General features: G+C 37.2%; 3 protein-coding genes across 5 annotated transcripts; 2 read left to right on the forward strand and 1 right to left on the reverse strand.

Annotated features, from left to right (window-relative positions):
* Positions 1-3,365: 3,365 nt before the first annotated feature.
* Positions 3,366-24,764, forward strand: LOC106058037 (uncharacterized). Its single transcript, XM_056009663.1, has 9 exons — positions 3,366-3,459; positions 4,865-5,005; positions 5,950-6,113; positions 7,223-7,323; positions 9,697-9,832; positions 14,028-14,174; positions 15,802-16,108; positions 21,383-21,558; positions 24,036-24,764. The coding sequence occupies exons 1-9, from the start codon at positions 3,366-3,368 to the stop codon at positions 24,621-24,623; spliced, it is 1,854 nt and encodes a 617-aa protein (XP_055865638.1). The 3' UTR covers positions 24,624-24,764.
* A 5,002-nt stretch (positions 24,765-29,766) lies between these two features.
* Positions 29,767-36,710, reverse strand: LOC129923005 (uncharacterized). Its single transcript, XM_056011633.1, has 2 exons — positions 36,563-36,710; positions 29,767-30,461 (listed from the first exon to the last, which is right to left on the reverse strand). Exons 1-2 carry the CDS (start codon positions 36,609-36,611, stop codon positions 29,908-29,910), a joined length of 603 nt encoding a protein of 200 aa, XP_055867608.1. The 5' UTR covers positions 36,612-36,710; the 3' UTR covers positions 29,767-29,907.
* Positions 36,711-43,452: 6,742 nt separating this feature from the next.
* On the forward strand, positions 43,453-59,588 carry LOC106052156 (restin homolog). Of its 3 annotated transcripts, none has more exons than XM_056011329.1 (6): positions 43,453-43,543; positions 48,074-48,170; positions 53,261-53,390; positions 55,528-55,590; positions 56,563-57,335; positions 59,019-59,588. In XM_056011329.1, exons 2-6 carry the CDS (start codon positions 48,084-48,086, stop codon positions 59,478-59,480), a joined length of 1,515 nt encoding a protein of 504 aa, XP_055867304.1. In that variant the 5' UTR covers positions 43,453-43,543; positions 48,074-48,083; the 3' UTR covers positions 59,481-59,588. The 3 variants fall into 3 exon arrangements, with proteins under 3 accessions (XP_055867304.1, XP_055867303.1, XP_055867305.1); XM_056011328.1 differs by lacking the exon at positions 43,453-43,543 and adding an exon at positions 46,427-46,561; XM_056011330.1 differs by lacking the exon at positions 43,453-43,543 and adding an exon at positions 46,435-46,561 and having other exon boundaries at positions 48,077-48,170.
* Positions 59,589-72,089: the final 12,501 nt, after the last annotated feature.

The following is a 72,089-nucleotide window of genomic DNA, read 5'->3' on the forward strand; positions in this document are numbered from 1 at the left end:
TCCTTGACACTTATATATATAATAATTAACAATAATTAACAATATGTCCACTTTTCTTTTTTTTTTATGACCACAAAATCATGTTTTAAAATATGACAAATGATCACAAAGATCATGTGTCATATTACTGACCACTAACTTCAAAGACCACTTATCTTCTTCTTTATGAAAACTGCCCATTGACCACAAAGACCATGTGTCATATTGCTGCCCATTGACCACAAAGACCATGTGTCATATTGCTGCCCATTGACCACAAAGACCATGTGTCATATTGCTAGCATTGACAACAAATACCATGTGTTATATTGCTGCCCGTTGACCACAAAGACCATGTGTCGTATTGCTAGCATTGACCACAAAGACCATGTGTCATATTCCTGCCCTATGACAACAAATATCATGTATCTTCTTATATGTGACCCATCCCCATTGATTCCCCATTGACTTAAAAGATCTTGTATCTTCTCTAAAGATTCGGTTATGTTAAGCGACATCATGCTTGGCGCCAACGATAGTCTGCACGAGGGAAACTTCACCTGGATGTCCGACGATCGACCGGTTTCCATAGACGACTGGAGAATGGGCGAGCCTAACGATTACTCAACATTCAATGGCGAGGATAATGTGGCATGGCGGGTCTATGAAATGAAAATCCAACTAAATGACATGAACGGTACCCGCAGCCAAGCTCGTGCGTTATGTCAAAAAAGTAAGTTGACGACGTCTCTCTCTCTCTCTCTCTCTCTCTTTATATATATATATATATATATATATATATATATATATATATATATATATATATATATATATACATATATATATATATATATAAATATATGGATATATATATGGATATGGATAATCTCATGAATGCCTGGGCATTAACTGTGGTCGGAAAGATGTCGCCCACACATCAGTTCCCCCTCTCCACACAATGGCGAGTAACTAGCGACTTAACCAGTAAACTTCGGGAAGAAGGGGGGGGGGGGCTCGCTAGCCATTGCTGTCTACCCACCTAGGAGAAGGAAAACTCTGAATTCAAACCTCTGTTGCCTTGCATCTATACCTAATCATGGGAAAGGCTTCTGGAGTCATCCCTGAGGACAAATCAAGAGCTGGCGAGCCTAAGGAAGTTTGCTGCACCCAGCGCTACACCTGGCAGAACATGAGACGGCGCTGACCCCAAACTGTATCGGCACTGCCGTTCCTTTGGATACATACATATATACATGTATATAGGTGTATGGATGTGTATGGAGGTGTGTCTGTGTGCTAGGCCAACTACAAACTGGGTCCAATTTTTCAACTTGAAAAAAACACTGGGAATAGAATAGATCGACTGTGTCCCATATTCACTAAACCCACTTCAAGTAAATTCCCTTTTGTTAAACACTATTTGAGAGTGACGGTTCAAACGGATAATCAATCAAAACATCACTTGGATATATAAAAAATATAAATCTTCATACCTAAGAATCAATCCCCCTTCCCTGTTTATGAGGTGTGAAGTGCATCTGTACTCTCGTCTTCCCCAAGCAAATGATAAAATTATCCTCTTTGTCTTGTATATATTAAATGTGAGTTTGACAAGAATAGGCTACGATGGGGACTAGAGACTAGTCTGCTAGGGGTAATATTGGTGATAGGTGCTAAAGGGAGTCATCTGGGCAATAAGATTAGAATGAGGTGAGGCATTTGGGGCATAGGGAGAATGGGTGGCAATAGTGGGAGGTAAATGAGGTAATGGTTATAATTTGGTGAAAAGGGAGGTTATAGGGATAATATGGACGATAGGGGCAATAGTGTGGAGGGGGGGGGCGATAGTGGTGATAGGAGGCAATAGTTGGGGGGGGGCGATAGTGTTGACAGGAGCCAATTGTGGGGGGCGCGATAGTGGTGATAGGAGGCAATAGTGGTAAGGGTGCAGAAGGGAGTAATGTTGAAAATTGGGATAATAGGTGGTAATATAAAAAAATGTGTACTAGGGGTCCCAGTTACGGCATTTCGTAAAGTATTTTTTCCTGACATTATCTAGCAAGACTGAATCTTAAACTTGGTCCTATAAATATCCAATAGGGTTTGGATTTCTATAACGCAGTATTAATCAGACTTTTGTTGGTGGTACTTCCTCAACAAGATCCGTGACAGAGACCCGACACCAAGAGTTTTTCTTGCGTTCTCAACTTCAGAATTCAGTATTTCTCATAGTAAATAGAGTCCAAGTAAAAAAAAAATGTTAAAGTTAAAAACTATTGGCCAGGATGACATCGAACTTGCAGCACAGCCTTCTATTCATTCTGGTTTACAAGAAACAACTCATAGAGCGATTATTTTTCTCTTCATCACTAATGAATGTGAGATTTTAAAAAACAATTCGAACATCAAGCTAAATTTACATTAATTTAGTTTTTAGTTTGAAACATTATAACTGTCAATTTAGAGTTTTCCCCATGAGGCCAACGAGCTAGTATTTCTTTCTCTCAGCGATATATATTAACTGTCAAATTTATAGGAAAAGCGTTAGAGCCGTTTTTGAGATCAGCGTCCAGGTTCCACTGTTCTACCCTCAAGCTTCTTGAAGTTTTGCCTTGAATAGAGGTATTGTAAAAAAAATTGAAATCTTAGTGTTAATTAACAAATAGTGCAGCGTTTGTCTGCAAGCGTGGCTTGCCTATCTATTTCAAGGAATGAAACAAAAAATATGCTCTCAGATTTGGAAGCATTGACCATGTTATCAATATTTTTTAAAGTACCTTTTCTTTCTTCTTCTATTGCCCACATAAGTAGTTGTACTGCGAACCGGAAAACGTTTGTGATATCAATCTTCAATAAAAAAAATATAATTGATCGGCTGTATAAATATTGTGTACACAAATGAGCCCGGTCCTGTATTTATTTATCCACGTGTTCTATGCATGTCATTGTTTAATAGAATAATCTTTTACAGACGCTATGACTGTGACCTATTTAATTGTTGTCCCTGACAGCGGAAGTACATCGCTGATGACACGGAATCAGATTATAATAACATCAGGTACAGTATTGTTATCTAGTGTGCTCGCGTGTTTCTGTTGTAATCCTACGTAAAACAATGGCGGATAATTAATCTTTATGATCTTAATGGATTGTGATGTAACCACGAGGAAGGCTGTTGTAGTTGAGTTGAGAAAGGGAGGGGTGAAAGCCGAGGGACAGAAAGGCATTTAATTTTTAGAGAGTGTTGTACTTTGTTTAAGCTGTTGAAGAAATTATGTCCATTGTGTTTTCAAACATTTACGTTGTTGGAGTTGAAATCTGTGTATTAGCTATTCAATACAGAGCCACTTCCACATGACCTGTCACTGAAAAATACTGAATGTTAAATGGCAAGCAAGAAAAAATACCAGACACTGAAACCTTCGAAAAGCGGGCCCGCAAAACATCCACACAATCCTGAAGCAGTCCAGGCTACGATGGGTAGAACACATCTGCAGAATGGAAGACCACCGTATCCATAAACGACTTCTGTATGTCCAATTGAGGGAAGGAATGCGCCACAAGGTGGACAAGGAAAACACTTCAGGGACACCCTTAAAGCTTCTCTGAAAGCCTTCAGCATTGACTCAGCCACCTTGGAGAAAGAAGCACATGACAGAGCATCTTGGCGTCGCGCTGTGAATAACTGGCGTACAAATTGCTGAGGAAAACAGAACAGCGCTGGCAGAAGAAAAGCGACAAAGAACAAAATAACAAGGCCAGTGTGCAGTTTAACATTCCGGGCTCATATAGGTCTTACAAGCCACACGAGGAGGCTCAAAACCTCAGTGTAAAGCCCTCAGCCCCCTGGATGACAAAACTGGTCATCATCGAACCAGGATGGACGAACTATATTTACTGTTCATAAAAGTTACATTTTTTAAAAAGACGTTTGCTAACGTTTCATAAACTTTTATTCAAGTTTGACATCTACAATAGAATACGTCTCCACCGGTTTAGTTGGACTAGCTGTCAGGAGCTACAACCCAATGACCAAGTATTTAACAACTTGAACAAGTGGAATTAAAACCTTTGATGGCATATTTTTAATTTATTTTTTTCAGAAAGAATTCAATGGTTAAGCGCTTGGCTGCCGAACGTGTCTCAAGAGTACTGCTGCATTTACTTAAAGGCAATATAAAGTTGTAGCTTAGGGCCCCTACTAGTTTAAGGACCCCAACATGTTTCCAAGGTTACATTCAGTCAAAGAAAAAAGATGCCTAAGGCTGATTACAAGAGGCTCCTATCTCAAAAAGCTTAGGGCCTTATCCGGTGTAAGTCCGTTCCCTCTCAAGTGTATATAGTTAAACTAGTACCAGAGTTTATATAGCCCAGCATAGAATCCAAAAACCTGACCCTATAAGGGGAAACATAAATGGAGCTTATTCTAAATCTAGAATTGTTTATGAGAACGATAATGGAAAAAGATGTGGACGGGTTCTGGGAGGAGCGGATAGTCACATGACCCTGGGTAGCGATGCAGAAGCCGGACAATAAAAGAATGAACTATAAATAGCTAGCCATTTGGTGTATCCGGTGTACAAAATAAAGGAAGTGTTGATTTTGTTTGCTCTTGAAATGGTAAATGACAATATTTGTGCACATTGTAGTCCTGCAGTTTCAAATCTTCTAGACAGAGACTTAGAAACTGTGTTTTCGCTGTGTTTTTTGGTATATTGTTTCTGTGTAGTCTCTGTGTTTTCGCTGTGTTTTTGGTATATTGTTTCTGTGTTGTCTCTGTGTTTTCGCTGTGTTTTTGGTATATTGTTTCTGTGTTGTCTCTGTGTTTTCGCTATGTTGCCAGTGTGTTAAGACAGTTATCCCAATGTGTTTTGTCTGTTGGCAGGAGAACAGAGGGTGACCTATCTTCGAGTCACGCAACGCTTCAGTAACGAAACAGACGATGTTACTACATACGACTGGGTGACGTCATACCGCCAGGCGACGTACTCAATAGACAATGGCTTGCAGATGGCAAAACTCTCAGGTGAGGGAATATCGTCTTGTGTCTCATCACCTCCTCCATAGGCCACCTAAGTTTCTCGGTCAGTTCGACCAGGTTGTCATAAAAACTGAAGCACTACCCCTCACTTATAACTCTTTCTTGATCTCTCGAGCCTTGGGGGTTAATTAGTTGGCATCTGATTAGAGATTATGGCTAGACTTCAGAGATACCTGAATTCCCAGAGGAAGAGGAAAAGAAGAAAAAACTCTAGTTTTGTAGTTTTGCTAGTACAAATGTTTTACGTTTCAGGTGTTCCTTCATATTTAGAAGATAATTCTATCCTAGTCCAAACTTTCCGGGGATCAACAATACCTGCAGGACCAGGCAGCCATCGACTTACTAACTTTCTTTAGAAAGGCTAATGAAAAATAGAAGGAAACTTACATTACAGTGATAAAAATTGGCAGTGAATCATTCGTACCAATAACAAAACAACAACAAGTGGTTGAATTTCAAAATTTCAAGTACATTTAGCTCATACCACACAACCAAGTGTCCATGCTATATGATACATTCAGATACATGGTAGCAAGCAGGGTTGGAACACAGCACAAACATAAGGAATTCCGAAGCTAAAGCCACACAACCAAGTGTCCATGCTATATGATACAGTGTAGCAAGCAGGGTTCAAACACGGGACCATCGTGACGAATTCCATGCGCTTTCCACAAAACCAAGTCCCCATCATATTCAATACTAAGTAAGCAATATAAAGTGGACATTAAATTTCACCTGGTCTTTCCGTCTATCTCATCTTTTCCCCCCAACAGACAAACACATCTCCAGGCACACATTTCAACAAACTTCTGAACACGTTTCGCAAATCTCTTCTTTTTACCTTCCTTTCGAACTATCAACCTGTTAGATATGCACTCTATTCTTGTGTCTTTCGAAACGAAGAAACTAGCATGTTTTCATTTCTGCAGGTGTGTTCCGAACTCTGGTTCTGCTAGAGGCCACCAAGCACGTGACAGTGGTGGTCTACTTCCGATCTGCAAATCATGTGGCTAGCTCGCTGGTCTTTCCGGTCCAGGCTTCCGCTTCCGGTTTCTTTGTGATGAACCCAGCAACCCCTAGCACCGGTAACAGGGTGAGTATTTGGAAAAGGAAAAACTAACTAGTGCTTTGTGATTAGTTTGATGCTTTCTGTTTTCTTTAGTGTCAATCTTTGTTGATAATTTTATATTTATGATATAAAGATTGAATCACTTGCCTGGGAAATATATATAAATATTACAACACACTGAAGAAACGTCTGTGTTCCTTATTTTGTCTTTAGTAAACGTCTTCAAGCTCATCCATTCAAACAATGCACTGATTCTCAGTTCAGCAACAACTTGATTTAAAATTCGTGTAAATTCACTGAAGTAATATAATTTTAAAATACTGTTACTCAGTTACACTAATGGAAATAACTTAAACATTATTGATGAATATAGTTTTAAGGCGAGATAGCTTCCCTTTAAGGACGTTATTTGAAACTAATATTGCTTAGTTAGATTTTTTATATAGAATATGCAAATTTTGTCAAGTTGTTGTAGTTTTAGAACGTGGAGGCCTCAAATTAAGGCGAGGCTTTGTGTATCTGTACAGGTTCACACGAAATGGAATGTGGGATGCTTGGTTGATATACATCTTGTCTACCTGTCAAGGGAAGGCGCGATGACTGAGCGGCAAAGCGCTTGGCTTCTGAACCGGGGTCATGGGTTGGAATCATGGTGAAGACTGGGATTTTAATTTCAGGATCTTTGGGTGCCTCTGCGTCCACCCAGCTCTAATGATGACATTAGTTGGGGAAAAGTAAAGGCGGTTGGTCACTGTGCTGGCCTTTGCATCATCTGCCCTATAGATCACAAGTTTTGAAAGGGCGATTTTACTTCTTTACTTTACCTGACAAGGTGACTCTTGTCAAGCCAATCGTTATAGAGGGCCTAATCACTGACCTGTGACGTCGCAGCCTGTGGGCAGTTTAGACCAATAGAGTGTTGCCAAGTCACAGGTCAGTGTTCATACCTTCTATAACTATTGGTCACGCTCAAGTTTGAGACCCGACTCGAGTTGCGTTTCCTGAAAGGTATCACTAATTTTGCTCCTCCGACTACTGGTCCGTAAGAGAAATTGGAACGTAGAATAGTAAAGACAGTTCCATGAGTTCCTAATGACTAAAAAGCATAATCTTCTCTCTGTTCCTTTCTACAGCTGACGGTCACAGCTCTCAATGACGATACAGAGGTCAAGGTCAGGTTTCCAAGAAACTCGACACGCCCTTTCACAGTTGTGGTCAATGAGTTAATATTCCAGTAAGTTGTGAAATTTCTTACGTAAAGAAATCTCCGATACTCAAATCGTAGTAAACGTCCAAATGCAATTTCTCTTTGTTCAAGAATGCTGGGGAAACATCTTCTCTCTTGCTATACTTTGTTGCTGAAAGAATTGTTTCTTCAATGTCAACAAATATACAAAACAAAATGCAGTTTTATTTTATATAGAAATAGATTAATTGGACATTTGCATAAAATGGAGGCAAATCTATAAATAGAGAAAGATTTTGCTACATCCGGGATACAGAATACGGAAACATTGACCAAAAAAATTACACATTTTAAAACCCATATAAAAACTTCTGTACACATTTTTTCAGCACTATCTATGCTATAAAGTAGAATGTGAGGTGTATGTATGTTACTTATAGACATCAAAACCGCTTGACCAATCTTGATAAAACTTGACAGGAATGTTTCTTGGGTACCAACTTAGACCTTAGTGTATGTATTGTAGCCCTAAAACAAACTTAAGACCCTAAAAAAAATAAAGTTGTCCGACTCTATTACAGCTATAGTATTTTATGGATCTAGGCCATGTCTACAATGTTGACATGAGAAAAGATCGAAAGGATTTAGACCTAGATCTAATTTTAAGAAATACACTTTGCGCAGATAGTTTTTTACTTTGACACATGCAAATACAAAAGAAGATCCATTGATTTCATTATATAATAAAAGTAACCTTCAATTTTGTGTTTCAAAAGCATTTTTTACATAAATTAGTTCCTTATATCTGTGACTACAGATTTCCTGACGAACATTCTTTCATTAGACAATACCGTAATGAATCGCGTACTAAAAATTAATTCGTTTAATTGTTTACCTTATAATCCCATCCCTAGATCTAAAACTCTAATTCAACACTAAGATGATAAAACTTCTCTTCGCACAGATAGTTTTATACATTAACACATGAACATACTAATTATAGTCCATTCATTTCATATTTTGATCAAATAAACATTAAAATTTGGTTTTCTAAAGCATTTTTAAGAGACTACATTCGTTTACGAAAGCTGCGAAGCCGAGTTGAGATAGGCCTAGATCTATATTCATTCATGAATCCCGTACTAAAAATTATTTTGTTTAATTGTTCACTTTATAATTCCATTCATTTAACAAAGCTATCGCTCTTTTCGTTTTTAATAGATATGAATGTATCGACTTCGGGTAAACCCATTTTCGCAAACCTAATTTTATTTTCGTAGCGAAAGAGAAATAACGTGAAAGGATCATTAGCTAAGTTTAACATACATCTAAATCCAATCCACTACATTAGTGAACACAAACTTAGACCCGCAGGCCTCGGGTAATGCCAGGCTAGTACCATGATAAAGCACGAACTCTTGTTTGGGCTACATAATAATAAAGTGTTTGATCCTAATCACTTAGAATTGACATTTAGAAAAATTATTGATTTTAGGGTAGAGAATTATCTAGTTTGATTTTCATATGCTTGTACAATACTCAGGCAGTATTCCAGAAATGGGGTGTTGGGGGTCAGGGATATTCGATATTGTGTTGATTGTTCTGGGGTATGTCATTTTTCTGTCTCTGGTGGTTTCAATTGTTAGGTAGTATGTCTTTGATATTAAATAGTATTTCTATTATTATTATTATATTTTTAGGTTAATCACTTTTCAATTGTTTATGATTTAATACTTGTGAATTATGAGAACTTACAAATAAAAAACTTTTTAAAAACATTTTTTAAAAAAGCCCACAAAAGAGGCAAAAGGGCCCAAAAAAGAGGCAAAGAAAAGAGGCCTCAGGCCCAAGGATTCCTATGATGATAACGCTAAAAGTGAATGGCGCAAATTCTGAGGTTTCCTAAAATAGGAGTTTCTTTCTTTTGGTTCTTCCGGTCGAACAAAATGACCAAGGGTACATCAAGTTTTGGTAAACGGCACAACAAAACCGGAAGGTGTGGACAGAGAGTCCTTCACATTCAGAACAAAACATGCCCTAGGTGTGCTTATCCAGGTCCTCGCCCATGGCATTACAATTGGTCAAAGAAAGCTGAAAGGAGAAAGACTACAGGCACAGGCAGGATGAGACATCTCAAAGTTGTATTTAGACGATTTAGGAATGGTTTCCGTGAATGCACTGCCCCATAGCCCCGCAATAAGGTTGCAGCCCCTGCTTCTTCAGCTGTTGCTACTAAATAAATAAAGAAATAAAAATTAGTATTTAAAAAAAAATAGGAGTCTCTAAGGGACAATGAAATATTTTCACGTACTTTTTCTTTATTTTAGCATAATTTATTGTTTTCATTTTTCTAAACTTTTATTAGCGATTAATCTATAAGGCTGTTTTAGGGAGTTGTACAATATTCTCTTTGTTACTTAGGCAAATCCGATCTTTGAAGTTGACTTTGAAGAGTCTGCAAAGTGTTCAGTTGATATCTGATGAGGATTTTAGTGGGACGTTTGTCTATTGTACAAAAAGTGTCGCCGTCTATTTGGGAAACAGCAACAGTCACAGTGTAAGTTGAACATTGAAGGAGAATTAACCATTGTAAGGGGAGCTAACCATTGAAACGGGAGTTAACCATTGTAAGATATTTCTACACATCAAATAAGGAAATATAACTAATATTTAACTTTGGTTAGGCCAATAATAGAATATGCCTTCTCGGTTTGGGACCCCTTAACTTAAGAAAGAATTAAGAAACTGGAACAGACACAAAATAGAGCAGTGAGATTCATAACAAACGAATATTCACATTAGACTATAGTAACACCTTTAGAAAAATCAATATATTTCGAAAGCCTTCAGGATAGAAGAATTTGGAAAAAAAAGTAGCAATTATACATAAAACACTGAATCACAATCTTCTAATACAGAAACAAAATTTAATAAAATACTCAGAAAGACTCGAAGATAAAGGCATATTCCTTGTTTCATGTGCTAGGACAAATTTGTACAAATGCTCCTTCTCTCCTGGTGCTATTACAGCATGGAATAGGTTGCCTGAGTCAGCCAGGAAAACCAATGGCTTGGCAGAATTTAAGTCATGCATGGCTAGATCACTGGCGGATCCAGGGGGGGGGCGGTAGGGGCGATCGCCCCCCCCCACTCGGCCGACCCCCCCCCCCGAAGGGGGGGGGGCGGACGAATTTTAGTATAGAAGTCACACAATTTGTATACGAATTTATTACTTATGTTAATAATATATACTAATTATTTATATTTCAAACTATTTTTAGATTATTTCGCCCCCCCCTCTAGTATGTTGGCCGATTAGGTGGGGTCGGGAGGGGGCGATAGCATCAATCCGCCCCCCCCCCCCAACCATAAACTTTTGAGTGGGGGGGGCGGTCCAATTTATTTGTAGAAATCACAGCTTGCCAAAAGAATCAATTAAATATCTATATGATTAAAACTTGTTATTGATATTTTAACCGATCTTTATATTATGTCGTTCCCCTGTTGTCCGATTGGTGTGTGTGTGTGGGGGGGGGGCGATCCTACTTTTATGGAGAAATCATAGTTTGTGAGCAAGATTAGTTGCATTGATATATAAATTTGATATTATGTCGCTCTCCTTCAGGTATCTTGGCCGATTCGGTGGGGTAAGGGGGGGGGGGGGGCGATTGCATGTACTGCCCTCCCCGCTCTAGCCCTCTGAGTGGGGGGGGGGCGGTCATATTTTTATGGAGGAATCATAGTTTGTGAACAAAAATAGTTGAATTTCTATATAATTGATATGTGAAACCATTTGTATATTATGTCGCACCACACTCTAATCTCAAATTTTATGATTAGTAAATATAAAAGGAAAAAGGTGGAAGGGGCGATACATGCCATCTCCTTTCCCTCCTCGGACAAAGCAATAATTTTTCTTTTTGTATTATAGTTAAGAAATTACAAAATGTAAAAAAAAAATCAGCCACTAATATAATTTATATATGCTATAAATTAAATTCTCGTATCGAGTGGCCCCACCCTTATTCTTTAATGCCAAATGCAATCATTAGCAGAAATTATAAAAAGGAGCGAGGATAAATCGTTTTCATTCTACCGCCCCTCCCATTTCCAGACAGAGTTTATGTAACTTCACATGAATTTATCATAATTATTTTAAGAAAGACTTTGCTTTGGAAAAGTTAGAATTCAAACAAAAATTTTCAGTATAAGAGTCACGATTGAGATGAGTAGCCTTTTGTCCAACCTCTACTCAATCTAATATTTTTCTAGTTAAATTTGGGACTACAACTCACAATTTATGCTTGAATTTTATTGAATATTTTTATCGAATTTTTTTTCGGCGGCGATCCTCAAAGCCTTAATCAGAATATGTGGGGTATCTGCTCTTTTCAAGGAACAAATCGGTTTTATTTGCAATGTATTAAGGGCGTATACATTCAAATTAGAATATTTTTCAAGTACAATATTATTCAAAAGGTCCTTTTTTAATAGGATGAATAATGAGCTTTAGGTAAGGAGAATGTGTTTCTTCAGCGAAGAATGCAAGAAAACGCTTTTAGCGTCGGGGCTTCGCCCCGAAAATCCATGATGAATAGTGAGCTGTAGTTGTCAGGAGCAGGCGTTTCTGCAGTGAAAAATGCAAGAAAACGCTGTTTGGAGTCGGGGCTTCGCCCCGAACTCCACTGATTAATAATGAGCTGTAGATGTCAGGAGAATGCGTTTCTTCAGTGAAGAATGCATGAAAACGCTTTATGCGTCGGGGCTACGCCCCGAAAATCACTGATGAATAGTGAGCTGTAGTTGTCAGGAGCAGGCGTTTCTGCAGTAAAAATTCAAGAAAACGCTTTTGGCGTCGGGGCTTCGCCCCGAACTCCACTGATTGATAAAGAGCTGTAGATGTCAGAAGCAGGCGTTTCTGCAGTGAAGAATGCATGAAAACGCTTTATGCGTCGGGGCTACGCCCCGAAACTCACTGATGAATAGTGAGCTGTAGATGTCAGGAGCAGGCGTTTCTGCAGTGAAAAATGCAAGAAAACGCTTTTTGGCGTCGGGGCTTCGCCCCGAACTCCACTGATTAATAATGAGCTGTAGATGTCAGGAGAATGCGTTTCTTCAGTGAAGAATGCATGAAAACGCTTTATGCGTCGGGGCTAGGCCCCGAAAATCACTGATGAATAGTGAGCTGTAGTTGTCAGGAGCAGGCGTTTCTGCAGTGAAAAATGCAAGAAAACGCTTTTTGGCGTCGCCCCGAACTCCACTGATGGATAAAGAGCTGTAGATGTCAGGAGAATGCGTTTCTTCAGTGAAGAATGCATGAAAACGCTTTATGCGTCGGGGCTACGCCCCGAAAATCACTGATAAATAGTGAGCTGTAGTTGTCAGGAGCTGGCGTTTCTGCAGTGAAAAATGCAAGAAAACGCTTTTGGCGTCGGGGCTTCGCCCCGAACTCCACTGATTAATAAAGAGCTGTAGATGTCAGAAGCAGGCGTTTCTGCAGTGAAAAATGCAAGAAAACGCTTTTTGGCGTCGGGGCTTCGCCCCGAACTTCACTGATGGATATAGAGCTGTAGATGTCAGGAGAATGCGTTTCTTCAGTGAAGAATGCATGAAAACGCTTTATGCGTCGGGGCTACGCCCCGAAACTCACTGATGAATAGTGAGCTGTAGATGTCAGGAGCAGGCGTTTCTGCAGTGAAAAATGCAAGAAAACGCTTTTTGGCGTAGGGGCTTCGCCCCGAACTCCACTGATGGATAAAGAGCTGTAGATGTCAGGAGAATGCGTTTCTGCAGTGAAGAATGCATGAAAATACTGAGAAATACTGCTTATTTATTCTTATATAGGCTGTGTGCTGTACGCACGTTTATGAATAGGGTTAGGGTTAGGGTTTACTGGGCGTTAGGGTTAGGGTTTGGAAAAAAATCGCCCCCCCCACTCCAAAGTTCTGGATCCGCTAGTGGGCTAGATTGGCTTAGGAACACGCGTAGGACGTAATAATCTTATCTTTTTTGAAGTAACGTCTGTATTTTATAAGATAAGATAAGAAAGAGAGAATTCAAAGTGCTGGACTCCATTCTCTCACTACTTCTGTTTAGAAAGAAAGAACTATTATCTTATAATTTACAGACGTTATAACTACGTCTGACGAGTATCCATAGCCAGTCTAGTCATAACGTCAATTAAAGACTTGAAACTTTGCTAAGATGTTCGCGTTCCTGGCAAAGTCAGGTCAGTGTCAGTGTTTCCTGAACTCTTCCCTTAACGGACCACTTTGCTTGTTTTTTTAATAGAGATAAATTCACGTGGTGACCACTACTTAATTATTCCAGTAGTATAGGTACACCTATTCAAGACGTTACATGATACCGAAAGCACTAGGGATTATTTTTTGTACAGTATATGGAATAAGAAATGTGACTTTAATAACCAATAAAGGGCATGCATACAAACATTGTGAAATAGAACTTTCTTCTTCTTCTTCTTCTTAGTATTATCATCATTTGCGACACAATTTCTATTGATTTAGGTAACTCTGCGATAGTACTGCCCCCTGACTAAAAAAAAATCTGCCAATCTTCTTGGCTAAATTCAGAGCTTCAGTATGCAATGTGTGCAATTAACTTCCCTTCGGCTGAGATAATCAACATCAGTACTATGTAACCGAGGACAGGGCGTCACCTTTATAGAGGGAAACAGTAACTCAAAATTTTAACATACAAATTTTAAAAAAATAAATTTTTTTTTTGCACAGATCAGCTTGGATAGTAACGTGGACATGGCTATCCCAGTGGACAGTTTGACCAGCCAGTATGTGTCCTTTCCTTCAGGGCCTCCCCTGGGACCGTCTCAATTCGCAAAGTATCGCTTCTTATGTCTGTACGATAATACGAACATCAAAGTGAGTCTTTTTTTTTTTTGATGTTGTATTGTCGAATTTTTTTTTATTCGACTAAATTCTGGATTTGGAGGAGGAGACTTCCAAGCCGAAGGGGGTGGGGGGGGGGGGTCGTCGAATCTCAGTGAAGATTTTGGGATTTTGAATTGTGGAATTTTTTAGCACACTCTAGTATTTTGGACATCAGTCTTGCGGACAGCTAAATTAAAATTGTTGGGAATTCCTGTGTGAAACAAGAAAAACAATTTAAAAAAATACTTTAAAAAAACAAAACAAAGCTTATTCGAAGTGTACTTAATATTAATTAGTCTGGATCAGTCATGTCATTAAATTTGATCTAGACCAACAGCAATAAATCCTTGCGATTAATTATATGTGTACCAATTGTATTAATTTAGCGTTATTTCATTTTAGGTTTCTCAATACGCTTTGATCTTATCACTTGTCTGGACCAGTTGGGAAAATGGGGGAGGGGGTGGGGGAGAAAGAAGGGAATATCTGGGTTTATTTTACAGTAATCGGTTTTTAAAAGCATTTACAATAAAATGGGGGAGGGGGCCTGAATTCAAAATCGTGGCTCACGCCTCCTCAGGCCGACGTGATAACCACTCTGCTTGTGAGGTACTTATGGCTTGAGAAGATTGTATAATTATATTGTCACGTTCAATCAATGGTGCCTGACGTTACAATCTATCAATTGTGGATGTCAGATGTCAAGATCTATGAAGATGCTAAAATGGATGTCACGTTGTAGATTATCTTGATCTGTATCACACCATCAATGATCGTAATTGCCGAGGATTGTAAAGTTGTCAGTTGATAAAAGGATCATCTAGATCTAGGAGTTACTATTTGACAATACGATCTAAGTATTTTATTGTATTCAATGGAGAAACTACTCTTCGTCTAAAAACAATTACTTTAATTCAGAACTTGAAAAAGCTATTCACAAATAATTACAATGGTTAAATGTACTTGAATAGAATAACTGATCTACACTTAGTTCTAATACAAAAGGTACATGTTCTCTATTTCACGTTCCATACAAAACATGATGTTATCACTAACACGTTCCAAAACAAGACTGATGCGATTTTGGATCTTGCCCGGGTACTAGAGCGTAATCACGTGATCAACAACTTTACTCTGCAAGATTAACCAATAAATGCAGCTCAACATACAACAATTAACATTTCGAAGCCAATCATATACATTCTGAAACTGAAAGTAAATGCATGCCTGGTTTTCCCCGAGCTAACTAAACTTGTGCCGACAAGCTAATAGACTGTTGCTAAATATAGATACAGTGTACGTGACATATATATTGTTTATTTCAATCTAGAGCGGCAACCTGTGAAGGCGCCTTTTTTTTGCTTATACCATCACTTTAGTCACGTACAATTTTCTTTCCCTTGTTGAGATCAAAAACAAAATAATAATAATAGTTAATTAACTAATCGTTTGTTTTTTTAAATTGATTTTTGTGTTGTCAGGTAAAAGAAATAATTATATATATATATATATCATTCTTTTATAACGCCTTTCTTGGAAGTTTGTCTGTATTAACAAATTTGACAACTTATTTAGCCCTATTTAGTTATGAGTGTTCATTCTTGTATTTTCTCCGTAGATATACACAAACCAAACGGAGACAATTCATCTCTCAAAAGCTGGGTTTTTCTCAGATTTGATACTTCCGACAGATGGGTTTATTTTCTTCGAGAGTGAGTCGCAGCAGCCGTTTCACGTCACGAGGCTGTCCGGAAGTGGAGCCTGCGTGACCTCACTGCTGCCGGACACCTTGTGGAAAAGTAACTATGACGTCTACGTGGCAGAGGCTGGGCAGACTATACACATTGTCCTGCCAACTGACCAGAGACAATCGTTTACCGTCAATGGCTTCAGCTTTGACCTTGGATACTGTGTAGTTATTCAAGGTACCTGATAACTTTAGGATTAGAGGTAGCTACTAAGATATATGTTGTTGATAGGTTTATTGTTGAGTTGTAGCTTCAGACAGCTAGTCAAATTGATAAGTTGATTGTTGAGTTGTAGCTTCAGACAGCTAGCCAAATTGATAAGTTGATTGTTGAGTTGTATCTAAATAAAGCTAGTCCAACTGATTGTCAATTTGAAATTCCAGATAGCTAGCCCAAGTGTTAAGTTGATTTTTTTTTACTGTAACTCCAGATAGCTAGCTCAACTGTTAAAGTTGTAACTGTAACTAAATTTGATAGTAAGTCAAACTGGTATTGTTAAGTTGTAACTCCAGATAGTTAGTCCAACTAAACCTTTCTAGGCGTGTTATTGTTTTTTTAACAGAACTAGATTAAAAATCTAAACAAATATCTTGTTTAAACCAAAAGTGAACTTAAACCTTTATTTATTTATATACAGCTTTCAATTCCAGGGAATTATCTATATACAGCTCTCAATTCCAAAGAATTATTTATATACAGCTTTCAATTCCAAAGAATTATTTATATACAGCTCTCAATTCCAAAGAATTATTTATATACAGCTTTCAATTCCAAAGAATTATTTATATACAGCTTTCAATTCTAAAGAATTATCTATATACAGCTCTCAATTCCAAAGAATTATTTATATACAGCTTTCAATTCCAAAGAATTATTTATATACAGCTTTCAATTCTAAAGAATTATTTATATACAGCTTTCAATTCCAAAGAATTATTTATATACAGCTTTCAATTCTAAAGAATTATTTATATACAGCTTTCAATTCTAAAGAATTATTTATATACAGCTTTCAATTCTAAAGAATTATTTATATACAGCTTTCAATTCCAAAGAATTATTTATATACAGCTTTCAATTCCAAAGAATTATTTATATACAGCTTTCAATTCCAAAGAATTATTTATATACAGCTTTCAATTCTAAAGAATTATTTATATACAGCTTTCAATTCCAAAGAATTATTTATATACAGCTTTCAATTCCAAAGAATTATTTATATACAGCTTTCAATTCCAAAGAATTATTTATATACAGCTCTCAATTCCAAAGAATTATTTATATACAGCTTTCAATTCCAAAGAATTATTTATATACAGCTTTCAATTCTAAAGAATTATTTATATACAGCTTTCAATTCTAAAGAATTATTTATATACAGCTTTCAATTCTAAAGAATTATTTATATACAGCTTTCAATTCCAAAGAATTATTTATATACAGCTTTCAATTCTAAAGAATTATTTATATACAGCTTTCAATTCCAAAGAATTATTTATATACAGCTTTCAATTCTAAAGAATTATCTATATACAGCTTTCAATTCCAAAGAATTATTTATATACAGCTTTCAATTCCAAAGAATTATTTATATACAGCTTTCAATTCTAAAGAATTATTTATATACAGCTTTCAATTCCAAAGAATTATTTATATACAGCTTTCAATTCCAAAGAATTATTTATATACAGCTTTCAATTCCAAAGAATTATTTATATACAGCTTTCAATTCCAAAGAATTATTTATATACAGCTCTCAATTCCAAAGAATTATTTATATACAGCTTTCAATTCCAAAGAATTATTTATATACAGCTTTCAATTCCAAAGAATTATTTATATACAGCTTTCAATTCCAAAGAATTATTTATATACAGCTCTCAATTCCAAAGAATTATTTATATACAGCTTTCAATTCCATAGAATTTTTTATACACAGCTTTCAATTCCAAAAGAAGATGTATATGTTACAAAAAAGTGTAACAATAAGTACTAAACAAATTAAAGCAAATAGAAATCACATTAAAGTTACAAGAAAACACATCATTTCGTCTCCTACAGCCTTGACTTTCATCAGCGGTTCATCCACTTTTTAGCGGCCCCCGTAAGGGGAAAATGCCGCTATTAGGTTTGTGCAAAATGTCCGTCTGTCCGTCTGTCCGTCTGTCACACTCAGATCTCGAAAACTAGAAGAGATATGAAAAATAGTATTTCATCATTAAATCCGGCTTGAAAAGTTTAGGTGCAACGGCTACTTTTGGTTTTCTAAAAGCAAACCGTTTAATTTATAAAATTAATTATGCAAGCGATTTTTTCATAAAAATACACCAATTCTAAAACAATTACGTAAATGTAAGGGAGGCAATGTTACAATATGCTAACAAAGATGGACAATTTTTGTGTATTTTCAGTATCACTAAGTCAAATATATTTTTAAAATGTACAGGAAATGTTTACAACAAATACAAATAATAGTTAAAGACGTTTTTTCTGGTCAACTAGTTGCTAAAATTAAAAGAAAATATTTCTGTTTGTTTATAAAGGCTAATAATGCACTTTGTATGTAAATATCACGCACATTTTTTTAAATGGACTTTTTATGCAGCGATTTTCTTGCAGTAGCGTAACGTCGCAACATGATCAGGTGCTAAACCAATTCCTTAAACTTTTTTTAAAAATCAGATTTTATTTATTTTTTGTTTAGTGCCCCCATCCGAATAAAAGAAGCTTATTTTTGTGCGTTTTGTCTGTTGGTCGGTCTGTCCGTCACGATTAGATTTAAAAAACTAGAACTCTAAAAGCTATTGAAAATCTGATTTACCCTTTAATGTTCCTCCCATAACATCTCAATAGTTTTAAGTATCTAAAATTGATTGTTCCGGATTTTTGTGTGCAAAACTAATCAACGCCAACAAATGTTTGTTTGCTCTTCTAACTTATATTACATTCAATTTCCATGCTTAAACGTTGCAAAAACACATTATCAATAATATGTTGTTCCGTTTTTTATGTAAATAGCATATTAATGCTAAATCATAATCTCTATACTGACTTATATTTCATTAAGTGTAAAAATGTTCCGGATATTGTTTTATAAAACATGAATTATGCCTAATGATTGTTTAAAATCGCATAAGGCTTTTAAAAAAAGTAATTTACTAGAATTGATTACTGAAAATTACTTTTTAGACATTTAATTTTCTTGTAAAACATAACATAGAAGTTTTATAATCGATAAAGAAATTTCCGGATTTTGTTTCTTACAAATCGTCGCCAGAAATTTCCGAATTTATTTAAAAATCTACTAACGCCAAATAATTGTTTGAACTCCCTCTTCTAATTAATAAACAAATAATCTTCTCATTTACGAAATAATGTTTTTACGGATTTTTATGAAAAATATTTTAACTCACTACTCTCTTACAGTACATTTAACTTTCTACCTAAAACATTAAAAAATCTAATTATCGTTAATATTATGTTCCGATTTTTAAGGAAAACAGAATCCAAACACCAAAGTAAGGTATGAAAATCTCTCCACGTGGCTGTAGTACATCTAATTTTTATACGAGACCATCCAAAAAATTTAATTAACGGTATTACATTTATCTGAAATTCTCTTTTTCTTTTACTATTTATACAAACATCCGGAACAATCTATTATATAAACTTTTCAATTGTGTTCATACCTAAAAATTATTGCGATGTTTTGAAACGTAAAATAAAGGTTAATCAATTTTTAATAACTTTTAGTTGTTTTTTTTTATATCAAGATAACGGACAGACCGACTGACAGACAAAACGCAAAAATAATGTGGCTTTGATCCTTTTTAAATAATATCTATTAGAACTCAGTGCACCAATGTCTATGAACCCTCGTTAAATATCTCGTGTAAATAAAGACATTTTTTTTTATGGTACCGGTACTAGCCTATTGTGAGGTAATGGAATTTTTTTTCTTTGACGTCATATGAATGGACTCTTTAAATGTAATGTTAAAAGAACGCACTCGGTGCACCAATGTCTATTAACCCTCGAAAAAATTGATTGTATTAATGAAAACATATTTTAGTCTAACTAAGCCGTGTGACGTAGTGTTTTTTTTTTCCTTTGACGTCACATGGAATGAATTCTTTAAATGAAATGCTAAAAGAACGCACTTGGTGCACCAATGTCTATGAACACTCGAGAAATGGCTCGTGTTGATAAAGGTGATTTTTAGTCTAGCTAGGCCTTGTGACGTAGTGTTTTTTTTCCTTTGACGTCATATGGAATGAATTCTTTAAATGAAATGCTAAAAGAACGCACTCGGTGCACCAATGTCTATGAACACTCGATAAAAGGCTCGTAATGATGAAGGCGATTTTTATTCTAGCTAGGCCGTGTGACGTAGTGTTTTTTTTCCTTTGACGTCATATGGAATGAATTCTTTAAATGAAATGCTTAAAGAACGCACTCGGTGCACCAAAGTCTATGAACACTCGATAAATGGCTCTTATAGATGAAGGCGATTTTTAGTCTAGCTAGGCCGTGTGACGTAGTGTTTTTTTTTCCCTCTGACGTTATATGGAATTAATTCTTCAAATGAAATGAAAAAAGAACTCGGTATAGTAATGTTTATTAAGCCTCGTTATGTGACTCGCGTTTAAAAAAGGAATGATATCTTGATTTAGATCTAATCTAGATTTTTTAAACTAGATCTAGATTTTTATTACAGTATATCTAGATCTGGATTTATATTCTAATTAAAATTATTTTAGAGTCTAGATCTAGAATTTCTAGATCTAGTTTAGACTAAAATAGACTAGATTAAGATGTAGAATTTCAATTTCTAAACTTAAAGTGTAAAAAAAAAAGTGTAGATTTTCATTTCCAAACGTTTTGATCAATATTGTAATGTTTTAATATACTAAAACTAATCTACTATTTTTTTTATTAAATTTAAATTTAAATTTACGGCAAATGAATCTTTGAAACTTGAAACATTATTACTTTTGACCATCGGATGGCTGCCTGGTCGTGCGGTTTGCGCGCTGGACTGTCCTTCAGATTTATGGATGGCCCAGGGTTCAAACCCTGCCCGCTCCCATCCCCCGTCGTTATGCGGGAGGTTTGGACTAGGAAGTAATTATCTTCAACTCTGAAGGAACATCCGAAACGTGTAAAACATTTTACATCAAAATTAAATCACTTCTTGAATATTATTTGCGAATATGCAGATCCGACAGGGATCCGACTTCGACGGGGGCCGCCTCTGAGTTTGTGTAACACAAACTCTCTTTGTAATCTTGTTTTTTTTTTGCCTTCATCTGACTTAAGAAACACTCGTAATTACACCAGAATACATCGGCTAATACAGCCACACAATCTCCATAAGACATGCTCATGTTTTTTTTTCAGTCGAGATACATGGCAATGACATTGTATTGATTCACTGCCTTTCTTCTCCAGGGGCGTCGCTAACAGGGTGTAACATTACCCTCTCTCAAGGTTTGCATCACCTCGGCTTCAGAAACGCAAGCGTTGTGTTTGCAGCATACGTCTCCCAGACAGTAGCAAGCTCTTCTTTAGAGTTCTGCCACGCCGTGGGATCAGTGGAGTCCATCACGAACAGGCTGCCGCTTCACGTAAGTGGACATTGTGGGTTTTTTTTAGTCGAAATCTGGTTAAAAGTATTGCAACCGGAGGGAAAGGGCTGAATGACATAGCGCTTGGCTTCTGAAGGTTTGGAACTCACTCCCCATTGATCTCAGACAGACTATATGCTACATTACTTTCAAGAAGAACATTAAGACCTACCTGTTTAAAACTTTTTTTGTCATTAGTTTATCATTTTAGCTCTCGTGTTTATGTGTGTAATGTTATTACAGCGCCTTGAGCCTACAATTTGTTTGTTAACAGCGCTCTATAAATTAAATTATTAGTATTAATTATTATAATTATCCACGTGACATTTTCGTTTACCGGCGTCTGTGTAAACAGACGATCATCTGCCCCCATAGATCGCAAGGTCTGAAAACGGGGAGGGGGCACTTATTAACACAGGGAATAATATTAACACAGGGAATAATATTAACACAGGGAATAATATTAACACAGGGAATAATATTAACACAGGGAATAATATTAACACAGGGAATAATATTAACACAGGGAATAACATTAACACAGGGAATAACATTAACACAGGGAATAACATTAACACAGGGAATAATATTAACACAGGGAATAACATTAACACAGGGAATAACATTAACACAGGGAATAACATTAACACAGGGAATAATATTAACACAGGGAATAACATTAACACAGGGAATAACATTAACACAGGGAATAATATTAACACAGGGAATAACATTAACACAGGGAATAACATTAACACAGGGAATAACATTAACACAGGGAATAATATTAACACAGGGAATAACATTAACACAGGGAATAACATTAACACAGGGAATAACATTAACACAGGGAATAACATTAACACAGGGAATAACATTAACACAGGGAATAACATTAACACAGGGAATAACATTAACACAGGGAATAACATTAACACAGGGAATATGCCTGAGGGTCGTAGTGGTTTGGATAACTCTCTCTCTCTGTCTCTGTCTGTCTTTGTCTCTCTCTCTCTCTGTCTCTGTCTGTCTTTGTCTCTCTCTCTCTCTGTCTCTGTCTGTCTTTGTCTCTCTCTCTCTCTCTGTCTCTGTCTGTCTTTGTCTCTCTCTCTCTCTCTGTCTCTGTCTGTCTTTGTCTCTCTCTCTCTCTCTGTCTCTGTCTGTCTTTGTCTCTCTCTCTCTCTCTGTCTCTGTCTGTCTTTGTCTCTCTCTCTCTCTCTCTCTCTCTCTGTGTATGTGTGTGTGTGTTGGGGGTGGGGAGAAAGGAGGGAGGCGCTAAAGCTGAAAAAAAAAGTTTATTTCGTCCTAAACATACTCACGTGATAGTCTTAACAAATATATACATTAAAAAGTGTTCATACATTGATTGATGCCCTTTTGTCCCTAGTCAATGGTATTTATTTCCCTTGTTATAACTGTTTGTTTTAAAACCAAGATGCTATAGAAGTGAACATCCCATTTCTCAGTTGATGTCAACACTAGACTCTGTGTGTAAAATAGTTTTCAAAAAATAGACAGACACTTAATCTCTTATTATGTCACAGTATTTCTGTTGTGTCGGTCCAGAGAAATAAAAATTAAGTTTTCTTATCAATATCAAGTGTTTTTTATTCTTCATTAATTAAAAAGAAAGACTGGAACGAAATAAAACTATGAAGTTAAATGTTCATCCGACTTAAGTAGCATTCTTACAGAAAGAAAACCCTATTCTAATATCTAGTAGAAGTCAATTTATTATGGATTAAATCACAGACCTATATATATTATATCTAGACTGGAAAACGAAACTAATTCTTATCCTCGATTGATCAGATCACTGACCAATATATAGAGATTGTTATGTATTAATCACAGAACTATATATATTCACGTAAATTCATGAAATGGAGCCATTCCCTGTTAGTTTCTAACAACACAAGCAATATTGAAATAATTCATTGATTTTAGTCATCTAATGTACATTTAAATAGATTGATTTTGTTTTTATGCAAAAAAATAATTATGAGACGAGAGTGATCTTATTTTAGCTGTTACAATACTAGATATAGATCTATACATTAAATTATATGTTACATAGGTTAGTGTTGAAAACAATCTTTACTTCTAATTTCTTTACAAAAAAAAAAAAACAAGGCTTAGTTTCCTCTTTTTTAAAAGTTTTTCACATTTTTTTGAGTGTTTAATGATCTCCATGTCCATTCTAGATATACTGTATATAGGTCTGTGGGTTAAATTTTATTTTAATGTTGCCTCATTAGTTGTTAATTTCTGAATCCATTATAGTTTATTGTTTGCTCATTATAAGTTTATTTTTTTACTTTCAGTTTCTTGTTATAATAAACCAAACTTGACCAATGAAGAGGCTCTAGCATCGCTTTAGACTTTAAATGTTTGTTTCCTTTTTTGTTTTTTAGAGCATAATACTGAAATTTCATGTTCGATTCAACCTTTTGAGAGTTTCTTTTATTTTCAAACAGTGGTCGTTTCCTGCCTTGAAGTACCTTGACCTATCTGACGATGATCCGTTCCGGAATCCACTGCTGCCAGAATTGACGACATCCACTTCTGCTCAAATGACGACATCCACTGCTGCCAAAATGACGACATCCGCTGCTGCCCAAATGACGACATCCTCTGCTGCTCAGATGACGACTTCCGTCTCTCTTTCGTCTGATGTCACCAAGACCACCACAAGGGCAACTAACTCTGGCTTCCCGGCCAGCACGATCGCGGAGACCACGAGCACTTCATCGACAGAAGCAGCAGCACCAACAAGCGTCGTCTGCTACCCTCTGGGAATTCCCATGAACCTCTCCAAGGACGAAGTCGACTCTCTCTTGAACTCTATCATAGGACAGCTTCTGGTCCATTTCGAGGACACGCTGACCTACAGGATGAGGCAGAACTGCATGTGGGATGACAGACCGTCCAGCAAGGTCATTGGCTTTGGAGGCGTGGCTTTCCTGGTCATTTGGGCAGTCACCGTGACTTCTTCAGACATATTTTTTCTTATCCGATTTTGTATACAGTGCGTTAAGAAAAGTTGTTTCAGACGACACAGCTGACAATGACTTCTTGATCTAGTCAGATTTATTTGCTGTTGAGTTATAGTCTCTTTTGCAGACAAAAAAATATCTAGAATTGGCCTTCCTTTTGTTCTTTGTATACAATATATATATATATTAATATAAATATATAAATATTATATAGGGTTCTCATTTTGTAGTTTAGGCTACATATTTATAAAAGTCATTAAACATTCGTAAAAATATCTATACAATGTTCACAAGTAAATCAAAGCCTCATTGTTTTTTGTTATGTTTGAGTAGTTATATTACATAGCCTCGCATAACATTAATAATAACTTATATATATATTATCATGATATCTGATACGCACGTAGGCCTATAGTTTATACGCCTACTAACAATACTCGGCAGATAAATATATATTTATATATATATCATTCGTATTACCGTACAACAGAGTTAATTTAAAGTTACTTATATTTTTACGTAAATCTAATATAGATCTGGTTGTAAATCTAGACCAGATATTAAGAGTTCTATATTAAAAATTTAGGTCGAGTGTTAAATCTAGATGAACATACCAAGAAATAATCACAATACTACGCCTTCTTCGCTGGCAGAGATAATGTGTATTTTCTTGCAGCGGATGGTGTAACTAAAGCGCAGTGGCAGAGCGGTAAATCGCTTAGCTTCCGAACCGGTATCCTGGGTTCGAATCCTGCTGAAGACTTGGATTTTTTTTATTTCGGGATCTTTGGGCACCTCTGAGTCCACCCAGCTCTAATAGTTACCTGACATTAGTTGGGGAAAGTAAAAGCGGTTGGTCGTTGTGCTGGGCGCATGACACCCTCATAAACCGTTGGCCACAGAAACAGATTACATCATCTGCTCTATAGATCGCAAGGCGTGAAAGAGGAACTGAACTTTACTGAAGGTGTCACGGGTTAGAATTGAAACAAAACATTAATTGAATTATTTTTTAAAATTTATTTATTATACTTGAAGTTTAACAATGGAGGTATAGTCTTTTTTGTTTTAAAAAAAAAATTAAAAATAATTTTCTTGTTTTCTTGTCGTCACCTATCTACGTCACCTACCTAAGTCACCTACCTACGTCACCAACCATTTTATGACTTCATGTGGAAGAAGAACACTGAAACATACTGTACCTAAGCGAGACCAATTTAATAGAAGGCCTGAAAACTGACCTGTAAATCTGTGGGCAGTTTAGACCAAGAGCTTGTTGCCACGTCACAGGTCTGTACCACGTGGTAATGAGCTATTGGACTAAACTGCCCACAGGTTGTGACGTTGCAGGTCAGTGTTGAGGCCTTCTATAACGCATAGTCTCGGACCAGGCTGATAGGATTTAGACAACATACAAACAGTGTGAGTTGCGAGACACTGCCTGGGCATAAGAACCTGACAGTGACACCATAGGGCCCTAAATTAATGGCCTAATGGTGCTCTTCCATTCACACTGGTGCACAATATCGATGATTTCTTCACTTAATTAGACGCATCTTAACTAATCAAACCAATTTAATTCTAAGCTAATTCGACAATGCGTCATAAGGTCATGAACTTGCAGGGCTGAGATTTTTAAAAAATTGGCTAATAATATTAAATAATTAGACTTTTTTTAAATCAATGAGCGCAAAACGTGTTTTTTGTTCCTTTAACATTACATCATTTTACGAATACACATTTTAAAATTAGATCTGTAACTTACTTTCATTTCATTGATAAATCTACATGTTGATCTAATAAACATGATAAACTATTTGGCCAAGTTTTATTGAAAAATAGCACTCTTATATATTAGATCAACTCGGTCTGTGTGTGTGATAAAATCTTTGTACACACCCACACCCAACCTCGGATCAAATTGAAACTTTGCACAATTATTTGAGTACCTGACAAAGCACGAATGCATTTTTAAAATTTACCAATTGGTTAGTTAACTATTGGTAATTTTTAAATTTTGTTTAGTATCAAACAAGGGAACAAATAGTGCTTGATTCTACAAAAAAAAAACAAAAAAAAAAAAAACCTCTTTCAGCAGTGGAATAAGTGAGAAGATTCAACAAAGTCAAAATGCAATAGAACGTTGACTACGGTTAGAGTAGTGAAGATTTTCAGTCATGGAGGTACATTTGTACAAAGCACGCTTTTTGGTGCATCCGGTGTACAGAAATGAGAATTTTAGCTCAGCGAATCATTTCAACAAGGAAATATAATACTTAAACACAAGCAAAATATATCTCAGGGGTAGAACTCCGTCCTTAATACTATATCTACCAATAATGTACAGGCTTATTTTCCTTACTCGATATCAAACAAATTAATTATTTGACTAATTGATCATTTCGTTTATTGGTTCATGTTTTGTTAGGTGCAATAAATAATTGTTTAAAGTATGGACTTGATCAGAGAATGCGTGATTGAGCTATAGCATTAACAATAATTTAATGGGACTAAACCCGACATATTTAGTCATATATGTGAATACTAAAGTATTACTTTCCCTTGTTGCTATTCAACAAAACAATTAATTACCACTAATTATTTTTCTGTTTAATTATTTTTATATGTATTCATGCTTTGTCTATGTCAATGAATAGTTGTGCGAAGTTTAACTTGATCCAAGAATGGTTGTGGGAGAAATAAGGTGTACACACTTTTTTACCAGACCGAGTGAGTTGATATAAGCTTTGTAAAAACAAAAAAAAAAACGTATATTATGTGTAGTTGTATCTATCAATTAGTATGGATCAGTCATGTAATTAGATTTGTAATAGATCTAGAGTGTTAAGAAACAATAATAAACCTGTGCGATTAGACATGTTTTTAACAATTCATTTTGTTTTGCACTATTTCATGCTTTTAATTTGGGCTGGGTAGGGGGAGAAAGAAGTGAGTGTCTTGTGAAGGTTACCGAGATAGCTTTAAAAGTTCACTGACCTGCATTTGATTTGATGGCTCCAGCCTCCTCAAGCACAAATACTAACCACTATACCAAAGAAGTGCTTAACAGAATGTTTTATAGTTTTGTTTTGTTAGTTTCAAACTTAAAAGCGAAGTAACTCATTTATACCACCACATTAGTCAAGTACAATTACTTTCCCTTGTTCAATACGGAACAAAATAATTGATTACCAATAGTTAATTAACTTTTTTTCTTTGATTCTTGTTTTGTCAGGTAAAAAAAAGTGTGAAAAATTTTAGCTTTATCTGAAATTGGATGTCGGAGAAATCACGTGTATAACCTTTTTGCCAGACAGACAGACAGACAGACAGAGTAGATACAAGATTTGTAAAAAAAATACAAACATAATTGATGTTTCACATTTTATAATGGTAGTATCAAAGTTCTAAGCTCATTCGCATTAGGACCAAAGCATTTTTTCCTTTCTTTAAACAGTGATCTTCCAATATGAAGTCTCGCACTCCAACAACCGCCATCTTTGAATTCTCTCACGTTTTATTTCAATTCCATTGCATCGTCACTGTATTTCTTCTCGCTTTCTTTTCTTTTTCTTTTAATTCATTTTATGGCTTAAAGAACGTGGACGGAATCTTCAAAGTGGGAACAAAGAGCAGATTGCTGTGATTGACTTTCCAACAAAGAGCAGATTGCTGTGATTGATTTTCCAACAAAGAGCAGATTGCTGTGATTGACTTTCCAACAAAGAGCAGATTGCTGTGATTGACTTTCCAACAAAGAGCAGATTGCTGTGATTGACTTTCCAACAAAGAGTAGATTGCTGTGATTGCCTTTCCAAATGCAAGATTTTTTTGTAGACTACCAAATAATGAAATGTATTTGGTGCTACAAACGGAAGTTGACAAATTAGATTACGCTCATTACGCAAACATTTTTATATATTGTTGTAAATCTAAGGCAGGCAACTCAACGAAGTTCAACAGTAAATAAATAAGTGTGTTTATTTACCAGGACAAACACATAAAAGCCTTTATTGTTATTAAATCTACCCAGTCCTTTCACCAGCAACCTGAATACGGACCAACGACAGCCTTCCCCGCTTCGCTGCAGGTCACCACTACAGTCTTCAGGCAGCACAAAAAGACGGCTCTTTGGTTTCCAACATTGCAGACTCTCCACAATCACTTGATGTACTGTTCTTTCCTCTATCCTAGTATCTTCCTATTCTGGTTCAATAATGTCGGGGTATGGGGCCCTTATCGACTACCCTGACCGGACTGAACCAGACGGATGCTCCTTGGACGCCGAACTCACAGGGATAACTCGTGCGTTCGAGGCCATTAGGGCCCGAATGCTCCAACGCGAGACTAGTGCCACCACGGTGGTGCTGGTCACTGACTTTCGCTCCAGTCTCCAAGCTATGGGTGGAGGCGGGGGAGGGTCGCCCGTAATAGAAGAGGCAATCGGCGCCGCAGATAACATCCGCCGAGCTATTGGAGCTGTCGTTTTCATGCAGTGGGCGCCTTCACATTGCGGCGTGAGGGGCAATGAAACGGCAGACGCCCTCGCAAGGGAGGGTGCTTTGGCAGCCACACACCTCGAAGCACAAAGCACGTACTTACAAGCAACGGCACAAATCTATCCGAGCACTCATTCATGAGAAGTGGTTAAGGTCCTGGGAGGAATCCGACAGAGCACGTGGTGTCTTGCAGCGCATGCGTCACCCAGATCGCGACGATCCATGGTGGCGACTGAGGAGGTCAGAGCAGTCAATTATTGCGCAGTGCAGAACGGAACACTGTCCTATTGGGGCATACTTTGCCCGGTTCCGCACGAACTTTGACTCCCGATGCCGTCACTGTGGAGAGAGCGTCGAAACAGTGTCGCATGTCTTGTACGAGTGTCCCCAGCTCCGCGAGCTAAGAGGGGTCCTGCCTGTGCAGTCACTCGACTTGTATGGTAGCTATGAGGCACTACGCCGGACGGCTAAGTTTCTTGCTAGAGCACTACGGGAGGACTAGTCCTTCCTGCTCTGATTTTTCAATAGGAGTTCATCTCAGGTTCAATAGTGCGCACCACAAGCACTGGTGCAGGGCAGGGTTACAACAATATATATATATATCACTTTCACCTATCCCTTAGTCAACCTTATACTTATAAACTGTTTTTTAATCGGCCACCGGCGGACAATGTTTATACAATTATAAATAATAATAATATTTGAAACTTCAAAACACTTTCAACTAATTCTTTTTATTTATGTTTTTAAATTAGAGGAGATCATTTTCGCTCAAAGAAAGGCAGACATAAAGACAAGACATTAAGACACACATATAGAGAAACATTAGAAGAGTTTGGAATATTAGTGACTGATTACTTTGGTATTTGACACATGAGTTGGCAGTCATAAGTTGTAAAGCTGCGTCTCTCCACCATTTTAAACGCCTGGTCTCGTCGCATCTCCACAAATGTGAACCCTTTACGTTTGGTGGGCTGGCCGTTGATGAACTCGGTTATGGCCTCGTCCTCCGGGAAAGAGTTTCGCCACAAGTTATCGTTCCTCTTTGTGGTTCCCAGTATTATGCACGTGATTCGCCCGTTTCCCTTCAGGTTCTTCACGAGATACCTATACATCTCCATGTGGAATATCTCAGGAAGGTGACCTCCGAAGAGAGCGCAAGAGATGCCAGCAGTGTAGAAATTGTTCACGTCATAGCGGGACAACAGGAACCTGTACGCGCCGTACATAAAGCCAGTGGAGGAACGAAACATCCTGAGAAAGGATTTTTCAGTGTTATGAAGAAACTTCGTGTGATTGTTGCTGTGCAGGGCCACTAGTTGAGCGAGCTGCGTCTCCGTTTCTTTGACTTGGTTCATAGCTTCTAATTCGTCTGCTTCGAAGACCTTTCTGGAGCACTGGCCTGAAACTGGAAGAGAGCAAAGAATCAGCTTGAGCAACTTACAATGGAAATTAGAAAAAAAGTAAAAGTTCCCCTTTCAGACCTTGTGGTCTAAAGGGCAGATGATGTAAAGGTCATCTGATTCTGTGGCCTACGGTTAACGAGGGTGTCATGTGGCCAGCACAACGACAAACCGCCTTTCCTTATCCCCCACCATTAGAGCTGGGTAGACTCAGAGACGCCCAAGGATACCGAAATAAAAAATCCCAGTCTTCTCCGGGATTCGAACCCAGGACCCCCGGTTCAGAAGCCAAGCGCTTTACCGCTCAGCCACCGCGCCTCCGGAAAGAACAAAGATTGACCATTATTGAAGAAAGAATTAAGAAAGCAAACTAAGCAGAACAATTTATTTATATATGTTGATCTTGCTGTAGTTTTTTAGATTGAATATTTGCATCGCAAGGTCACGTGTTTCAGTTTCGTTGGTGACGGAATTTACGTAAGCTTTAAAAAGTAGAAGTGATTGGGCAATGTGATGGTTCCAGAAAAAGGCGGGAAAAAGTAGATTGAGAAAGGCGCGAATATTTATTCTCGAGGATCAGCGACTACAGTAAATGTATTTTAATTTTACTTTTTTTATACATAGTGATTCAAAGTTCTAGAATAAATGTTTTGTATTTATTTTTGAAGGATTTCAGTTTTGTGTTTATTTTTGAAGGATTTCAGTTTTGTGCTTATATTTGAAGGATTTCAGTTTTGTATTTATTTTTGAAGGATTTCAGTTTTTGTGTTTATTTTTGAAGGATTTCGGTTTTTGTGTTTATTTTTGAAGGATTTCAGTTTTTGTGTTTATTTGTGAAGGATTTCAGTTTTTGTGTTTATTTGTGAAGGATTTCAGTTTTTGTGTTTATTTGTGAAGGATTTCAGTTTTGTGTTTATTTGTGAAGGATTTCAGTTTTGTGTTTATTTGTGAAGGATTTCTGATTTGTGTTTATTTTTGAAGGATTTCAGTTTTTGTGTTTATTTTTGAAGGATTTCCGTTTTTGTGTTTATTTTTGACGGATTTCAGTTTTTGTGTTTATTTTTGAAGGATTTCAGTTTTGTGTTTATTTGTGAAGGATTTCTGATTTGTGTTTATTTTTGAAGTATTTCAGTTTTGTGTTTATTTTTGAAGGATTTCAGTTTTTGTGTTTATTTTTGCAGGATTTCCGTTTTTGTGTTTATTTGTGAAGGATTTTAGTTTTTGTGTTTATTTGTGAAGGATTTCTGTTTTTGTGTTTATTTGTGAAGGATTTCAGTTTTGTGTTTATTTTTGAAGGATTTCAGTTTTGTGTTTATTTTTGAAGGATTTCAGTTTTGTATTTTTTTTTGAAGGATTTCAGTTTTGTGTTTATTTTTGAAGGATTTCAGTTTTGTATTTTTTTTTGAAGGATTTCAGTTTTGTGTTTATTTTTGAAGGATTTCAGTTTTGTGTTTATTTGTGAATGATTTCTGATTTGTGTTTATTTTTGAAGTATTTCAGTTTTGTATTTATTTTTGAAGGATTTCAGTTTTGTGTTTATTTTTGAAGGATTTCAGTTTTGTGTTTATTTTTGAAGGATTTCAGTTTTGTATTTATTTTTGAAGGATTTCAGTTTTGTGTTTATTTGTGAATGATTTCTGATTTGTGTTTATTTTTGAAGTATTTCAGTTTTGTATTTATTTTTGAAGGATTTCAGTTTTGTGTTTATTTTTGAAGGATTTCAGTTTTGTGTTTATTTTTGAAGGATTTCAGTTTTGTATTTATTTTTGAAGGATTTCAGTTTTGTATTTATTTTTGAAGGATTTCAGTTTTGTGTTTATTTTTGAAGGATTTCAGTTTTTTGTTTATTTGTGAATGATTTCTGATTTGTGTTTATTTTTGAAGTATTTCAGTTTTGTATTTATTTTTGAAGGATTTCAGTTTTTGTGTTTATTTTTGAAGTATTTCAGTTTTGTGTTTATTTGTGAAGGATTTCAGTTTTTGTGTTTATTTTTGAAGTATTTCAGTTTTGTGTTTATTTTTGAAGGATTTCAGTTTTTGTGTTTATTTTTGAAGGATTTCAGTTTTGTGTTTATTTTTGAAGGATTTCAGTTTTTGTGTTTATTTTTGAAGGATTTCAGTTTTGTGTTTATGCTTTTACGAAGTGCCTGTGGCATGACGATATTGTTTGTGTGTTCTAAATCTACCTTCAATGGAATGGCGAAATTGGAACATCCAAAACGCATTGTCTGATCAACAAATCCTATTGTAACATCAATACATACTTGCCATCTGCCACTTCAACCCATTGTGAGTTACATAATCAGGAAATCCTGCTCAGGGCTTTCACTTAATAAAGTCTGACCTACATATACTACAAATTAACATATTTAGAACGCTTTCTTTGTGCTTGTTTATAAGTTAGATTAAGATTGGTCGAATTAAGTCAAAAAGAAAAATAGCAATAACGCATACTAATGCAGAACCACAAGTTAAAGATGCGTAACCTAATCTGATTTATAAATATGGCTTAAATCTATACACTTTGTTTTGAGGGTAAGGTGGAATCGTCAGCCTTGGAGAGGGAAATCTCTTATTCCAACCTCTGCTACCTTGCGTCTATACACAATATAGGAAAGCTACTTTTAGGAAAAATCAGAAGCCGATGACATATAGGAAATTTGCGGCACACACCGCCACAGCTTGGCAGAATCTGCGAGTCTTCTGATTCCCAAACCGGATAGGACACTTTCTCTTGAGTAGAGATGGAAGATCTGTCGTGTGGGTGACATTTTTTCCAATCAGAGTTATCCTCTATTTAGATGAACCTTTCAGCTTTACGTGAAGTGGGAATAACCATAAATAGCAAGCTTTTTGGTGTATTCGGTGTACAGAATAAAGAAAGTGGGAACAAGCTGTGTTTCTTTTTTTTTTAAACCTTTTAGCACTGAAGAATATAGCTCTTCAGTTTATAGCTCTTCAGTTTATAGCTCTTCAGTTTATAGCTCTTCAGTTTATAGCTCTTCAGTTTATAGCTCTTCAGTTTAAAGCTAGCTCTTCAGTTTATAGCTCTTCAGTTTAAAGCTAGCTCTTCAGTTTATAGCTCTTCAGTTTATTGCTCTTCAGTTTATAGCTAGCTCTTCAGTTTATAGCTAGCTCTTCAGTTTATAGCTAGCTCTTCAGTTTATAGCTAGCTCTTCAGTTTATAGCTCTTCAGTTTATTGCTCTTCAGTTTATAGCTTGCTCTTCAGTTTATAGCTATCTCTTCAGTTTATAGCTAGCTCTTCAGTTTATAGCTAGCTCTTCAGTTTATAGCTCTGCAGTTTATAGCTAGCTCTTCAGTTTATAGCTCTTCATTTTATAGCTCTTCAGTTTATAGCTCTTCAGTTTATAGCTCTTCAGTTTATAGCTCTTCAGTTTATAGCTCTTCAGTTTATAGCTCTTCAGTTTATAGCTAGCTCTTCAGTTTATAGCTCTTCAGTTTAAAGCTAGCTCTTCAGTTTATAGCTCTTCAGTTTATTGCTCTTCAGTTTATAGCTAGCTCTTCAGTTTATAGCAAGCTCTTCAGTTTATAGCTAGCTCTTCAGTTTATAGCTAGCTCTTCAGTTTATAGCTCTTCAGTTTATTGCTCTTCAGTTTATAGCTTGCTCTTCAGTTTATAGCTAGCTCTTCAGTTTATAGCTAGCTCTTCAGTTTATAGCTAGCTCTTCAGTTTATAGCTAGCTCTTCAGTTTATAGCTCTGCAGTTTATAGCTAGCTCTTCAGTTTATAGCTCTTCATTTTATAGCTCTTCAGTTTATAGCTCTTCAGTTTATAGCTCTTCAGTTTATAGCTCTTCAGTTTATAGCTCTTCAGTTTATAGCTCTTCAGAAACGAAGCGTTCCTTTGGATCAAATCAGCAAGGTCGAGAGAGGGATCATGCCGAATGGGCCACCCATGACCCCTTTTTTCTAAGGCCTAGGAATGCGCGAGGAAACTCTGGTGCTGCAAAGCGGCTAAAACAACACGGGAGACGACAGCTTCCTTCATGTCTACATACAGAAGATGTATGCTTCAGTTCACAAAATAACGTAGCTTGTCTTTGATTGTAACCAATCGTCTCACTTGCTCTTGATCATGTGACCCAATAGGTAAAACGTCATTCCCCAGCTACTGACACTTCGTAAAAGTCAATCAATATATTCTTTTTTTTTGTTTATAGAAAGTAACCAATGGCAACAAGAACAGATAAACGAGATTTAGCCTTGAGTAACTATAAGAGCTATGAGAACAAAAAGTTATTGGAGATTATAGCGACAAACTGGAGGCGCGGTGGCTGAGTGGCAAAGCCACTCTGAGTGGTTCGAGCCCTGGTGAAGACTGGGATTTTTTACTTTTGGGATTTTTAGGGCGCCTCTGAGTCCACCCAGCTCGAATGCGTGATATTTGTTGGGCTGGCAACTTGACACCCTCGTTAACCGTGGGCTCTAGAAACAGAGGACCTTTACATCATCTGCCCCATAGATCATTAAGTCTGAAAGGGAAGTTTCCTTTTTTTTTTTTAAATAACGACTAACTAGACAATGTCTTCACCTTCACCTATCCGTTAGTCTGTTGGACCAAACAAGATCTGTCAACAATCTTCCTCCATTCCTCCCTGTCCTTTGATCGGTCATAATTTCATTCACTGACAGGCTCGTCCATTCTTCGATGTTATCTTCCCATCGCTTTCTCCGTCTTCCTCTTCTTCTTTTTTTCCTGGTACTGTTCCCAGAAGGAAGGTCTTTGCGAGCCCTGAGGATCTTGTAATGTGGCCGTAGAATTTAAGATTATTTTTATTGACAGTCGTAAGCAGGTCATCGTGGGGTCCAACTGCTGTATTCATCATGTTTGTAATCTCTTCAGTCGTAAGCAGGTCATCGTGGGGTCCAACTGCTGTATTCATCATGTTTGTCATCTCTTCAGTCGTGAGCAGGTCATCGTGGGGTCCAACTGCTGTATTCATCATGTTTGTCATCTCTTCAGTCGTGAGCAGGTCATCGTGGGGTCCAACTGCTGTATTCATCATGTTTGTAATCTCTTCAGTCGTAAGCAGGTCATCGTGGGGGTCCAACTGCTGTATTCATCATGTTTGTAATCTCTTAAGTCGTAAGCAGGTCATCGTGGGGTCCAGCTGCTGTATTCATCATGTTTGTCATCTCTCCAGTCGTAAGCAGGTCATCGTGGGGTCCAACTGCTGTATTCATCATGTTTGTCATCTCTCCAGTCGTAAGCAGGTCATCGTGGGGTCCAACTGCTGTATTCATCATGTTTGTCATCTCTTCAGTCGTAAGCAGGTCATCGTGGGGTCCAACTGCTGTATTCATCATGTTTGTAATCTCTTCAGTCGTAAGCAGGTCATCGTGGGCTCCAACTGCTGTATTCATCATGTTTGTAATCTCTTCAGTCGTAAGCAGGTCATCGTGGGCTCCAACTGCTGTATTCATCATGTTTGTCATCTCTTCAGTCGTAAGCAGGTCATCGTGGGGTCCAACTGCTGTATTCATCATGTTTGTCATCTCTTCAGTCGTAAGCAGGTCATCGTGGGGGTCCAACTGCTGTATTCATCATGTTTGTCATCTCTTCAGTCGTAAGCAGGTCATCGTGGGGTCCAACTGCTGTATTCATCATGTTTGTCATCTCTTCAGCCGTGATGCGGTCTTTGTGCTACCTAAACAATGTCAATGGCGCTGACTGGAACGTCACTGATGCCAAATAAATTACAAAGAATTCAGCAATTAATTTAACAAAACCTCAATGAGTGGAAGTCGATATAGATATCAATGTTTCTTTATTACCTATAGTTAGTTGTACTTTTGGTTTTTAATAAGTTGTAAGTTACCCTAACCCCTAACTCTAACGATTCCTTCATGTTCAACTTATTTTGCACTACAAACACAAGTGAAAGAAAATTTGTTTCCGCAGTGCTAAAAAGTAAACCAAAATTATACCTTTAAAAAAAAAAACGTTATCAACACCTCCTTTTTTTTTGTACACCGGATACACCAGAAAGCTATTTATAGTTTCTTCCGCCATGTGTGAAGCTCTCCAGTAAAGAGAATCTATATTAAACACACACAAATGTTTAGTAGTTTTGAGTCTGTATTACCTTGTGGACAGATGCACACCAGTAGCACAAGCCAATAAAACGACGACATCTCGGCTGCAAAGACTGGATCTGGATTTAGCGAGCACTCAAGTTTTAGGGTCTATCACTTCATCAGAGACTCATTACCATGATAAATATACTGGCTGTCAAAATCACATGACGTGGACGAACGCCATCAACAAAAAGCTAATTAAAAGGCATGCTGCTACCCAAACTCGTCCTCCCCCCACACACACTGATAGATCATGAGTAGGGTTAACACCAACTACCCCCCACATATATATATCAGGTCCATATTTACAGCAGTTCCGCAGTGTGCAGTCACACAGAGCCTAGCCTAATAAAATGGGTCTTCACATTAAACAAATAAATATCTGTTAATAAAATATACAGATAAAAATACTAGAAAACAAGAAAATAAAAAATTTAAATTAAAACAAGAAAAACATTTTTGAAATACATTTTTACCAAAATACCTCCATCTTTAAATTTAAAATATAAAAAATAATTAAAAAATTATAATTTACATTTTAAAAATATTTAATTCGGACATCAAACCCGTGAGACAGTTAGCTGCTTGAACTTACATCTTATCTGATTCGGTTAATGGGGAAAGCCTACTTGTGCGATTATTTATAGGTATGTTCATTATATGAACATCTAGATCTAACACTTGACCTAAAATTCTGTTTCGATTTAGAACTCGCACGAACTAGTCTAGATCTCCTTCTATATCTAGAATCTAGATGTATTCTATATTAGACTTACGTAAAAATACAAGCAATGCGGATAAACTTCAATCAAATTGAAGCAACTTTAAATTTACTCAGTTATCGCATAAATTCGGTAATACGGTGAACTACGCAATGTTGGCTCTAGACCTAGAATAAATCTCTAGCCAAATTAACATTTATTTATTTTTTATTTAAAAAAAAAACACTTAGAACAGTTAATTTAGAGATTTTCTCCGTGTGGACAACGATCTAGTAATTCTTTTTTTTCCCCAGAGATTTACATCAACTGTTACATTTCTAGAAAAATTGTTAGAGTCGAATGTTAGATAAAATAAAAACATTCTAAACTTCGCTTAATTCCCCCCCCCCTCCCCCAAGTATAAAAATCATGGTTTTACGAATGCATACATTTGCTAGAGAAGTAATGCCTAATATACGGCCCGCGGGCCAGATCCGGTTCAATCCGACCCGGCGAAACGTCGGTGGAAATGTAGAAAATGTACCCCCCCCCCACTCTTAAAAAAGGTTTAAAAAAATGTATCTATACCTACGTTAGAGACCTCGCATTTTTCTTCGATGGATTGATACTGTGGCATTTAACATATTTGTGCGTTTTTGAAAGCCAAATCAATGGACAAACCGAGTCAGACATTTCTTTGTAGACTCTATAGAAATTCTCTACAATAGTGCTTTTAACTAGACGGAGCACATTCTGAGTATGTAGCGGAAAATTTACTTATTTTACAACGTTTATATCAACTCAATTTGTCTGTCTGTCTATCTGTCTGTCTGTCCGGTGAACTTTGCACAATTATTTATTGGCATAGACAATATATGAATCAATAAAATTAATTATTTTGTTTGATACTAACAACGAAAATTAATCCTTTAGAAACCACACATACGGCTAAATATGTAGGGTTTAGTCCCCTTATATAGCTGAACAGGTTATTTTTCCCACACGCATTAACGAATCAAGCTGAAACTTAAAACAATTATTTATTGTATCTAAAAAGAAAACATGAATCAATTTAAAAATTATTTTATTATTTGTTAGTAATTACTCATATTAATTAATATTTAATTCGAGAAATAACTTCTACAATATTGATGCATATAATTCTAAGAGCGGACTTCTTTCCCTTAGAGAAATCTTTTTGTTCTTATAAAAGAAGGAATTTTTTTTCTTTATTATGCATGTTATTTACTGAGTTCATGTCACTGAATCTCTTGCAAGATGAGATCAAAAAGATTACCATGAATACCAAGAGCAATTAGAATGGATCTGTCACCCAGTAATGACTTGAACGTGTACAAAGACAATAGCGTTTAATAGATCTGCCAACTGGGTCATATGTGAACTGTCGGCAAGGGGTAAATAACTCTGATTGAAGGAACAAATTGAGAAGTAGCTTGCCATTGTTAAGTGTTGATTGTTGAGTTTAAGTTCATGAAGGAGAACTGACCTCTGGGATATCCTCCAGTAAAATTGGCTAGTTTTTTAAAAAACGTTTATCAACTCATTCTGTCTGTCTGTCTGTCTGGTAAAAAGTATGTACACGTTATTTCTCCAAAACACATTCTCGGATCAAGCTAAAACTTCGCACAAATATTCATTGACATGGACAAACATGAATCAATAAAAAGTTAACCAATTAGAAAATTAATTACTGGTTATTTATTATTTTGTTTATTACCAACAAGGGAAAGAAATACTCCAGTATTCACGGATATGGCTACATATATTGGGTTTAGACCCCTTAAGTAATTACTTACGCTATTTCTCCCTCCGATCGAGTTAATACTTTTAACAATTATTTACTGTACCCAGTAAGACATGAATCAATAAACAAAAATACTTCATTAGTCAATTAGTTTTTGGTAATTAATTATTTGTTTGATATCGAATAAGGGAAATAACTTGTACATTATAGGTAGATATAGTTTCAGGAAGGAGTTCTTCCCCTTCAGATAAGCTTGTTTTTTTTTTTTTTTTTTTGTTTTTTTTTCTAAAAAAGGATTTAACAATTTTTTTACTTGTGTTTAAGATGACGTTCAGACAGCCGTATTGTAGAGCTTTAGTTCAAATTCCATTTATATAATAGACTAACCGTTAACTCTTCAATTCATTTGTTCATTATAAATGTCATGTATTAAAACCTAATATGCAATGATTTTAAATGTCTTTGCTAACGTTTTAATACCTGAAAAACTGAAATGGTATGTGTTAAGACCTAATAATAAAAATAGGCGCCGATTGTAAATGTCATCTAACACAGAACTAGCCTTTATGTGCTATGACATCAGCTGTTATTCCCAAGGACTAGAACTGACATAAAAAGTATTTGGTACGCTGTGTGTTTGTGTGTGTGAGAATTTATTATTGTTTTATTACTATTTCTTTTATCAGCTTGCTAATTGGTCATGCCATATTGCATGGACACCGATCTCGGAAACGGCTCTAACGATTTTCCAAGAAATTTGATAGTTCATATATACCTTTAGGAAAAAAAAATTAAGCCTACTAGCTAATCGGCTACACAGGCAAAGCTCTGATTTGACCGTTATAATTTGTTTCAAAATACAATCATGTAAACATTGTGTCTTACCTCTTTTTTGTTTATCTTTATTTATATAGGTTAAGATGAATGGATAAAAACGAAACCGGAAGCGGTCGTGTTAAAAAAAATGTAATTAAAAATTAAAATTATAAAATGCAGTGTTACAGTTGTGGTCGTGGAAACAAGAATGCATAGCTGTGTGAAGTGGATAGTACGGTTAGTATTCGATTGCTAAGTTGATGAATAAATACTAACAAGATTATTTAAACGCTGCTACAATAATCATCTTGCTTTATGAACATTAAATTTGGTGAAGGATTAAAAACTGTTTGGTTTTATTTTAATTCAACTTTTTTTTTCAGTTAAATAATAAAATGTATCAATGGACCTGCAAGCCTTTCCATGCTATATATTGAAATCCCTGGGTGTCACAGCGCCACCTAGTGTTGCTTTATATAAAGTACAGCCACATTATTGTCTCAAGCCGAAGGGGACAAATATCAAATTATGTTCACTATAAATAATAAGACTTGAGAACAGTGGCGTAGCTAGGGGGGGAGGAGGAGGAGAATTTGAAGATCTTCCCAGACCCCCAATTAAGGGGAGAAAACATCTGAAGTAAGTGATACATATGATCAGTCAAGTGTTTGAAGAAGCTGTAATTAAGTACAAAGACATCGGATATATGCAGCCTGGAATTTTATCTGAGCAAATATCCTGTTAATGGTGGGTAGCATATTTTTTTTCCAGAAACAAAGATAAACGGTATTTCCAGTAGAGTTTACACAAAATAAATCACAAAGTTTGACATCATGGTTCACTAGAAAGCTTCAACAGGATTTTGACTTCTTTTCTCCACACTTGGGATATCTCTTTTGTTTTGCATGTGTGCTGTTTTCTGAGGCATCTAGTGCATTGAGCAAACCTGGAGATGGTTTCACCAAATGGAAGAAACCTGGGAGACTGAAAGACAAGCTCTTTTAAAGAGAAAATTAGAAGAAGAAAATGTTTAGGCAGAACCAGATGAACTGTCACATATTTTTCATGCGCAAATTTTGACAAATCAGCAGTATTGGAGAGATATTCTGAAGAGTGTAGCAGCAGCTATTAAGTACTTAGCAAAAGCAAACTCAAGCTTATGTGGTCACAACGAAAAACTAAATTCCCCCAAACTTGGGAACTTCCTAGCATCTTTAAAATTTCTTGCAGAATTTGATGAAGTTACGAAACACCACTTGCATAGAATCGAATATGGGAAGACACATTACTTGTCACCAGAAATTCAAAATGTAATGGGCAATACAGTTGAGGAATCAATTGTTGGGAAAGTCTGTCTGGCCTGCAGAAACTTCTCTTAGACATAAATCCAAAGGCAACATTTCTGAACTGTGATAATCACTCTCACAACCTGGCAGCTCTTCAGTCTGCTGAGATAGATCGAGCAATTGTCACCATTTTTTGGAACTGTACACGAGCTTTTTTTTCCGATTCTTCCCAGAGAAGGGCCAAACTGAAAGAAGCTGGAGCCGGGAGTTTAAAAATGGAGAGTAATATAAGGTGATCAGCAAGAGAAGAAGCTACGTCGGTAGTTTTCTAGCATCTCGACCAAATCATCAAGCTGTTGGAGAAACTTTCTGAATCAACAACTGAAAGAATGGACACTAGAAGCAATGCACAGATTCTTCTTCATGCAGTGGAAAATTATGAATTTTTGCTTATCAGCATGGCGCCTCCGTGAAAACGTCTAGTAGTGGAACTAGATAGGCTAAGTACGAGTAGCGAACCAGGCCCTTGAGCGATTCCCTGGGTGAGCGTTTTTTTTTTTATCTCACTCGGGGTAGGGATGGAGCAAATAGCCCTCACCCCAGTCCAAAAAGTCCGCCACGCCATTCCACGCAGGGGGCCGCCATCAGTTAGCCGTTAAACTGGAGGGGCGGCCATTACACGGAAGAGTGGCGGTTACAGTATAGCAGTGATGCCCAAACTACGGCCCGCGGGCCAGATCCGGCCCGAGACGTGGTTCCGACCGGCCCGCCAAAACATCGGTAAAAAAATGTAGAAATTAAAAAAAAATATGTTAAAAAAAGGTATTTTCTCTATGTTAGATCTCTCTCTTTTTCTTTGATGGATTTCATTGTAATCTATTGTCTTGTAATATTCATATTAATTTTTTTTTCTATAAGAAAACAAGGCTTTATTTTTCGGCGACAAGAATTGACAGTTTAGGAGTCTTGGACGATTCCGCGGCTTTCTTGAGCTAGCCGTGTCCTTGACATCTCATGTGTGTAACGCAGCGCATCTTTTCTGCATCATTTTGGTTCGTGTCATCTGACATCAATATGATTGGTGCCGTACAATGCAACATTTGTATGTTAATGAAATAGGAGTCGAATAAACAAAAATTGGATGTTGAAACTTCCAGGAAAAGTGGACAAATCTTTTTGTTGTGGAACATAAGACAACATTTTTATTTGTACGGAAAGTGTCTGTTTTAAAGAACATAACATAAAAGGCATTCTAAATTTGCCAATACCAAGAAGAAAAATAAGCCGACTGTTATGGAGGCTACAGAGTTGCTGACATTTTAAGAAGAGAAGTGAAGCGCCAAAAAGTGCTTGCTAGAAGTGATGGAATAAAATCGTCCTGAAAAAAAAAAGTTGAAGCTGTGCCGCCTTTCTGCCATGACAATTACAAAACGAGTGGAGGATGTTGGCGAAATTCTCCATTCAAAACTAAATAACAGAGCAGCAGATTTCGAATTAATTACTATTGCCGCTGTGGAGTAACACCAACTGGAACTGATTGACTTACAAAGCCAGACTTCCATGCTTGAGAAATTTCTTTTTTTTTCATCATTTACATTTTGTAAACTTTTATTCATTACATCATTTTCATTTGGATGGCTGCCTGGTCGGGATGGCTGTCTGGTCGTGCGGTTTGCGCGCTGGACTGTCGTTGGAATTTATCGACGGTCGAGGGTTCAAACCCTTCCCGCTCCCATCCCCCGTCGTCCTGCGGGAGGTTTGGATTAAGAAGTAATTATCTTCAACTCTGAAGGAACATCCGAAACTTGTAAAACATTTTAATACATTTTACAATTTATAAACTAAATATACTGGTCTGTTCTTACTGTTAGTTGCTGTGTGCCTGTTCAAAAATCTTGTATATGTGAGTGGGATAAATAAATTAATTAACCCTAGACTTTAATAAACGAGCCAAAAATAATGATCAAAACCTCTCGTCACAATGCCTAGGACGAGAGTCAAGGGACAGATGAGAGAGATGAATGATTTGTTCATTTGTTTAATACTAATGTTAATTACTTTTCCTTTATTATAACATCTATTGATATTTTGAGGTTATAGCAACTGGTTTACATTGAATAAAATACAAAGTTTTAAGTGAGATTCTCAGTTAAACAAACTATGCCAGGATTATTCAATCTTACACTCTTACAATATCTCCAATCATCGGGTAGCTGATATTGAAAATCGATTGGAGGCAAATGTTCGATCTATTCACTACACACACACATCAACACACACGCACTTTAACCTTCATGTTTTGGTTCAAGGTGTGTTGAAATCATTGGTGTGTGACACTCTCTTTTCGGTTCTTGCTCTGTACGTACTGTGTCGCTTCTTACGAGAGATATTAGTGTCTTGTGCGGGTTGATAGTCCCTAAGGTGAGTACGATTAGCCATTACATCAGTCTGGTCATCTGGACGTCAGAGCGAGAAGTCTCATATAGTCACATAAGCTGTACTTGAAATTGAAGGCAATTAAGTTTATTTGTTCTAAAGATATTTTTCACAATCTCCTCTTTCTCTCGCCTTTTCTTTCTTCCTCTCTCTTTCTTTCCTTGGTCTCTCTCATTCTATAAGTCAAATTCATTGTTAAGCATTGGCTACAATTGTTCTTAGCAGCTTTACATGCATAACTTCTTCACCATTTTCTTTTCAAATATTTTATTTCTTTTTAGAAATAGTATCTTATCTTCTTATCTTATAAAATGCAGACGTTACTTCAAAAAAGAAGTCAAGCATGCTGACCAACGACTTAAATAAACATACATCAAAGCATCCTGAATGTGGATGTTATTTTAGTATCCCACTATTGCTTAAGTAACCATGGCTTTCTTTTTCTTCCACAAACAATCAACTAGTAATTCTGGTCCAGCATAATTCAGATATTTTTAGGACAGTAAAATGCCAACAACTGCTATAACCAAGAATTGTCATAAGTCAGCAGAAAGTATCTCGCTTATATTATTTTGAGAACCTTCTTTAAAGCACAGAATTCACTATCTGTTTATCTATTTAGAGCAGGCATAAAAAGCCTATACCTGCATGTGCTCTAAAAAACTGCAGTCGTATTGTGCCGCATATTAGGCTACTTATTATGTAAGTAGGACAGGTGTTCTTTGGATTCATTTCTGAGAACTGCTTCTAGGGTGCTAGATTTTTTGTTAAACCTATGTTGTAGGTTTTAATGTAAAAAATTTCTTACTAAATTAATCTACATCAAACAATTTTTTGTCTCGTTAGTTGAGATACATATGGAAAAGAGGAGGTTGCTAATCTTCGTGGGAATTAGAAATTGAAGTTGTAGTGGAAATTCCCAGTTCCAAGAACACAGCGAAAAGTGAAAGTAAAAGTTAAACCCTTTTTTAAAAATAAATATGACCAAAAAACTGCTGAAAATATAAATATGTCTGTCCATGAAGGTTGTTTTCCGAATCGTCTTAAGTCATGATCTCCTTTTACAAAGTTTATATTAACTCACTCTCTGTCTGTCTGTCTGTCTGTCTGGTACAAATTTTAAAAACTTTATTTCTCCCACTTCCAAATCTCGGATCAAGTTGAGACTTTGCACAATTATTCAATGTTGCTAACGAAACATGAATCCAGAGGCGGTTTAGGGAGGGGGGAGAGAAGAGGGCACGATGCCCGGGCGCCACCCTCACCACGCGCAGCTTATATTTCTATGTGATGTTCCTGTAAAATGGGGGGGGGGCGCGAATAAAGTACCTTGCCCCGGGCGCACGTTTTGCTCACTACGCCTCTGCTTGAATCAATCGAAAAATTCCTTGATTAAATAGTGGTAATAAATTAACTTTGTTTTATATTGAAAAGAGAAATAAATATTACAGTATTGAAAAATATGGTTGTAAATGTGGAGTGCTTTTTATTAAATGAGCTTTGCTTTTTTTTAAGTTTTTGTTTTTTATTTTGCTTGTTTAACAGACCCAAAATGAAAGTGAAGAAAAAAAAAAGTGGGTGTGGAATGTAGTGCGTGGACTAACATTGCAGATGCTAATGAGCTCCTTGGGACATAAAAAAAATCGTTGGCCTTATTTTATATCCAACTTCTGGGGTTTGCGGTGGGTTGATACTATTTGCAATAAAATGATAAAAATGGTTATCGTACTACAAAACAATTCTATGCTTAATAGTAGACTTATTTTCATTATTTAATGTATAAAGCGGCACGACTTTGCTACAAATCAGTTTAGTTTATCTATAGTCAACCTAGGGAGGGGATATTGGATGAACTGACCAACAAAGTTCACTTAAAATCTCAGCACTTCCCTCAAATTCCCCACCTGTCTACATACATAGCTGGCGTAGTTTGCTTTGTTTTTTGTTTCGGGTGTTGCTTAAATTCTTGTAGATTTACTTTATTAATTCAGTCCAGGACTTAAGTATCTGGTATTTTTTCTTGCCATTCAACATTTAGTATTCTTCTGAGACAGGTCATGTGGAACTTGACTTAATCCTGTGCACTTCCAGTGGAGCATAGGGGCGCAACCACACCTCTCCACCGAACTCGGTTCTGAGCAGCTTTCTTCATCTGCTCCCATGTCATTCCAGTACCCTCAGCTTCACTGATGACTGACCTCTTCCAGGTTTGCTTGGGTCTGCCCACTTTCCTCTTTCCTTGTGGGTTCCAGTCAAGTGCCTGTCTTGAAACATTGGTAGCTGGTTTTCGCAGGGTGTGTCCTATCCAGCTCCACTTTCGCTTTTGTGTATCTTGGGCTATGGGCTTTTGTCTAGTTCTCCCCCACAAATCGATAGTAGTTATCTTTTCTGGGCCATGTGGAAGTGGTTCATTTATTTTTGTGTGTGCCTGTTTTCTATATACTGTCCATGTTTCTGAGACATAGAGCAATGTAGGGAGGATGTTCCTACATACATCTCGACTTACGCCTGCGTGATCTGTACATGGAAGAGGGGAAAGGGGGTGACGAAGGATATAAGAAACAAAAACAGACTTTATGCACACCTAACTTTTCTGGGTTTAAACTTCGGCCTTCATTCCCACGCACTTATCAACATGCCGAAACAGCACACCCCACTGCCCGAGCACACTGGTCAAAAGTTATGTCACAGTTGCATTTCCACCTTATCCTTAACCCTTTTACTGCGAAGAAAAAGAAGGGAGGGGGAGAGATTATCGGGGGGGGGGGAGGTGTCGGCTTTATCAAGTTATTACCGAAGAAGGAGGCGGAGCCTTTTTTTCTCTTTTACTTTGTATTTGAAATGTGTGTGTGTTTGTTTCGTTTTCTAGGAAAGTTATTTTACAGTTTGTACTTTCGATTTCAAGTTATTCATTTGTGTTGACTGTTGACTAGAAAGATTGTATAGGGCATTTAAATCTGCATACTGCGGGATATGATACATACCACTAATAGTTTATGATAAGTAAGTAGATAACTTTAACTGTACAAGTTTATATATAAATAGTACACATCAGGTATGTCAGGCAAACTGTTTTTTTTTTGTTCAGACACGCTTTTTTTTTGTTGGTGTATTTACTTCTTTATCTATATATAGATTTTAAGGGAGATAAGTCAATGTACTCGATTCTTGCACTTAATTAAGGCAGCGTTTCTCAAACTATGATTAAGTGGATGAAACTTGTTGAACTGGGGAGGGGGGAGGGTGCACAGGCTTTAGAAATTAGCCAGACTTTGTCTATCACCGATTCAAACAAACATCACGTTTAGGTTGAGACAATGTTTTCCAAATTTCATCTTCAACGGAGCATTTGCACATTCTGAGAATTTAGAGGAACACTTTAAAGGAACACTTTGCTTATTTTTTGCCTTTTATTTTACCTTTGCCCTTACCTACCCCTTAGTCTCTTGGACCGTTGGGGCACCATGCAAGATTCTCTCTGTCTTTTTCCTTAGTCCCGTCCATTCTTTTATGTTGTCTTCCCATCGCTTTCTCTGTCTGCCTCGTCTTCTTTTTCCTGGTACTGTTCCATGAAGGAAGGTCTTTGCGAGCCCCGAAGATATTGTAATATGGCCATTACATGTGGACAAATATCTTTTCTTATATAACATGCAGGTCTTAACTAGGTTTGCATATGTATGTGAAACACTGCACTCATCCTTACCTTCTAAAATCGAAGACACTGCCATTGTCATTAAATATTACTGGAAATATGTGTTACCAATTTATAGCACGGCAAAGTATAAGCCTTATGCCCTAGGGAATTAGTATATAATAAGATAAGGTAAGATAAGATAATTTTATTGACCAAACAAAAGGGTATTCAGTTCGACTACAGTTGTCCACTTCAACATTACTACTAAAACAATTACAATGTGGCTTCAAACATAAACAGCATTTACACACTGAGGATGCAAACACACACACACAATCAGCGCTTTATGAATTAGGCTTCTAATGGGCTATAACTAACAGAAACACCTTATAGCTTACAACAGGATGCACTGGTCTTAAGGGCCCGCAAAGACCTTCCTTCAGGGAACAATACCAGGAAAAAAAGTAGAAGAGGCAGACAGAGATTGGAAGACAACATGAAAGAATGGACAGGACTGTCGTTGAAAGAGATTCTAATCAAGGCGAACAGAGAGGAATGGAGAAAGACGATCGACAGATCGTATGTGGTGCCCTAACGGTTTAACAGATGGGTGAATGTGAAAGGTGACAGGTCTTCTAAGCGGCCCCTCACTTGACCAATCGGCTACATTTACAGCGCCCATTTGAACGTTTAGAAGGGGGGGAAGTTTGAACTCAAACATTTTGTTCCGAAGATATCCGTCAACAGAATATCATAGAAACTTACTCCGTACATTACATTGATATATTGATTGTTACATCGACACCTATATTTATTTTTACATTGATAGTTTTATTGTGTAGATTATTTTATGTTTTCTTCTTTGTTCTCATTTCTGCTAGAAGAGGAATCATGGCGGACTTTCTTAAACAGACGCACGAACTTTTGTTAACTAGTCAGGCAGAAGTGGTGAAGGTGGTCAATGAATTTGTTTTAGAGGTAACATCTATCTATCTATCTATCTATCTATCTATCTATCTATCTATCTATCTATCTATCTATCTATCTATCTATCTCTCTATCTATCTCTCTATCTATCTATCTCTCTATCCATCTATCTATCTATTTATCTAAATATCTATCTATCTATCTATCTATCTATCTATATCTATCTATATATTTATCTATCTATATATTTATCTATCTATCTATCTATCTATATCTATCTATATATTTATCTCTCTATCTATATCTCTCTATCTATCTATCTATCTATCTATCTATCTATCTATCTATCTATCTATCTATCTATCTATCTATCTATATCTATCTATCTATCTATCTATCTATCTATCTATCTATCTCTATCTATCTATCTATCTATCTATCTATCTATCTATATCTATCTATATATTTATCTATCTATCTATCTATCTATATCTATCTATATATTTATCTCTCTATCTATATCTATCTATCTATCTATCTATCTATCTATCTATCTATCTATCTATCTATCTATCTATCTATCTATCTATCTATCTATCTATCTATCTATATCTATCTATCTATCTATCTATCTCTATCTATCTATCTATCTATCTATCTATCTATCTATCTATCTATCTATCTATCTATCTATCTATCTATCTATATCTATCTATCTATATATTTATCTCTCTCTCTATCTATCTATCTATCTATATCTATCTATATATTTATCTATCTATCTATCTATATCTATCTATCTATCTATCTATCTATCTATCTCTATCTATCTATCTATCTATCTATCTATCTATCTATCTATCTATCTATCTATCTATATCTATCTATCTATATATTTATCTCTCTCTCTATCTATCTATCTATCTATATCTATCTATATATTTATCTCTCTATCTATCTATCTATCTATCTATCTATCTATCTATCTATCTATCTATCTATCTATCTATCTATCTATCTATCTATCTATCTATCTATATCTATCTATATATTTATCTATCTCTCTATCTATCTATTTCTGTTTTAAGATTAACGATTTTTTTTGCTTTTGTTTTTATCTATATTATATTCTCAATTTTAATTTTAGAAAAAAAAGTTTCAGAATGATTGCATAATGCCATGAACTCTTCTTAATAGTTCATTGGTCCAATAGATGGGAGATGTACGGGCCTGGTCCAATAGATGGGAGATGTACGGGCCTGGTCCAATGGATGGGAGATGTACGGGCCTGGTCTAATGGATGGGAGATGTACGAGCCTGGTCCAATGGATGGGAGATGTACGGGCCTGGTCCAATAGATGGGAGATGTACGGGCCTGGTCCAATGGATGGGAGATGTACGGGCCTGGTCCAATGGATGGGAGATGTACGGGCCTGGTCCAATAGATGGGAGATGTACGGGCCTATGCAGCCTTAATAATTTCCTCTTTTTGTACTTACAGTGCGGTGAACTTGTCATTTCACGGGTGTGGATATAGATGACCTTGTCTGTTTGATAAAGAAAATTTGATTTTAGTTTTATATTTGTGAAACTAAAAAGGGGTGGAAGCGTTTGAAAATAAAAAAAACAACAACACATTACTTAAAGATCTAAGAGGAGTTTGAAGCTTTAGTTCTGGAACATATTACAAATAAACACGGCATGCGAGTCAGTGTGACATATAATAGAAATACTAGGTAAGTGTTTCCCAAACGTTTGACCTATATTTACCCTTTTATAATTTTTGTAATGTAGAGTACCCCTCGTTCCCATCCCCCATTTTAATTTATTAACAGAACATAATAACTGGGTGTTTTAAAAAAATCAGCATAGTTAATGAGGTACCCCAAAGTCTTCCCGTACCCCTGGGGATACGCCAACCCCACTTTGGGAAACACTGCCTTAACAGAACACTTTGCACATTCTGAGTATTTAACGAAACACTTTGCACGTGGTGGCCTACTAGCTAATTATTCCAGCATTTCCAGTATGTTGTGGAACACAGTTGGGTAACACTGGACTAGGGTACAAAACTAACTTGAGAGGTGAAGAAGATATGGTTAAAAATAGATAAGCGCCGACCTGGCATTAACTGAGGCCCAATCTAGGTACCGAACTAATATATGACTTGACCACCAGGATTCCATGCAAAAATAGGACCTTTCAAGTTAATAGAATTATCTGAACCTGTATCTCTACCCAGCACTGGCGGATCCAGGGGGGGGAGGTAGGGGCGATCCCCACTGTGGGGAGCTTACAGCGCTCCCCCAGACCCCCTAGCTGTCAAGAGAAAGGCCTCAGACCCCCAGACCCTTTAGCTATCTAGGGAAGGCCTCAACATGGCTGGGTTTTTTTTTTCAAATCTTTGTTTTTCGACTGCGATCCTCAAAGCCTTAATCGAAATAATGTGAGGTATTTTATTTTTCATGGAACAAATCGGCTGTATTTGCAATGTATTAAGGGCCTATAAATTCATATTAGAATATTTTCAAGTAAAACATTAGATCAAAAGATCCTTTTTTGAATAGAATAAATAATGAGCTATGGATGTCAGGAGAATGCGGTTCTGCAGTGAAGAAAGCCAAAAAAAAAAACGATTTTGGCTTCAACATAACTTTTTTTGTCTGCTTTTTTCGTTGAAGGTTGAGAAACACTACTTTTTTTTTTAACATTCTAATATATATATAGTTTATGCTTAGGGTTAGGGTTTACTGGTCGTTAAGGTTAGGGTTTGGACAAAAATCGCCCCCCCCCCCACTCCGAAGTTCTGGATCCGCTAGTGCTACCCAGTGTTAAGTGTTACGCTGCTCGCCTTGACCCGCTTAATATTTATTTTCATACACACGCGTTTCAAAGATGTAGGTCTCTCCTGTACCAGGGTCTACTTCTAAGGTATTGGAGACAGAACAAAAAAAAAAGATTAATAATGTGTTACAATACAAAATATAACAAATTTAATATAAAAGAAATTCTTCAAAAAAAAAAACAACAGTTTATATTGAGTGAAAACGCATCAATTTTTTTGAATCTTTCATGTATTTTTTAAATAGTAAATCTAGACGAACAATAATAAGTGTGCCCGATTAGAAATATTTGTACTAATCGTGTATCTTTCATGCCTAGAGCATAGTCCAATCACTTGTGTGTGTGTGTCTGTGTCACTGTGGAGCATGGTCCAATCACTTGTGTGTGTGTGTGTCACTGTGGCGCATGGTCCAATCACTTGTGTGTGTGTGTGTGTCACTGTGGAGCATGGTCCAATCACTTGTGTGTGTGTGTGTGTCACTGTGGAGCATGGTCCAATCACTTGTGTGTGTGTGTGTGTCACTGTGGAGCATGGTCCAATCACTTTTGTGTGTCTGTGTTAATGTGGAGCATGGTTCAATCACTTTTGTGTGTCTGTGTTAATGTGGAGCATGGTCCAATCACTTGTGTGTGTGTGTGTGTCACTGTGGAGCATGGTCCAATCACTTTTGTGTGTGTGTGTCACTGTGGAGCATGGTCCAATCACTTGTGTGTGTGTGTGTCACTGTGGAGCATGGTCCAATCACTTTTGTGTGTCTGTGTTAATGTAGAGCATGGTTCAATCACTTGTGTGTGTGTGTGTCACTGTGGAGCATGGTCCAATCACTTGTGTGTGTGTGTGTGTGTGTGTCACTGTGGAGCATGGTCCAATCACTTGTGTGTGTGTGTGTGTGTCACTGTGGAGCATGGTCCAATCACTTGTGTGTGTGTGTGTGTCACTGTGGAGCATGGTCCAATCACTTGTGTGTGTGTGTGTGTCACTGTGGAGCATGGTCCAATCACTTGTGTGTGTGTGTGTCACTGTGGAGCATGGTCCAATCACTTTTGTGTGTCTGTGTTAATGTAGAGCATGGTTCAATCACTTGTGTGTGTGTGTGTCACTGTGGAGCATGGTCCAATCACTTTTGTGTGTGTGTATGTGTGTCACTGTGGAGCATGGTCCAATCACTTGTGTGTGTGTGTGTGTCACTGTGGAGCATGGTCCAATCACTTGTGTGTGTGTGTGTCACTGTGGAGCATGGTCCAATCACTTTTGTGTGTCTGTGTTAATGTAGAGCATGGTTCAATCACTTGTGTGTGTGTGTGTCACTGTGGAGCATGGTCCAATCACTTGTGTGTGTGTGTATGTGTGTCACTGTGGAGCATGGTCCAATCACTTGTGTGTGTGTGTGTCACTGTGGAGCATGGTCCAATCACTTTTGTGTGTGTGTGTGTCACTGTGGAGCATGGTCCAATCACTTGTGTGTGTGTGTGTCACTGTGGAGCATGGTCCAATCACTTGTGTGTGTGTGTGTCACTGTGGAGCATGGTCCAATCACTTGTGTGTGTGTGTATGTGTGTCACTGTGGAGCATGGTCCAATCACTTGTGTGTGAGTGTGTTTCCAAAGCTATTTTTAAAAAAAAAGTTTCTCGAGTCTGAATTCGAACTGAGGTCTTCAGCCTTCGTGATAGAAAGCCAACGCTTAGTCACTGAGCTACATAAACACTTCAAAAATTAGAAAGTTTTATAGTCTAAAACAAGTCTAAAATTTAACATTTTAAACGAACGACCAAGTAGCTCATTACTTTTTCATATACATTTTTGATTATTTAATTACAAATTATTGATTAACTAATTGGTTAATTTTTTTTTATTGATTAATTGTGTCCTGTGCCTATTCAATGAATAATTTATGAAAAGTTTCAACTTGATCCGAAAATGGGAAGTAGGGAAAATAACGTCTTTAAGATTCCACCCAGACGGACAGACACACAGACGGAGTGAGTTATTAATAGTCTAAGATTTGTTGCTATATCAATTACAATTCGGTAAATTTTTATTTATTTATTTTAACAAACATTTTAAAACAACACGCATAAATCGTAACGTTGGTCGTTGTGCTTGCCACACGACACCCTCGTAAACCTTAGGCCACAGAAACAGATGACCTTAACATCATCTCCTTGATGGATCGCATGGTCTGAAAGAAACTTTACTTACTTTTTTCTTTAAATCATAACATTTCATAATTAATGTTTTGGGAAAAAAATGCATTGGATATTGAAACAAACAAAAACTGCTTGATTTCATGACTAGATCTCTAAAAAGTACAAGACATACATTCCAAACTCAAAGACAGACAAGAAGCAGAAAGCTTTCCATGAAGTGAAGACTTGGATGGATGATGCTATGAAGAAACTAAATTTTGTTATCGACTATCTGAGCGGTAGGTCAGCTTTGTACATTAAACACTTTTTGTTTGTTTGTACACATGGTGTTAAAACAGTTTGACAAAAACTGAATATATATTGAATCAGCAGTGATACCCCAGCCTATTTGGCATTTTCTCGACACTTATTTTACGGGTTGTGTCAACACACACACCCACACACACCCACACACACACACACACAAATGAAATAGAGTAAAAACAAAGTGAATAGAAACCCTTTATAGGGCTGCATACATTTATTAGAGTTAGTAAAATGCGACTGAAGGAATGAAGTCCATGGAAGACAGATTCAGAGACGACTCAACGTTAGGAGTAAGACAGATTCAGAGACGCCCCTACGTAAGGAGTAAGACAGATTCAGAGACGACTCAACGTTAGGAGTAAGACAGATTCAGAGACGCCCCTACGTAAGGAGTAAGACAGATTCAGAGACGACTCAACGTTAGGAGTAAGACAGATTCAGAGACGCCTTTACGTAGGGAGTAAGACAGATTCAGAGACGCCCCTACGTAAGGAGTAAGATAGATTCAGAGACGCCCCTACGTAAGGAGCAAGACAGATTCAGAGACGCCTTTACGTAGGGAGTAAGACAGATTCAGAGACGCCCCTACGTTAGGAGTAAGACAGATTCAGAGACGCCCCTACGTAAGGAGTAAGATAGATTCAGAGACGCCCCTACGTAAGGAGCAAGACAGATTCAGAGACGCCTTTACGTAGGGAGTAAGACGTAGGGAGTAAGACAGATTCAGAGACGCCCCTACGTAAGGAGTAAGACAGATTCAAAGACGCCCCTACGTAAGGAGTAAGACAGATTCAGAGACGCCTTTACGTAGGGAGTAAGACAGATTCAGAGACGCCCCTACGTAAGGAGTAAGATAGATTCAGAGACGCCCCTACGTAAGGAGCAAGACAGATTCAGAGACGCCTTTACGTAGGGAGTAAGACGTAGGGAGTAAGACAGATTCAGAGACGCCCCTACGTAAGGAGTAAGACAGATTCAAAGACGCCCCTAAGTAAGGAGTAAGATAGATTCAGAGACGCCTTTACGTAGGGAGTAAGACAGATTCAGAGACGCCCCTACGTAAGGAGTAAGAAAGATTCAGAGACGCCCCTACGTAAGGAGTAAGATAGATTCAGAGACGCCCCTACGTAAGGAGCAAGACAGATTCAGAGACGCCTTTACGTAGGGAGTAAGACGTAGGGAGTAAGACAGATTCAGAGACGCCCCTACGTAAGGAGTAAGACAGATTCAGAGACGCCCCTACGTAAGGAGTAAGACAGATTCAGAGACGCCTTTACGTAGGGAGTAAGACAGATTCAGAGACGCCCCTACGTAAGGAGTAAGATAGATTCAGAGACGCCCCTACGTAAGGAGCAAGACAGATTCAGAGACGCCTTTACGTAGGGAGTAAGACGTAGGGAGTAAGACAGATTCAGAGACGCCCCTACGTAAGGAGTAAGACAGATTCAAAGACGCCCCTAAGTAAGGAGTAAGACAGATTCAGAGACGCCTTTACGTAGGGAGTAAGACAGATTCAGAGACGCCCCTACGTAAGGAGTAAGAAAGATTCAGAGACGCCCCTACGTAAGGAGTAAGATAGATTCAGAGACGCCCCTACGTAAGGAGCAAGACAGATTCAGAGACGCCTTTACGTAGGGAGTAAGACGTAGGGAGTAAGACAGATTCAGAGACGCCCCTACGTAAGGAGTAAGACAGATTCAGAGACGCCCCTACGTAAGGAGTAAGACAGATTAAGAGACGCCCATACGTAAGGAGTAAGACAGATTCAGAGACGCCCCTACGTAAGGAGTAAGACAGATTCAGAGACGCCCCTACGTAAGGAGTAAGACAGATTAAGAGACGCCCCTACGTTAGGAGAAAGACATATTTTTCACTTTATAGAATTAGACAATTTTTTACACTGTGTGTTGACGATTCTGCTGGCCGGAAATATACCTTCGAGAGCCGGATGTGACCCACGGACTTATTTAGGGCATCCCTGATTTAATGTACAATGACCCATAATTACTGCTTTACATCTATGATCTCTATATAGATACAATTTTTTAAATAAATTATATGCATTACTATTTGTTAATTTTAGGTCTCAATATGCTTCATTCCCTGTAGGTCCAGACTCGGATAAACTTATTGATAAAGTTGTCAACACGTCAGTCTCATTGTCCAGTGCAGGTAAGACAGATAATATAAATACAGTCTAATTCGGTCAATCGAACGATCGGTCGACTATTCGGACAGAATCCTAAAGTACCGAAACAAAACAATGTAGTGTTATGCTCTTGGATTACTCGGACCAATGAACAAGAGAGCGAATAAGTTCAAGAATTGTCACATGTCGCCACAGTCGCAAAGGAGGTCGAGTTATCCATCGAGATCGACTTTTAATTCTACATTGAAGATTACGACGCTGCAATTGTTGCTCGAATCGCAGAGAACAAAAAGACAACATCGAAAGACAACATCGAAAGAAAACATTTCTAAAAGCACTAGGGAAGAGGGAGTATTTGTACAAATTTGTCCTAGCATACGGAACAAGGAATGTGCCTTTATCTTTGTGTCTTTTATTAGATTTTGTTTTTGCATTTGAAGATTACTGTTCAGTGTTTTATGTATAATTGCTACTTTACTTTTGAGTCTTCTATCCTGAAGGCTTTCTAAAATTAGTGATTTTACTAAAGGTGTTACTCTAGTCAAATGTGAATATTCGTTTGTTATGAATCTCACTGCTCTATTTTGTGTCTGTGATACTCTCAATGAGCTGGTTCTAGTAACAACGCAGTAGGCTTTCTTTTTTTTTTAAATCTAATATTTGTTAGTTATTAAGTGTAAAATGATCACTCTCTAACACGTGTAAAGGATGAATTGTTCTAGATATCATATTCTTTCACGGAAAAAGTCTTTTTATTAATATTTATGTTTGAATTATCTAGAATTTCTTTGAAATCTTATAATATTATATATATATATATATATATATATATATATATATATATATATATATATATATATATATATATATATATATATATATATATATATATATATATATATATATTTCGAAAATTAATTTTTGAAATATATTTTTGTATCCGCACTAAAAAAGCCAAATTACATTTATATATTCAACTGATGAACTATTTACAGATTCAGATCGTATACGTCAACTAATGACTCGCTTCGACGTCATGGAGAAAGCAATGTGTGGTTACCAGAATGATAATGCTGACGTCCGGGAAACTCAAACCAAGATGGATGACAAACTAAAGTCCATGTCCGAGTTGATGCAGAAGACTATAGATAGAACAGACCTGAAGCAGATGTCTCTGGAAAAGCGAGTGGCTCAGCTGTCCGAGACTCTGGACAAGGAAAAAGACAACCTCAGCAAACGTTTGACAACACATCAAAATGAGACAAAGGATTTTATAAAAAAGGAAATGTTAGGTAACATGAAAAGAGACGAAACAATTCAAACCATTGAGAAAAAAACGATAGAATTGTCAGCGGCGTTGATCGAGACCTACAACAGCACAGCGGCCTGCGTTAACGACATTAATGCTCATATTGGCTCTCTGTCTAACCATCTGAGTGAGCACAAGCAGGCGCTAAATGATCTGGCGACCAGGTGTGACAACAGCCAAGAGACTGAGAACCTTCTGAATCAACAGATTGATAACCATGGTGTCAGACTCGGAGACGCGGAAAGAAAGTTGCAGTCTGCTGACTTAGAGCTGAAGAGGGAATCCAAGAAAGTGGACGCCAACTTTAAGGACATTCACACTCTGAGCGGCAAACTTGAGAAACTGAATGCAGGCGTGGGCGATGTTAGAGATAAACAAAATGGCGTCATCAAGACACTTCAGTCCGAACAGAAAAAACTGGAAAGTCTCAAAGAAGACTGGGACAATGTTAAAAAAGAGGCAAGTAGTGCAGTGTTGTATTTTTTGTTTTTAAATTAAGACATACAGAGTCAATGAAACTCACGTAAATGCAAATGTGTTCGGTTCGAAAACATCTACCTTGTCGGGGTTGTATTTGGCCTTGGCTCGTCTCACTGGCGGATTCCAAGGGGGTAGGGGGGCAATAGGGGAGATCACCCCCGCTCCCGCTCGCTAATTATTGATAAATATTTAACTCATCTTTATGTTATGTAGTTCACATTCTGGTATCTAGGCGGCTTCTGTGTCGGTAGGGGGTTGGGAGGGGGCCTCTTTTGACCTATTGTCATTTGTTGACTCAACTAAAAGCTTCTACAACGAATGTGTCACGACTCATATGATTTGTATTAAATAATGAAATAGAAGCTATAGGTTGTATTAAATGCTTAGAGACCTTTGGCAACTGTAAGAATGTGTAATAGATTGGCCCAAAAAAAAATGGCATAAATCTCTGTTCATTGCCCCTATTGAACAGGCAATGAGGCTAAGTAGTTCCTTGAATTCTAACTACATATAGCAAGCCCTAAAAGATATTTCTTTGAAAAACAAACAGCACTCTTTACAATAAATCCATCCATTTCCTTATTTGTTAAAAAATAACATGTACAATTATAGTAGCATAGACATAAATATTTATGTCTATGTATATTAGGCAAAGAGGGTTAACAAGTATATTATTAAACATTACCTAGTTTCCATATTATTTCCCTTTACAATGTTATTCGATCAAGTAGGTGAGTTATAAAGTGTAAGAGACCCAATTCTTTAACTTTACATTATTACAAGTAAAGAAAGTACTGACATAGAAATACAACACTTATTTATTATTTAATTTTAATATATTTTTTTTTCACATGTTCTAATTTGGTAAATCTAAAAGATCATTTTTTTTTGACAGACTTTATTTTAAACTAACCACTTTATTGCATTGGGGATACTTTTTTGTTACAAAGCTTATATCAACCTCTGTTTGTCTTTGTGTCTAGTAAAAATTTTGAACACGTTATTTCTCCCATTCCCATTCTAGGATGATCTTGAAACTTACAACTGTTATTTATTGTACCTAACAAAACATTTATTCTTCTTCTTCTTCTAGCCAGCTTTATTGCTGTTGAGCTGTCAGCTCTTTTGCAGACTGTGCCAAGGAAAAAAAGTGTGCTGTTTTCTTCAGCTGTTCAGCACTGCCGTACAGGGTGTTGGTTATGTTGGGCTGTAGTGGAAGTGGGGTCTGCCTAAGGTGGGTTAGGGAGGGGCATTCAAAGAGGACATGGTTTACGGTTTCAAAGGGGTGGGCGCAGTGTCTGCAAAGGGGTAGTTGTGTGGAGTTTATTTTGTTCAGGTGGTAATTTAATAGTGGTGTGTGTCCTGTTCTTAGTTGGAAGATTGTAGATTGTTCTTTGCGGGGGAGGAAGTTAATACTGTCCAGTTTGTTAGGCGTAGTCATTTCCCAGCCTACACTAAACAAAACATTTATGAACTAAACAAAAATTAACTAACTAGTCAACTAGTTATTGGTGATTAATTATTTTGTTTGATGTCGAAAAAGGGAAATAACATCTACACTATTGAAAGATATAGTTGTAAGTTTGAAGTTTTTCCCTTTTTTTTAAATAAATAAATTATATTTTGCTTGCTCATACAATTGAATCATACGCCTTATTTCAGGTACAATCCCTACCTCGAAAGTGTGCCGACCAGATGTTGCAAAGGACTGCGGTCGGCTTCACAGCGTGCCCACCTGGACTTTCCTCAGTCGACTTACAGGAGAACTCCAGAATCACGAAGTTCACGGCCGTCGCCCACAACGCGGAGGGCTACTACGACCCCTCCACTGGTTACTTCACTGCCCCGACGACGGGCCTGTATTTGGTTAGTGTCACGCTGTGCAGCTTAAATCCCGGCCGTATCAACGTCAACGTGAAACATCGTCCCGTGAACCCGGGACGCGCTGACCGTAAGGTCAAGTCTGTGTGCCGCGTGTCCACCACGGCTGAGGACAACAGCGCCACCAGCGTCGGAGTGATCAGGATGGAGGTGGGAGACTCTCTATACATGGTGGCCGTCAACGCCTCTGACGACGCCGTACTTTCATGTTATTCCAGTTTCTCCTGTTTTTTACTATGTTAATGTTTATGCCTCCTCTATATAATGATATACTCATAGCCTGCACGTAAGTTCCTTTATTCAGCTTGCTAATTCATGGGAACTGGGTGGAAAAACCTGGACTCGGATCTCTATTTTCTAATATGACATTTGATTTACATTGATGGGAAAGAATCACTAATTGACCTCACTGTGAAAGCTCTAGTTTGATCTTTATAATTTTTTAAAATATTATCTCTAAAATTAAATTTTGTCTAGATTCTAGACATTTATCTTGAACTGACTCGTCAGCGGGTTTTTCCGCATATAGGTTCTAGTCCATAGACATATATATTATATCTAGACTGGACATGGAGATCTTTTCAGACTACAAAAAATGTGAAAATTTTGTAAAAAGTTGGATCAAGGCGTTGTTTTGAAAAGTAGTTATAAGAAGTAAAGTTGTTTGTTTTTTCAACCCTAACCTATAATTTAGTTTTTAGATCTAGATCTAGTAATTATACATCAAAAATAAGAGTACTCTTGTCTCATAATTATTATTGTGTAATTTTTAGATACATAATAGAAAGCTCTAGGTAATCAATCTATTTAAATGTACATAAAACGATTAAAATCAGCAGACATCAATTATTTCAATCTAGGATTTTCGAAACATTATCTCAATAGAAACTAACAGGAAATGGCTTTGTGTCATATATTTACGTGAATATATAGTTCTCTGATTAATAGCCCATTCTAAAGAAAATCCGAGAAATGATTTTGCATTATTTCAATACTTTGAAAACTAAAGATCATTACTTTTCCATAGACATACATAAATATAGACTGGCCGATTAAAGAGTTTTAAGAAACGAAAATTTGTGAATTGCAAATTTGTGTACTTTATTATACAGCATTTATGTTCAGTATAAAAGTTAAGGGCTTTTTTAACTTTGTTTTTAATGTACACAATGATACACACCTATATATATCGTAAATAAGGAGGCAGTGTAGTTTTGTTTAATCTCTAAGAATGAAGATCATGCAACTTTTCATAATTTGGAAATCCGAATACAATAGATATACATGTTTTCAAGTTACATGAAGTTACTTCCTTCGGCCAGTCTATATTTATTTATGTCTATGTACTTTTCTAAGGCAGAAAAGATTGATTGGGGCGACTTCCCTTACAGCTTGAAAAAGAGTTACGTACATAAAAATCTATATATATAGGTCTGTGAATCGATCAGTCGCGGATAAGAATTTGTTTCTTATATAATGCAGAAGTTACTTCAAAAAAGAAGATGATTACGTCCTACGCGTCATGCATTCAGTCATGCATATTAACCAATGCCTTAAATTCTGCCAAGTCACTGGTTTTCCTGGCTAGCTCAGGCTCTAGGGAAGAAGGAGTATTTGTACAAATTTGTCCTATCATATGGGATGAGGAATGTGCCTTTATTTTTGTGTCTTTCTGAGTATTTTGTTAAATTTTATTTTTGTATCATATATAATTGAAACCTTTTTTTTAATCATGATTTTTTTCGTATTGAGTGGGAATTAGGATTGGGGTAGAAATGATTCCATTGGATTTCTTTTTCAATATACCATTTATTAGTTATAAAGAGTAAAATATTCGCTCCTACGAAAATTCATCAGGTTTAAAAAAAGCATTGTCTGTAAAACAAGAAAAGAAAATTTAATACATTTTATTAAAAGACAATACCTTCATTATAAAACTTACGATGTAATAAAATATATATAAAAAAAAATATCAAAAAAATATTTGGTTCAAACCGGATCTTGAACCCGAGAACATCGCCAGACGTGTGAGGGAATGTATTTACCAAATTCAGCTAGATGGAATTTATACTGTTGTGATTATTTGTTGATATTATCATTATATTGACATCTAGATCTAATACTAGACCTAGACTTCTGATTTAGAACTCTTTAAGATCTAGTCTAGATCTATATCTCCTTTTAGATCTATGTGTAATCTATATTTGATGTACGTAAAAAAAAATAATTTTAGTTAAACTTAGATATTCTTTCAATAAAATTTTACCTTTTACCTTTACCTATCCCTTAGTCTGTTGGACTGTTGGGGCACCAGGCAAGATATGTCGACCGTCTTTCTCCATTCCTCCCTTTTTTTGCCTTGTTTAGAACCTCTCTCAGTGGCAGGCCTGTCCATTCTTTAATGTTGTCCTCCCATCGCTTTTTCTGTCTGCCTCTTCTAGATTTAAGCAAATTTTCATTTACTGTTATGGCATAATTTCAGAACACTGTGATTGAATACGGCATTTTTTGTAAGTCTGTTTATGCCAAATTTACATTTATTTATTTTTTACTTTGAAAAATTTTAAATGTCAAAATCGAGATTTCCCCCTGTGGTCAACGAGCTAGTAACGCCTTTCTCAGCGATGAGCATCAACTGTTAATCTTTAGGAAAATCGATAGAGCCGTTTTCAAGATAAGCACCCGTCCACTCATCCACCCAGGGTTCTCCAAGAAGTAGTAACTTGAATAGAGGTATTATTAAAAAAAACTTTTTTACCTTATTTGTATTCTTATGAGTGTGAAAGATTTTGACGCCATGTGTTACAAGTTTAGTGTATAACTGTCTAATGCTGCATGAAGCAATTTTTACCCTGGCAAGTGGCTACATTCCTTTGTGCTCAATGAAGGGAGACAACAAAGTAACACTAGAATGTAAAAATTTTTTGTAACTATGTAAAGTTTGTATATACATGTTATTTGTTTGTTTGTTTTGTTTTTGTTCCTACATTTCTCATGAATATAAAAGTACATAATAAAATGTATAATATATATATATATATATATATATATATATATATATATATATATATATATATATATATATATATATATATATATATATATATAAGCAATTTTCTCTTCCAACCTGAACCTAGAGAGATTGAGATCTCATTGAGTAGCCTAGTGTAGGCCTACCAACTTTGTCACCCAAATTGCAACATATATATATAAAGATTTTAAAATGTTTCGTATTGAGCAACCTACATATGTGCATGGGCCGTCCTCTGATAATTGGTGGCCTCAAATAAATTAACATGTAAAAGTGAATACTTTTTTTACGTAGTTAGTTTAAAACTTTCCTGTCTATATTTAAATGGACAATCAACTAAAATTCATGTATCGCAATTTTTATATATAAGAGACAAAAGTTTGGCTAGTAAACATAAGTGTCATAGTGCTCTACTGTAGTTGACATCTAATCCAAGTGTCATAGTGCTCTACTCTAGTTGACATCTAATCCAAGTGTCATAGTGCTCTACTGTAGTTGACATCTAATCCAAGTGTCATAGTGCTCTACTCTAGTTGACATCTAATCCAAGTGTCATAGTGCTCTACTCTAGTTGACATCTAATCCAAGCGTCATAGTGCTCTACTCTAGTTGACATCTAATCCAAGCGTCATAGTGCTCTACTCTAGTTGACATCTAATCCAAGTGTCATAATGCTCTACTCTAGTTGACATCTAATCCAAGCTTCATAGTGCTCTACTCTAGTTGACATCTCATCCAAGTGTCATAGTGCTCTACTCTAGTTGACATCTCATCCAAGTGTCATAGTGCTCTACTCTAGTTGACATCTAATCCAAGTGTCATAGTGCTCTACTCTAGTTGACATCTAATCCAAGTGTCATAGTGCTCTACTCTAGTTGACATCTAATCCAAGTGTCAAAGTGCTCTACTCTAGTTGACATCTAATCCAAGCGTCATAGTGCTCTACTCTAGTTGACATCTAATCCAAGTGTCATAGTGCTCTACTCTAGTTGACATCTAATCCAAGTGTCATAGTGCTCTACTCTAGTTGATATCTAATCCAAGCGTCATAGTGCTCTACTCTAGTTGACATCTCATCCAAGTGTCATAGTGCTCTACTAAAGTTGACATCTAATCCAAGTGTCATAGTGCTCTACTCTAGTTGACATCTAATCCAAGCGTCATAGTGCTCTACTCTAGTTGACATCTAATCCAAGCGTCATAGTGCTCTACTCTAGTTGACATCTAATCCAAGTGTCATTGTGCTCTACTCTAGTTGACATCTCATCCAAGTGTCATAGTGCTCTACTCTAGTTGACATCTAATCCAAGTGTCATAGTGCTCTACTCTAGTTGACATCTAATCCAAGCGTCATAGTGCTCTACTCTAGTTGACATCTAATCCAAGTGTCATAGTGCTCTACTAAAGTTGACATCTAATCCAAGTGTCATAGTGCTCTACTCTAGTTGACATCTAATCCAAGTTTCGCATTTTTTTTTCTCAATTTTTTGTTTTAGTCCTGTGCACAGCCCCCCCCCCCCACACCATTCGGCTGCCTAGTTAGCCTATGCCCAAGGCCGGCTGTTAGTGCCGGCCCTTTTTAACGTGGCTGTACAGTCCCAACTGTGATACAAATATATTGCCACATCCAGTGCAGACATAACTATTATCTGCGCTGACCGATGAAATTGTTTTATCGCCCTCTGACCTTGTCCTCGGCGGCTGTTGATTCCCTATTGGTTTAAATCCAACATCCAATGCAAGAGATCTCGATTTATCTCCTCTAAGATGTCAGAAGCGTGTCCACTCATGCCGCCATGGGGAGGGGACAAACAGAACTTAGTCCTAGGCATCAACAGATTGAACAGAAAAGGAGGGGGCGGGGGGGGGGCTACGTGCTTTTTAAACGTCTTGTATATGTAATCGTGCACCAGATGTGTGTCACTGTGACCTAATTAGACCAGTTTCTAGAAGTCGGGGTCCTTGCAGAGTAACAGGTCCTCGCACTGTAACTGTGTTTGCTTAGTAACGGTCCTTGTGTTATAATGTGTTTTAAAATATTGCGGGTCCATTAATTGAAGTTATACCGGTTGAAGTTGTTGTTATGTCTTTAAATTGTTTAAATGATGTTATTTCAGTTGAAGTTATGTTAGTAAACAAAAATGTAATATTATCAGGAGGTTAACGTCAAGTCAGCATCGAATTGAAAGTATGTTTTGTTTGGAAGAACCTTAATAAAGAAGTTAAGAAAAGAACACAGATGTTTCTTCAGTTTATTATCAAGTTGTTTATATAATATCCGGCAAGATGATTCTGTTTGAACCATCATTACTATAAGAAGAAATACCAATCAATAAATAGATAGATATCTTAATAATGTGAAACCTTGCACTCATCCTTAATTGAAGACATTGCCATTGAATGCATTTGAAGGTCTTTGCCATGTGCGCAGGGGCCCTCACGTGTCCATTAGTCTGGGGCCGAAATATTTCTGGCGGATGGCCTACCTATTGTTGGACAGCCACGCTGGGCAGGGCACCCATCTCTTATTTATGAGCTGAAAGGAGGGCGGTGTCACAGAGCTGCGACAAACCTGTACAGTAAGTGACATCTCTCTATATATGTAATTCTCTTATTCGCCCGACCATGCGGGACACGCATCATGGAAAGATAACTCTTTTACTTCTGCAAGTCGGACTAGAGTTACCACCCGTAATTTTCGCGACAAAAAAAAAAAAGAGAGTAGTGGAAAGAACAAGTAATCTTCTTTGTATCATCAGTCACTAAATAGCAGGGCCGGACTTAACCATTGCGGGGCCCTATGCGAAACGGGTTGCGAGGGACCCAGTCTGGGTAGGGATAAGGATAATTAGTGAAAATTAAGATTTCCTATTTGAAAATAAATTTGTCTTTGCATTTTATTTATACTTTACTAAGTACAAAACCACTGTCAAATTAACTTTATGACCCATCTACATTAGACAGTACTTTTCCAACAAAAAGCCGATAAACATTCAGATCTGCCTTTTAGATTTACTATCGACTAGCAAAATAACGTTTTTTTAAAGTTAGAGATAGATTTAGATCTATATTTGTTTGCCAGTGACTATTAAATTAAATTAAGCATTTGAGCTGCTGGTTTTGATTAAAATTCGTCTTTTTATTACATTTTTATTAAATGAAAGCTGACAATGCCGTTTTTCACTTTCATCGCGAGTAGGATTGGCCTTTTCCATATTGAAAGACACCCCGAAATGACAATTTTGTCTGTTTTAAGGAGATTTGGATGAGTTTTAAGAAGATTTTAATAACTTCAGGAGATTTTCATGACTTTTTCGTATATTTTGCAATTTCAGAAGAATTCGTTATAATGGTTTAATTTAATAACTTACACCTAAAATTCGCGCGCGGCCTATGAAAGTGCGGGCCCACTGCGGCCGCATAGGTTGCAGTGGCTTAAGACAGGCCCTGCTTGCTAGCACGGCAAATGCCAGGACTAAATATTTCTTCGGGAGGAGGGCAGAAGCTAAAGCGTATGTTGCTATAATTAAATCCCGTTCCTGTAGGTACCCGAGAGCCCGGCTCAACCGACCTTACTTTTCCCAACTGCAACCTGGCACCCATTACAGTTGGGTGGACTCAGAGGCGCCCTAAAAATCCAGAAATTCAAAATTCCAATCTTCATCGAGATTCGAGCCCAGGACCCCAGGTTTGGAAGCTAAGTGCTTAGCCACTCAGCCACCGTCCCTCCCCTCCCAGTACTTGGTTCAAGAATACATGCATAATGTTCAATCCACCCCACCTCCTTTCAAGAAGCTCGAATGCTAAGTGTGACACAGCAAACAACCTGTGTATTGTCATTACATTGACAAAAGAACATTCCAGTGTTGCGTCTTAAAATTTTGTGAGTACTTATGTCATTACACTCAAGAGTTGTGGGTAATCTTTAACTCTTTCTCTCCTAACTGACGATACCAACGTTGATTCCACTAGAATGTGGTAAATAATTACGAAGAGAAGGAGTTAAAGCAATAAACCATTACCAGTGGTTTTGTTTGTTTCTCCTTTCCCTCTACACAAATTGACATTTAGATTTAGACCACATTGGAAGTCACTGGAGTGGGCCCCACATTGGAGGTCACTGGAGTGGGCCCCACATTGGAAGTCACTGGAGTGGGCCCCACATTGGAAGTCACTGGAGTGGGCCCCACATTGGAAGTCACTGGAGTGGGCCCCACAATGGAAGTCACTGGAGTGGGCCCCACATTGGAGGTCACTGGAGTGGGCCCCACATTGGAAGTCACTGGAGTGGGCCCCACAATGGAAGTCACTGGAGTGGGCCCCACATTGGAGGTCACTGGAGTGGGCCCCACATTGGAGGTCACTGGAGTGGCCCCACATTGGAGGTCACTGGAGAGGGCCCCACATTGGAAGTCACTGGAGTGGGCCCCACATTGGAGGTCACTGGAGTGTGCCCCACATTGGAAGTCACTGGAGTGGGCCCCACATTGGAAGTCACTGGAGTGGGCCCCACATTGGAAGTCACTGGAGTGGGCCCCACATTGGAAGTCACTGGAGCGGGCCAACCAACAGCCATTTTCTCTAACTAGATCTAAGTATGTACAACATGGCATTAGCCAAGAAGCTACAAGAGAGGACAGAGAGGAATGAAGAAGGACGGTCGACAAACCTTGCATTATGCCCCAACGGTCCAACAAACTAAGGGATAGGTGAAGGTAATATTGATTACATTGATATTGTAGTCACAATGAAGAGGATAACAAAACAATGTGATGAAGAGTTGGAGGTGGTTCAAGAGACGATTCGAGCCCAATTACCCACCTACAAATCTACAAAGCTACAGAGTGTGTCCCCGGGCATCAACCGGTCATTGTCAATCTAAACGACGTTTGTGATCTGCATGAATAATCGGATGTTCGGATGTGTTCGAATTTATTTTGAATTATACCTTCTGATACTTATACTAGTACTACAGGATGTTAAATAATTTACAGTAATGTATATTTACATTTTGTTTTAAATAAGGTTAATATGATTTTGTTTATTAGGACCGGAAACTTAAGCAAAATAGCGATTTTTAAGTACTTCTATAATATACATATGTTGATTTTTTCCTGTTGATTAAAAAAATTAGATTAATAATTCTATAGGACAAACATCACCTAACCGAATAATCTTGCTTGCGGAATGGTCGTTTGTTTATTCGTGAAATGGATGGTTTACCAGTGGCTGCGGGTATTCCCGCATGTCGCCGTGATAAAAGAATTAAACAAATAAACAGGCGTTCATTTTGCGCAGCCTGGATCTACACAGACCTATCATTAGGATTTATACACTTGAGCAGATTTATACATTCGCTTAACCAGAAAGAGGGAGAGGGGTGGAAATGGGGGGTAGGGTTAAAAAAAACAACAACATACCATTCACGTCGGTATATTTTTTAATTTTTAAATCTATCATTCTTTTGTTATTAAGAGCAACATAATCGCTCTTACCTAAGGTTGGTGAACTGTATAAAAGAATTGTATTTATTTGTTTAAGAACTTAATAGACAGTCTCAGAGTTTCTTGTTATCTGACCATTATGTATAAAATAGAAATTTCGCCTGTGTGCGTTGTCTGCTTCACTTTCCATTATCTCTTAGTGACGCTTTAGTCTGTTGGACTTTTGGGGCACCACACACGATCTGTTGATCGTCTATCTCCATTCCTCTCTGTCTTTTGCTTTGGATAGAACCAATTTCAATGACAGGCCTGTTCATTCTTTTATGTTGTCTTCCCATCGCTTTCTCTGTCTGCCTCTTAATAATCGCCTGGCATTGTTGCTGAATCGAAACAGGGCGTTTTTGGCGCAGCCATTTTTTGGCGCAGCCGTTTTAGTGCAGTTTCGATCCCATTGTTTATGTTTATTGTATTATCTCTTTAAACAAGTATGATACATAGCTATGTTTGGTATGTGTGTATGTGTCTAACAAAGTTTTGTTTTATAATTATTCACATTGTAACGTAAGTGTTTGTTTAAAATATTGTCCGAAACAAATGAAAACAAGGATAGAAAAATGTTATATAAACGTAAGTGGAAGAGAAAATGACTTAAATTTGTTATACCCTCAACTAAAAAACAAAAAACAAAATGAAAACTGATGGATGTCATCATGTGCGTTTCGCGAAGCTCACGTTTAGTTAATGGGGGGGGGGGAAGTATGTTAATATCATGGTCCCAGGTAGAGGTCTGACCTTTTCATACTTGTTTAATATAACATGGTCCCAGGTAGAGGTCTGACCTTTTCATACTTGTTTAATATCATGGTCCCAGGTAGAGGTCTGACCTTTCAGACTTATTTAATATCATGATCCCAGGTATAGGTCTGACCTTTCATACCTGTTTAATATCATCATCCCAGGTAGAGGTCTGACCTTTCATCCTTTCATACTTATTTAATATCATGGTCCCAGGTAGAGGTCTTACTTTTCATACTTTTTAATATCATGGTCCCAGGTAGAGGTCTGACCTTTCATCCTTTCATACTTATTTAATATCATGGTCCCAGGTAGAGGTCTTACTTTTCATACTTATTTAATATCATGGTCCCAGGTAGAGGTCTGACCTTTCATACTTTGTATATTTCACATGCTTTTGCATGTTCCCTCAGAATTTAGGATTATAACATCCTAATACAAACCTGCCACAGGCAAGCGGAGCATCGCGGTTGGAAGGGTTTGAACCAGGGACTTTTAAGCAGTGGCGGAGCTAGGGTGGTGGGAAGGGGGAAGAATTTGAAAATCCCCCCGGGCCACCTCTCCGGTTTTATTATTCCATGAAAATCCCCCCGGGCCACCACTTGAGGGGGGCTTACAAATGAGTGTTCGAAATTGTTTTTTACTTTAAAAATTAAATATTACACAAAGCGCTTGCCCCAAAAGAGGTCAAGCTCCCCCCAGCCCGCAAATGACGCCAAATTCCTAGCTACGCCACTGCTTTCGAGACCCACACATCTAGAGCGAATACCACACGACCAGACATCCATCCATTGTCCACTAGCTTGCAAGCCATACTGGCAAAACTCTAGTTTGACCGTTACAATTGTTCAAAGTATTTATTGGTGTTTTTGTAGTAAAAACTTCAGATTAATTGGTGATTCACTTCTAATTGCTGTATAAATATATATTCCTGTCACAAATATCTAGACTCACCTATCACAGAGACTCACATCTAGAGAAAATGTTTAGATTACCGCATAGCAGAAAGAGAACGGACCGAGAGCCCTGGGGGAAGGGGGGGGGGATATCATAAACACTGATGTTATTAAACGATTAATTTCCCCCCTTCCTGTGGGTGTTTACAAATAATTAGGCAATCTTCTTAGACGGGATTCTGGCTCAGCAGGTGAAAATGTACTTAAACTAAGAATCTCCTCGCTAATGTTCAGTATAGGAAGGTATGAAGCTAATGAAGGGGAGATTTATTTTGTCTCGTTACGATCTGGATAATCTCCCTTCTTTACAATCACGAATGACTACGCCGATAATTGATGAAATATTAAATTAACTTAATATAGAGCACTTAGGTGTTTGCCCAAGAGATTTCACTCCAATCTGCATAGTTATAATAAAATAAGGTAAGAAAAGATAAGATAATTTTATTGGTCCAAACAAATGGAAATTCAGTTCGACTTTAATTGTTCACCTTAACATTACTACTGTAACAATAACTATATACATGCAAACGAGAAATTTATTCAAATACTGATACTAAAAATAGAAACACGCTTGACTAGTGCTCTCTAGTGATACCCACTAGGCCATGCCACCGAGTCAGTGTAATAACTCTATTTTGTTAGGAAAAAATTAAATTGTGCTGTATTAAAAGCAAAGCTTTCTAATATCAGTGTTACATTCACAGTTCTAATTTTTTAAAAATATTATGTGAAAAATAAGTATACCCCCAACCCACCTTTTATTTCCAAAAAAAAAATAATTTCTAAATAATAAATATGAATGAAAGTGATGTCTGTAGAAGACAGCGGACATCGATCAGAGTTAACTTTCCTTTCTTTGAATTCTTTCCCTTGAATGATGTGACATTCCGTTCTCTGCGTGATGGTGTCATAGAATGCGGTGTTGACTCATCTTCCAAAAAAATATTTAAAAAAAAAGGGGGGGGGGGTTAAAATGGCAGGGCAGTCTGTTTGATAAGCTCCATATCGTTCAGGCTACTTAACGCGCTCCCAAGTGGCGTAGAGAGTATCATTAACGTGTGGTAAATCAGCCTTGTAGAGCTCTAGGACACACAACTGAATGTAATAGAGTTGGTATATTTCTGGAAATCAATCGCGGATTTTTTTTTATAAAAAAAAAGACTTTTTGACAAATGGATTTCCCAGACAAGGATTAGAGCCTTCTCATCCGTTACCCCCTCCCCCAACCTCTCAAAGATACGCCATCGTCTTTATTCGTTGGCACTTTGATTTCTCACGATATCTTCACTTTCCTGGATAAATACTAAAAACAAAACAACAACAAAAACCATTGATATCCAACCCACGACCAGCGGGCCGTATTCAGCCAGTCACTTTTTGCAACTTCAACCCGCATGGTATAATAAAACCGGAGAGGCAAAGTTCCATTCGATCATAATTCGATTGTATTGAGTTAATATATCCAAAGACAGGAGCATGCTGGAAGTCTATGCGACCTTAATGCCGAGAAAGATGTGGCACAGCTTGAAAATAAGCTTGCAAATACTTAGCATTCAGAATGGCATGATTTTGAGCAGTTGTCCTCAGGTGTTCTAAAGGTTCTGAATAGTGTTATGGAGGGTGAGTGTGTTGTGTTTAAGTGTTTCTATGGTGATGGTCCTTGGAAGAGCGGGTCTGTAAAGCATCCACACAATCCTGATGCAGTCCCACAGAATGGAAGACCGCCGCATCACTAAACGGCTCTTGTATGGCCAACTAAGGGAAGGAAAGCGCTCGCAAGGTGGTCAAAGAAAACGCTTCAGGGTCACCCTCAAAGCTTCTCTGAAGGCGTTCAGCATAGACTCAGCCACCTGGGAGACAGAGGCACATGACAGAGCATCATGGCGTCGCGCTGTGAAAACTGGCGCACAGCTTACTGAGGAAAAGAGAGCTACGCTGGCAGAGGAAAAACGACAGAGAAGAAAAGCAAGGCCAATGACACTAACTCCAGCTGGAATAACCTGCCCAGTGTGCAACCGAACATTCCGGGCTCACATAGGTCTCACCAGCCACATGAGGAGACATAAAACCCCAGTGCAAAGCCCTCAGCTCCCCCCGGATGACCACGATTGATAAACTATGTATAATATGGTGACGGTAAGAAGTGTATAGCGATTGGTCGTGGATGACTAATCCTTGAAATAATGAATGTATGTTTTAGACTATGTGCTGTAGTTCTGATATGTTTTAGATTCATTTTAAAATTCGTGTTTCTTTTCAACGCCTACTATTGACTCACGACATGAATGATGGAAAGAAGGAAGTCGGAAGCTGGAAAGAGGAATAAAAGAGAAAGTGAATCATTTATTTCTTTCAAGTTAAAATTTCGTACATAGCAGTTTATCTAGCAAGTTCAGCTGATAGTGCGAATATCTTCAATTTGATCTCCACGCTAACCATTGCTTGATAGTTTTATTTTATAATGTAAATGAAAACATTAATTCTTAGTTACTGTACATTTATTAGTCATCATTAATAATGATTTTTTAAAAAAGTTTTATATTAATTGTCTTCTAAGAAATTCAAAGGGGCTTTTATAAATGTACATTTTAGAAAATCGGTATTGTTGTTTTATTATAGGTAG

Source organism: Biomphalaria glabrata, chromosome 14 (assembly GCF_947242115.1).
Source record: "Biomphalaria glabrata chromosome 14, xgBioGlab47.1, whole genome shotgun sequence".
In the NCBI taxonomy this organism is placed as follows: domain Eukaryota; kingdom Metazoa; phylum Mollusca; class Gastropoda; family Planorbidae; genus Biomphalaria; species Biomphalaria glabrata.

Coding starts and splice junctions, on each gene's coding strand:
- LOC106058037 (XM_056009663.1), top strand. CDS start 3,366: ATGGCAAGCAAGAAAAAATACCAGACACTGAAACCTTCGAAAAGCGGG. Junction 5,006..5,949: donor GCAGATGGCAAAACTCTCAG/GTGAGGGAATAT, acceptor TCATTTCTGCAG/GTGTGTTCCGAACTCTGGTT. Junction 7,324..9,696: donor GTCAATGAGTTAATATTCCA/GTAAGTTGTGAA, acceptor TTTGTTACTTAG/GCAAATCCGATCTTTGAAGT.
- LOC129923005 (XM_056011633.1), bottom strand. CDS start 36,611: ATGTCGTCGTTTTATTGGCTTGTGCTACTGGTGTGCATCTGTCCACAA. Junction 30,462..36,562: donor GGTGTGCATCTGTCCACAAG/GTAATACAGACT, acceptor GCTCTCTTCCAG/TTTCAGGCCAGTGCTCCAGA.
- LOC106052156 (XM_056011329.1), top strand. CDS start 48,084: ATGGCGGACTTTCTTAAACAGACGCACGAACTTTTGTTAACTAGTCAG. Junction 55,591..56,562: donor AGTCTCATTGTCCAGTGCAG/GTAAGACAGATA, acceptor AACTATTTACAG/ATTCAGATCGTATACGTCAA. Junction 57,336..59,018: donor GGGACAATGTTAAAAAAGAG/GCAAGTAGTGCA, acceptor GCCTTATTTCAG/GTACAATCCCTACCTCGAAA.